The sequence below is a fragment of the Arvicola amphibius genome, chromosome 5, assembly GCF_903992535.2.
Source record: "Arvicola amphibius chromosome 5, mArvAmp1.2, whole genome shotgun sequence".
NCBI classification, from domain to species: Eukaryota; Metazoa; Chordata; class Mammalia; order Rodentia; family Cricetidae; genus Arvicola; species Arvicola amphibius.
In genome coordinates this window covers 5703750-5774637 of record NC_052051.1, presented here as the reverse complement: position 1 = coordinate 5774637, position 70888 = coordinate 5703750, and the positions used below count along the sequence as shown (strand labels likewise).

At 49.7% G+C, this 70888-nt stretch overlaps 1 protein-coding gene and 1 long non-coding RNA gene across 3 annotated transcripts; one reads left to right on the top strand and one right to left on the bottom strand.

Moving 5' to 3' along the window:
- Window positions 1–23398: 23398 nt before the first annotated feature.
- Ctcfl (CCCTC-binding factor like) lies at window positions 23399–46529 on the bottom strand. Its single transcript, XM_038331018.1, has 10 exons — window positions 45975–46529; window positions 44267–44489; window positions 40714–40884; window positions 39583–39716; window positions 35484–35604; window positions 34905–35054; window positions 32784–32944; window positions 31097–31279; window positions 24616–24736; window positions 23399–23971 (listed from the first exon to the last, which is right to left on the bottom strand). The coding sequence occupies exons 1-10, from the start codon at window positions 46527–46529 to the stop codon at window positions 23820–23822; spliced, it is 1971 nt and encodes a 656-aa protein (XP_038186946.1). The 3' UTR covers window positions 23399–23819.
- An 8636-nt stretch (window positions 46530–55165) lies between these two features.
- LOC119814765 lies at window positions 55166–60884 on the top strand. Of its 2 annotated transcripts, XR_005285457.1 has the most exons (4): window positions 55166–55675; window positions 56124–56587; window positions 57367–57558; window positions 59445–60884. It is a non-coding gene; the product is annotated as an uncharacterized LOC119814765 (long non-coding RNA). The 2 variants fall into 2 exon arrangements; XR_005285456.1 differs by lacking the exon at window positions 59445–60884 and having other exon boundaries at window positions 57367–57778.
- Window positions 60885–70888: the final 10004 nt, after the last annotated feature.

The window sequence follows — 70888 nt, the reverse complement described above, 5'->3', positions numbered from 1 at the left end:
GGGCTAGGTACCAGGGATACTAATCCCTCTGCCGGGGGCAAGGGGGGAACTGCACGAAACCTGACCTGACTGATGTCCATACCCACTGTCCACATTCCCCACAGCCGCTGTGTAAGCCTCCAGCACTGAGCGCTGTTCTCTTGGGTTCTGGTTTCATCGTGAGGAGCCAGTCCAGCTTTGGTGTGGCTAGTCTTGTTCATTGTCTCACTGTTAAGGTGGAAAGCTGGCTGCGGAGCAAGGCAGTGGTCTGGGAGTGAAGGGAAGGAGTGGAGATTCTGTTCCTGATGAAGCACCAGCATGTAGCTTAAAGCAACAGAAACTAAAATCTGCAACTGAGGTGTGAACAGGGCTGGCTCCTTCTGAGGCGGCAAAGGAAATCTGGCCCAGGGACAGTCTTTCTAGCTGTGCTGGCTGCTGGTGCCCTGGGCATCCTATGGCTTGTGGCAGCATGTCTTCCACTCAGTGGTTAGTAGGTTTCTCCTGTGTCTCTGTGTCTCAGACAACCCATTTCTCTCTCCACACCAGCATCAGATTTAGTTACCTTAATGGCACCCACAAAGATCCTTTCTTTCTTTCTTCCTTTCTTCCTTCCTTCCTTCCTTCCTTTCTTTCTTTTTGGTTTGTTTGCTTTTGTTTTTGTTTTTTGAGACAGGGTTTCTTGCATAGCTTTGGAGCCTGTCCTGGAACTTGCTCTGTAGACTACGCTGGCCTTGAACTCACAGAGATCCACCTGCCTCTGCTTCCCCAGTGCTGATATTTAAGGCGTGTGCCACCAACCGCCCTGCAAGATTCTGTTTCCACATAAAGGAGTCGGGGCTGAACCTGCCTTCCCATTTGAGAGACGGAATCTCCGTTGTTGTAGAAAAGCAAGTCAGTGTGTTCTACTGTGTCTTTGGGTCTGTGTCACCCAGGTGCCTCTGTGGGGTCTGTGCCCCATGTCCCCACCAGCCATCAGGGCTGCAGTCCAGGTCATGAGCCTTACTGGCGTTGGCAGGGAGAGAACCTGACTTACTCAAAGCTCTCAAGACTAAGTGACCCGAGGGACCCGAACCTGGATTCCATGGCGACTGTTGCCGTTTATCAGCTGCTTGAGCCCAGGGAGAAGGTTCCTGTCAGACCCCCAGGCTCCTCCGCCATAGATACATAGACACTTAGGTAGCACGTCACAGACCAAGCCTAGCTGTGAGCCTAGGTGGAGCAGTGTGGATATGGCCCCTGGCTGGTCACAGTGACTGTTTAGAGTTTTTGCATGATGTGAAATGCAGGTGACCAGCGGGCCCGCCTGTCTGTAGTCACCCCACAGTCTGGGCACTATGCAAATAAGCCACCTCAGGAAGTTCAGACATGAGGTGAGAAGTTGTTGGCTCTGGCTTGCTGCTCCCTGATCCTCCTGCCACCCCACATTCTGCCCTCTCGTTATATGACAGACTCCCTTTACTCTGGCCTGAGGGACTCATCCCAGGGTGACCTTAGGACCATCTCCCAAACCTCCAGTGCCCACCCTGTTCTTGGCTTCGCCCCGAAGCACAGCTGGGTGAGTGAATGATGCGGACAACTCACTGGCGGTCCAGGTGCCCCTGACTATAGGCCCACTCTCTTCCTGGGCCACCGGAAACAGACAAGTGCTATGGGGTCTCACAGTGAGCACCAGGCAGTTGGCCGGCTGCTGGCTATGATTTTATCTCCAGTAGCTGCCTGATGACAACTTGACAGTTCCCAGAGGTCCCTCCCCCTTCTGTCCCCCCCTCTTTCCACACTGCTGTGGGCCACTCTGACCTCTAGATAAAGTTGTCCTGAGAGCCAGGCTGCTGATGAAGGCGTCTGCAGGGGAGATCCCATTCTGAAGGGGTAGGCCTGTGATCGGGGCATTCTTGTCCTCTGAAGAGGCTCTGGGTGGCTGCTCTGACTACAATATTGTGAATTCTCGAGTGAAGTCCCCCAGTTTTGTTTCCCACCCTGAAAGCCACGCAGTGGTCCTGGCACCAAGTTTGACCCCCAAACCCTGTCAGGGAAGAGCCCAGAGTACCCTACAGGCATCCAGGAGCCCCTGCCTCTGCCAGCAGGTGTCCCTGTGAGGCAGTGTTCCTGGGATAGCTCATTCACTCTCTTCTTCCTGTGAGCCACTTTGGGACTCTCATCGAATCTGAAATGTCACCTGAGGGCATGATCACCAGGGAAACACTTGGTGACACTATCTTGGGAGGTTCTGGAAACTTAGGTGGGACCTGGCGAGAGGAAATAGGTTACTTGGAGGTATGGACTCCCCCCATATCCTGTCTTCCATGAGTCTCTGGACTGTCCCCTTCCTCCCTCTCTTGGCTTCCTGTCTGTCTCAAGATCAAGAGCCACCTCTGCCACAAGCTTCTGCCTCACAATGTCCAGGCTCCATGGACTAAACTTGCTGAAACCAGAAACCTAAACAAACCGCTCCTCTTCAACTTGTCTTGTAATGGCGACAAGAAAGACAGCCCAGACAGCCACACATTGTGTGGTTCACACTCGGGGCCTCATCACAGCGGCTTGGATGACAGCAGTGATTCTGTTGTATAGATGGAGAGCCCAGGTGGGAGGTTCATGCACCAATAGGCAAATGCCAGTACCCCGGCTACAGAGTTGGGTTCTCACCACAGCAGTCCCACCTTGGTGAAGATTCCTCCATGTTGTGTCTACACCTGATCCCTCAACCACAAGCCCTGCATGCTTGCTTTGTGTCTGAGAAAGCATAAGTCCCAAGATCATGGGGACATTGGACCCCCATGAGTCCGCTTGTGGTTAGCGCTGGGACTGGTCAGGCCTTGGCACATGTTCATCATCCAGGCTAGCACAGGATCTCCGGGGGCTGCTATGGCCAGGCTGGGTTCTCAGGCAGCTTTCTAAAGTCACTTCCAGGCTACAAGAAGAAGAGGCCTATGAGGTACATGGATAAAGCTGGAGGCACAGGAGCCTTGCTAAAGGGCCTGCTTGTGGGAGGTTCTTCCTGACCTATCCCTGTCCTCTGGAGACATCCCGGTGTTCCTGGACCATGTAGCCATCCACTCCCAGGAACTGCTTTCCTTGCCAGCTGCCAGGTAGCACGGGAGACACTATTTTGGCACTTTAAGAGACAAGGCTGTCCAGCCAGAGTTCACGTGTCCTATAGAGGAGGCTCAAAGAACAGCTGCCTGGGCCACCCAGGGCTTGTTCTGGCAGATTCCCAGGCTGCACCTGACCTCCGGAGAACAGGGTCTGCCAACCTCTCCCGCAATCTCCTGAGGCTGTGCTCACCCACAGGTGTTCTCCTCATTGATCTCTGCTCTGGTCTCCTTGTTGTGGTAGAGCCTGGGAGCACTGGGGTGGGGTTGTTGACTTGGTATGAGGAAGGAAGGCTTTTGAGCCCTGTTTCAGAAACTGGTGGATGCCACTGAGGGCATCGAAGCCTTCACTGGCCAACCTCTTCTCTCTCTCTCTCTCTCTCTCTCTCTCTCTCTCTCTCTCTCTCTGTGTGTGTGTGTGTGTGTGTGTGTGTGTGTGTGTTGCTCCGGTTGGTCCTTGAACTTTGAAAGTTTCAGCACCAGCCAAGGAAAGTGCCAAGAACCTCTCCCTGGGTCTGGTGAACACCCCCCCAGTGTTACCATCCTATGTGACTTGTCCCAGCCGAGAAGTCACTGTGAGCTCATGAATGGATGTGGAGTTCCAGGGCCAGAAAGATGGCTCAGTGGATGAGGGCACTTGTCTGTAGTCTGACAACCTGAGTTTGGTCCTCAGGACTCACATGGTGGAAAGAGAGAGCTGACACCCATAAGCTGTCCTGACCTCAACATGTGTTTCACGGTACTTGAGTGCCCACCTGCACATCACACACACAACAAAGAGTAACAGAAATTTAAAGACAAAAGAGATGGAGTACCAGGGTTGACACAGAGAACTGGTCCCCATGAAGTCCTGTAGGGTCTGTGATGGTTAATGTTGATGGTCACTCGAGGATCTTGAATCACGTAAGAGAGAAAGCTCTGGGCCTGCCTGGGAGGGAGCGACTAGATTGTTTTAACTGAGGTGGGATAGACCCACCCTAAATGCAGGCAGCACCATTCTGTGGGCTGGGGTTCCCAACCGAATAAAAAGGAGGCAGGGAGCGCACACCAGCAGCCATCTCTCCCTGCTTCCTGACTGTGGATGCTACGTGACCAGCTGCCTCACACTCCTGCTGCTCTGCCCTCCCCACCGTGATGGACTGGACCCTCGAACTGTGAGCCGCAACAAGCCCTTCCTTCCCCTAAGTCACCTGTGTCAGGCATTGTGTTGAAAAAACCAGGAGGTAACTATCACAGGGTCCCATCTGAGACTATACATCCCATGGCCACCATGACTCCTCAGGCTCCTGAGTCTGTGATGGCTTCTCCATCGTCCTTCGCTTGTAATGATCTTGTGCATTCTGGGGAGCACAGCTCAGTGATCTTTAGCATTCTGGGGAGCACGGCTCAGGAAGTTGTGATGTACTCTACAGCTTGGGTCTGTCTGATGCTTTTTGTGGGTCCTAGAAGGCTGTGGGATTTGGAAAGAAGCAGGGAAAAGAGAGGTTCCAGCTTCACATGATGTCATTTTAAACCTGAATTAAATGTGCACATCTGTGTACACGATTGTCACAGGGCACATGGAGAGGTCAGAGGACAACTTGTGAGAGTTGGATTTCAGGCCATCAGACTTGGTGGAAAGTGGCTTTACCAGCTCCACTGATTTTTTTTTCCCCTTTGGACAGGCTTCGTTGTGGCTCAGGCTGACCTCAAACTTGCTATGTACCCAAGGATGACTTTGAACTCCTGGTCCTCCTGCTTCCATCTTCCAAGTGATTTTCAGTTGTATTAGTTAGGGTTACTGTGAGGCAACACCATGACCAAAACGTAAGCTGGGAAAGAAAGGCTCTATTCGGCTTCTGCTTCCACATCACAGTTAAGGAAGTTGGGATAGGAACTCAAACAGGGCAGGAACCTGGAGGAAGGAGCTGATGCAGAGGCCATGGAAGGGTGCTGCTTACTGGCTTGCTTCCCCACAGCTTGTTCAGCCTGCTCTTCTATAAGAGATTCAACACCCCACGGATGACATTGACCACAACTGGCTGGGCCCTTCCTGTCAATCACTAATTAAGAAATACCTACAGCTGGATCTTAAGGAGGCATTTTCTCAATTGAGGCTCCCTTCTAGATGATGCTCGCTTGTGGAGATAAAACTGAGCACAGGTGTATGCTAACATGTCTGTTTTAATGTCCCCAATGCTTCTCAGGATCCTGTCTTGGGGGGGGGTACCACACCCCAGTTCGGCCTTCATTGCTACATGGCTTTTGAGGAAGCTTTTGTGACATCTGCACTCTGGCTTAACCGATTTCTTGTTGAAATCCACTCTGGTCACACCCATGAGCCACACACTGTGGTCTGACCTGCTAGATGCTTCTTCCACTCCAGGGCCGTGTAGAAAGACACAGAGTTGGCATGGGTGTGCTGTCCTGAGCTTTCAGTCTGGGTGCTTCCTTGGAGACAACATCCTCTCTCACAGGAGGGAGGAATCATGAGGTGTGTGGGGCTTCGGCTGAGAGGGAAGAGGGCAGGTTAGCAACCACCTGGTGGGTGACAGACTTGCATATGAATTCCCTCTGTATGCCGACCACTGATATTGAGCCAGCTGCCACCTGTCCCACCTCCCTGGGCCTCACTGTGCTCACTGCAAAGGGAGGGGACGATGTTGTGGCTGGCTGCATTGGGTGCTGGGAAGAGTCAATGAGGGGGTACTGATGGTGTGGAGACACCAGTGTTGGGGCCCTGGAGCTGTTTCTCCAAACAAACAAGCCTGTGCCAATGTAGGAGACTGACTATAAAAGGGGCCACCTCCTAAGGCTCCCTTTGGGGAGGTTTGGTGGCTCTACTCATCCTGGAAGAATCTGCAGCTGTCTGGTGCAGATTCATTTGCAGAGCCATCCCAGGAGAGGCCCGACTCCCAGCTTCTGAAGACTATATCAAAGCTGACTCCCCCTCAGTCATCCACCACTGAAGCTGTCTCCCCTGAGCCTGCAGCCAGACTTGTACTTGGAACTTCCTTCTGAGGCTCTTGTAGGAAGGTCACCCAGAGGTGCATGTCCCTTGGAAGCTCATGTTCTCCCCTTCAAATATTGTACAGCGTCAGTTGTGACTACATTGTGTTCGGAATGCTCCCTTCATTTACCTTGGGTGTGACACATGGGGACACTGCCTCTAGCCAGGGTCATTGACACTCATAGGTGCCCACCTGGGTCGCTATGAGAGGGGATTTTAGACTCTACTTTGCACACACTGAGCTCTAGTTGTGAATTCTCCCCCTGCCTCAGAACACTGGTCTGGAGCCTCGCTGCCTCTGCCAGTCTTCCCCTGAGCTTGGCAATCTAAGGTACCCCTTGATCTTGGGCAGGTGTCCACAGCTGCTGTGAGTTCAGTCAGCGGTCCTGTCACCTTCAGAAGACAGTGTCGTCCTCATCCTTCCTGATCTCTGTCTATGGATTATCTTTCCATCCCCGGTTCCTGGATGTTCCCTGAGCCTTGCAGGGGGTGGGGAGGTGATCCAAATGTCCCACTTATGAATGATTCTGAGGTCAAAGCCTTGGCTGTCCTCCTGCACACCCTACCAGAACCAACACAATCGGGTCATCCCTGCCCTCCCACCCAGACAAGGTCTTATAGTAACTGAAGATGATCTTGAACTTCAAATCCTCCTGCATTACTTCCGAGCGCTTGGATTACGTTGTGCTACCATGGCTGGTTTGTGTGGTGCTGGGGAGCAAACCTAGGGTTTTATGGGTGCGGGGCAAACACTCTACCAACCGAGAAACATCCCCAGGTGAGAGTGGAGTTTCCATGCAGGACAGTGTTTTTCTGAGGCAGGGTCTGTTACATCAGGCCATACAGCCATTCTTAAATCCATAGGGAGGAACTGGGGGAGGGGGAGGTCATTCCCTCATGTGAGGTTATTCCCTCAGTTGCTATAGCGCAAGGTAAACACTATTTGAATAAAAAGACAGAGCAAATAGCAGCTTGGCAAGATGACTTGCCAATTGGTAGGTAAAAATTGATTGTACCCGAGTTCGTTTGATCCCCCTGACAACCCAGAGTAGAAGGAGAAACCTGACTCAACACTTAAGAATAAAATAATAATAATAGAAATAGTGATAGTAATAGTAATGGTGGGGTGTGGTGGTACAGGCTGTAACCACACACTTGTGAGACTGAGGAGGGAGGATTATTTTGAGTTCAAGGTCACTTTGGACTGTCTAGTAAGATCTTGTCTTTACAAACCAGAACAAAGCAAATAAATAAATAAAACACTGAAGTGAAAATCTCAAACGTTCCTGAGCACAAACCAGCAGATGCTAAAGACAGCGTTGGTCAATGCAGCCCGGTCCTGCCATGCCCACAGCCCGCCTCCCGCAGACTGCTGTCTCCCAGAACAGATGGCTGCTCTGGGTTGGAAGTTCAGTGATTTGACTTGCAAACCTAAGGTATATGCTGCTCTCTCCAGCTCCCAGGTGTGCAGGAAAGGTGACAGATAGGACAGACATCACACACCTGCCCCTGGAGCTCAGCAAGCAAAGAGGGGACCACGGGGCATTGCTTCTCGGCCTACAGGACAAACCACACATACAGTGGCCGCTGCACCTCCGCAGGAGCAGCCAAGTCTGAGACTAGTTTCTATGCCCAGGTCTCAGCACCCGTCAGGGCTCACACTCTGAGCCTTGAGTGCTCTCAGGGAGCACTCAGCATTGACATCTTTGAGTTCACACAGGAATTTCTTTCAATCCTTTTGACAACCCAGTGGTGGCTACTAGTGGCTGGTTTTGTTCCCCAGGGGACACTTGGTAACCCCAGCAATATTTGGGATATGCTTCCACTAGGAAATAAATTTCAACATTTATCTAAAATAATTTTTTTCTTTTTTTTCTTTTCTTTTCTTTTCTTTTCTTTTCTTTTTTCTGCAACAAGGTCTCATGTTAGCCCAGAATGGCCGTACACTCACTGTGTAACTGAGGCTGGCTTTGAACTCCTGATCCAGCGAGCTGGGACTATAGGTGTGTGCCACCACTCCTGGTTTCATGTAGGGCTCAAGATCTAACCAAAAGCTTGATGTATGCTAGGCAAGCATGAACCAACTGAGCCACGTGCCTAGCCCAACAGTTTCGTTAAATTCAAGTTTAACTAGGTGGTCCCTGTGTTACTTACAGTCTATAACCTGCTTCTTGGACACACTCCTCCATCCCCTGCCTGATTGCTTTAAAATTATTTTTTTGCTACATTTATTCTCTCTTTTTATTCTCTCTTTTTTTCTGGTGTGTGTGTGTTTGTGTGTGTGTGTGTGTGTGTGTGTCTGTCTGTCTGTCTGCCTGTGTATTGTATATTCAAGTGAATGTATGGGAGTATATGCACACCTCAGTGTGCATGTGCACAGCCACACATGTGGAGGTCAGAGGCGATGTTAAAGACAGTGTTGGGGAAGCTGGGGAAATTTATTCTCTCCTACTTTGTGTATTCTGAAGTCAAACCTGGGTCATCAGGCTTGGCAGCAAGCGCCCTTACCGTATGGCTTCACACCCAGTCTATTGAAGTGCAAAACAGACGTTCAGAGAAGTGTGCAATACTTAGTGCCAGTGAGCATGCCCAGGTAGCCAAGGCCCAAACTGAAAGACAGAGACAAACCAGGATCCCAGAAGCCATTGCACCAAGCTCCTCACCACCCACTCAAGGGCAACCATGAACCTCTTTTGGTTCATGACTTCAGATGCTTGTGTGCGGAAGCTCATGGAACATTCTGTGGTCATGCAAACTGTGAAGTCCCGTTCCTTCCATTCCTCATGCCTACTGGTTCTCATGCAGACTCTGCTGGTGAATGTTTGATCGAGGCTATGCCAAACATACTGGTAAGAATGTTCTGGAACGGCCCTCCTTCAAGCTCTACCCCACACACAATGTTCTTGTCACCATGGACAGACATCTAGATGTTTAACACTGGCTTGGCACTGACAGCTGGTATAAGACCTGGGTTCTCAACTGGGCAGTGGTAGCGGACACCTTTAATCCCAGCACTCATGAGGCAGAGGCAGGTAGATCTCTGAGCTCGAGGCCAGCGTGGTCTACAAATCAAGTTCCAGGATAGTCAGGGTTACACAGAGAAGCCCCATCTCAAAACACAAAAAATTAACAAAAACAAGCAAACACCACACTTCTATCACTTAGGACCAGTCCCTAACATTGCCTGCAGATGGTAGGAGAGTCATATACTTCCAAGAGAGGGAAGGACAGGAGTCATATACTTCCAAGAGAGGGAAGGACAGCAGCCCTCTCTCCTGAGCTGCTCTATTTGGACAGGATTCTTTAGGGCCATGCCAAGGGTTAATCCAGGTATAGAACTTGGCTTTGCATGTACTTTGACTAAGACTCCAGCAACAGCCAGGCAAATATCAGGGAAATGGGCTCTGGGCTCTGGAGGAGGACAACCCATTGGTAGAGGAGGCTGGGAGGAGTTGCTTCCTCTTTTAAGGCTGCCTGCCCTGCCCATCACCTGCATGGGATGAGCTATTTATAGCTGCCCAGGCTGCCCTGACTGTTCCCATTCAGCTGCCAGCAAGGACATTCCTGGGGCTTTTCAAAATCCTTTGGTCCCATCTTCCCCAGGCCTCTGGCTAGCTGCTGAAGGATTCCAGGGCTCTTCTGGTTCCTCAGGTCTTGCTGTCAGAATTCTACAAGAATAGAAGGCTCCTGGCTGCCCTGCATCTTGGGCAGTCGCAGGGAGACTGTCCTAAGGGAGGCAAAGAGAAGCCCAGAGCAGTCAGTGCAGGGGAGACTGAGGCTGCCAGGAGCTACAGAAGGGGTTTTCAGCAAGCATGACATTCCTGCTAGCACAGGATCTAGCCATTCCTGTTAGAGTAGCAGGGACCAGAATGTGTCAAAGCAGTTCCCAGGCCCAGCCTTGGTCCATCATCAGGCTCCCTGACTCAGTGTAGCCATTGGCTTGGTCCCAAGGGTCGAGCAATTCAGTCGTGGCCCTGGATGACTTTACCTCTGCCAGGGGTCAGTGGTTTGGGGGGGAATGTCATGGCAGTGATATGTGGTTCCAGGTGGCCAGGTGTCTCACATATAGGATAAAGAGGTTTGAGACTGAGTGCCAAATAGGCCATCCTTGCATCTCCTCAGTCTCTGCCTCATTCTCCTCCCTCCCTCCCTCCCTCCCTCCCTCCCTCCCTCCCTCCCTCCCTCCCTCCCTCCCTTTTTCTCTCTCTTCTTTTCCTCCTTCCCTTCCTCCCTTTCTTTTCTCTTCCTCCCTTTCTTTTCTTCTCTCTCTCTCTCTCTCTCTCTCTCTCTCTCTCTCTCTCTCTCTCTCTCTCTTTCCAGACAAGGTTTCTCTGTGTAACTCCTGCTGTCCTGGAACTTTCTTTTGGTCAAACTGGCCTTGAATCCACAGATATCCGCCTGCCTCTGCCTCCTGAATGCTGGGATTAAAGGCGTGCACCTCCACCACCCGGCTCTCATTGTCCATTTTTAAGGGAGGGGTAGATTCCCACATAGTAGCATGCTCCCTGCTCTGGGCTACCCAGGATCCCGCAGTGTATAGACAGGCACAAGCCTGAGTTGTGCATGGCAGCCTCACCTGATTCTTGATGCCCCTTGACTTTGCCTACCAGAGAGGGCAGGGTCATAGTGCTGCATGCTGAGTCATGGTTCTCTTCTTACCAGAGAGTCTCATTTTCTCTATCTGTGGATCAGGCTGGTGGTCTCCCTCCCAGGCAGCAGAGCAGATTCCATTAGGAGACATTGTGAAGGGCTGGGCAGAGCCCTGTCCCCTTCTCCTCTTCCTTATCTTCCCACCAAAAAAACATCTCCCCTTAAAAACAAGACAGAAGAGAGAGAAGTGTCCTGTGTCCTAAGCTGTCCTACAACTTCTGACGTAGCCAGGGGTGACCTTGAACTCCTCCTCCTGGTGTACCCATTACACACGTTAACACTGTACTGTGGATAGAACCCAGGACCTTGTGCAGGCCAGGCAAGCACTGCAGAAGCAAGCCACACCCCAGCTCTGAGACACTCACTTTTCAGGTCCTTTGAAATATCGCTCTGTAATGGTGAGATCCATGCCAGTCTGCCCCAACCGCCCCATGCTCCCACTCTTCCTGTTTCTCCGCTCTCCTTTCTTGAATCTCTTTCTGTCTTCCTTTCTCCTTCTCTCTGACTCCTTCTCCCTGCTGTCAACTGGAGGGCAGTTGCTGCTGACGGTGCCCAGTGCGGGCAGTCCTGGCATCCTTGGACTCTGTCCTGCGGGGGAGTGGGGACACAGGGAGGTCCAGCAGGGAGCTGGTGCTGTGACAAGGACTTGCATTTGACCTTAGTTTCCTTTATTTTCACAGTCAGTGGCCAGGGCTGGCCATGAGGTCCAGTGGACAGGACTGGCCTGTGGAACCTGGCTGTGGCCGCCCATCTCCCAGGCCCTCTGTCTATCACCAGAGGGATTCCAGGAGGGGTGAGAGGGGACACCTCAGGTTCCCACTAAAGTCAACCATCAGATTTTGTGGCAGCAGGGAAGAACCCGCACACATCCCACTCCTGAAAATGACCTGTGCCTGTGGGAGGCTCTGGGCCAGGTGTGACTGGACAGTAGAGCCCAGTTGCCTGCTGGGAAAGCCTGGTGGTGTAACCAGGCCCCTAGTCCCTTCTTCCCAGCCAGTGGCTCTGACCCCCCACTTCCCATGGGAAGCCAGTGCTCTATGTGAGTACCATAACCCGTGAATGGACCTGGCTGCCCTAGAGGGGATGAGATGAAGTCAGCACAGCCTGGGCTTTGGTCCTGTTCCAGATTGCAATCTCCTGGACACCGGGAGTTACTTAGCCCCATGAGCCCCATTATTTGTGAGGCCGCCCATCACCCACCCTTGACTTCAGGGCACTGTGGTACGGTGAGCATCCCACCCATTCCAATGCACACTTCAGGGCCTCTGCATCTGCTGGGTTCTCCCCTCCCCCCCTCCATCTCCTGATTTTATCTTTTCTATAGTCACCTATTCTATTTTGTTTTTGTTGTTCAAGACAGGATTTCTTTGTGTGGTTCTGGCTATTCTGGAACTTGCTCTGTAGACCAGGCTGACCTCAAACTCACTGAGATCTGCCTGCCTCTGCCTCCCGAGTGCTGGGATTTAAGAAATGCACCACCGAGCCCGGCTCAGTCACCTCTTATTTTCCCCTGAAGCACATGCACCGTTTGTCCACCAGACTCTCTGTGTACACTTTAGGTCCTGTTTCTGCCAGGAGACTGGGCTGGACTGAGGGCTAGCTCTGTGTCCTACTCCCATGCTCCTGCGAATGGCACTTACACCGTCTCTGTCCTGCCTGCGTTTGTCGCGTTCATTGGCTGCAATGGACGATGCTCAACACGAGCGATGGAACCTAAGCATCAGTCCTACAGCTTTCAGACGAAGAACAGAAAGGAATGAGGCCACCCCAAGAGCCCCAGAGGGTCTCAGATGTGTCCCTTAGCTCAGTGAAGCTGAGAGTCTAGGGTCTGAAGAAGGGTGCTGTATGTCCCCCACAGCGGTTGAGGAAGCCCTGCTTGTTCCCGAACGGTCTGCCCTGAGTGCCGAAAGCCCCTGGGAAGGTCTAGCAGTCTACAGGAAGAGGATGTGTGCGGCCACCACTGAGTTTCATTGATGGTTTTGCAATCTCTGGGTTGGCCTGTCTTCCTCTGTGGAGCGGAGGTGGGCTCATAGCCTGGTGTCAGTCTGTCTGTATGACTACATCCCTCTCTCTCTTGCCTCCCTCTCTCACTTCCTCTCTCCCTCCCTCCCTCTTTCTCTCATTTTCTCTCCCTCTCCCCCCACCGCCTCCTCTTGGGAGTTCTGTTAGTCCTGAGCTAGGCACCACCCCACCTTCTAGAGTAGCTGGTCCAGGAACAGCTGGCTACTGGGATTCTCTAAAGGTCCCTGAGTAGTGTTCATGCTCACCTGTCATCCCAGTACTCAGGAGATGGAGGAAGGAAGATTGGGAGTTCAAGGGTAACCTTGGCTACGTAGAAAGTTTGAGGCCAGCCTGAACTACATGAGGCCCCTTTTAAGAAAACCAAAAACATGGGCTGGCGAGATGGTTCAGCAGGTCAAGGCCCTTGGTGCCAAGACTAATGACCTGAGTTCTATCCCTGGGTTCCACCTGGTGTAAGAAGAGGCACACACCTTTAATCCCAGTGCAGGGGAGGTAGAGGCAGGCGGACCTCTATGAGTTCGAGGTCTAGCTGTTTGGGACAGCTAGAGCTACATAGTGTGACTCTGACTCAAGGGAAGAAAAAAAAGAAGAGAACCCATTTTCTTCTGACCTGTGTGCATGCGCGCGTGCGCGTGCGTGCACTCACACACACACACACACACACACACTCACACACACACACACGGGGGGGGGAGAGAGGGAAGAGAGAGAGAAAGGGAAGAGAGAGAGGAAAGGAGGAAGGAGGGAGGAAGGGAGAAGGGAGGGAGGAAGGGAGAGAGTTTTTCTTTAACCTCTGGGGAATCCTAACGCCTATCCAAGCTTTCCAGTCAGGGCAGCCTGTAGATTCTGAGGACTGACACACAGAGCCTTTATCAGGCATCTTTTACTGGCTGGGAGCTCCCTCCAGGGGCCAGGAAGGGCAGGTCACTGAGAGAGCTGAGAAAGAGAGAAAAGGAAATAGAGGTGACTGTGCAGACCGGGGAACCCTTTCGAGACGTTTGCTGTCTCCACTCAGCAGCTCCCCTGACCCTGTGCCCTGACCGCTGTCCTGGAGAACTTGGTCCCCGGGTAGTAGAACTGTGGCCCTGGTGGAGGAAGTGTGTCACTGGGTATGAACTTTGAGGTTTCAAAAGCCAATGCCATTTTCAGTCTCTCATCAGGCTCTCTCTCTCTCTCTCTCCCTCTCCCTCTCCCTCTCCCTCCCCCTCCCCCTCCCTCCCTCCCTCCCTCCCTCCCTTCTCACACTCCCTCCCTCCCCCTCCTTCCCCCCTCCCACTCCAGCACTGGCCATGTCTACCCGCTGCTATTCTCCCCCTCTATGATGGCCGAGGATTCTAACCCCTGGAACATGAGCCCCCAAATTAAATGCTGTCTTTTATTTGTTACTTTGGCCATGGTGTTTAGTCACGGCAATAGAGAAGGAATCAACACAGCGGGTGGCTCCGAAGGGTGTTACCTGATACCGCTATAGATCCTGCAGAGACAGAAGCTCTCCTTCCATGTCTGGGGCCTCATGAACCATGTCATGCGCCCTCCTCACAGCCCTCAGGTCACCTGGCAGTGGCTGTGTCTCCTTCTCATTCTGTTCAGTGGGATTTCTTAATCGTTTTCTGCGCAAGACAGCTTTTTGCCTGAAAAATGTTTCCATAACTGGGTGTATACAAGTATATATATGATATGTATGCAAATGAGCATTTACTGTTAATAAATCAAAAAGACATTTGCTTTAATACCAAAGACATTTGGTATTCATATAATTTTACAGCCCTCCCCCCTTTTAAAAGACAGGGTCTCTCATTATGTAGCTCTGGCTGACCTGAAACTGGAGGCCAGGCCTGCCTCTGCCTCCCTAAGTGCTGCAATTAAAGGTGTGTGCCATCACACTCCTAGGGGCTTCCACTCATAATAAAGTCAACCCATGTGTCATCCTTCAGTGTCCACTTTATTTTTGAGACTGAGTCTCTAACTGGGACCTGGAATTTATTTCTTCAGCACCATGTTGGCCTGCATGCTGCCGTGCTTTCTGCCATGACTTTAATAGACTAAGCCTTTGAACTGTAAGCCAGTCCTAATTAAATGTTTTCTTTTATAAGAGTTGCCGTGGTCATGGTGTCTCTTCACGGCAATGGAAACTCTAATAACAAAGCCGGCAGTGTGACTGGCTTGCAAGCACAAAGACCTGAATTGACCCCTAGTATGAATGGAAAAACCCTGAGACTGAGGCAAACCAAGAGCACTTGCTGCTCTTGCAGGGGACTCAGGTTCAGTTCCCAGCACCAACATCGGTGGGCAGCTCACAGCAGTCCTAGAGTATCTGGGTATCTCTTCTGCCCTCCAAGGATCCTGCACACATGGTACACACGCACGCACACACGCACGTACACACGCACGCACACATGCACACACACGCACACGCACGCACACACACACATGCGCGCGCACACACGCGCGCACACACACGCACACACGCACGCGCGCACACACACGCACACGCACACACACGCACACACGCACGCACACACACACGTGCACACGCACGCACGCACACACATGCACACACACGCACACACACACTCACACACACGCGCACACACACGCACGCACACACACACGCTCATAAACAAGAAGACATAAAAATATAATAGTTTGTGAGCGATTTAAAAGGAACCTGAACAAACAATGATAGCACATGAGGAGACACATGAGGTTGACCTCTGACCTCCTCCACCTGAGCCCACCCACCCCCACCCATCCCCGGACAGAGCGAGAGGGTGACAAGGCTCACGGGAGGTGGGGACACTATTGTGTCTCTAGGTCAGGGAGGTGACACTGGAGAGCGTTGCAAAAGCACCTGGCCTGCCACAGTCACCACCAGCAAGAACAAAGTTTAACAGCCCTGTTGAGGGCATCATCCACTCAGCTGCTGTCCCTGCAAACAGGCGACGCCAGCTTTCCTAGCAGTCTTGGGTTGTGCCATTTTATTTTTTAAAATAAACATCCTTCCTTTCTTTTTTTGAAACAGGGTCTGGTGTCACCCAGGCTGGCTCCAAACTTACTACGCAGCCAAGGATGACCTCGAACCCCTGATTCCTCTGCTCTTCCTCCCAGGTGCCGAGATTACAGGCCTGGCCATGACATTGGGTTTATTCGATGATAGGGATGGAGCCTGGGACTTTGTGCATACTAGGCAAGCACTCTGCCAACTGCTAATACGTAGCTCAGGTTGCCCTCAAACTCATAATCCTCCTGCCTCATTTTCTTCCCATTTGTTTCCTGGGCTGAGATATAAGCTACTGATTTTTTTTTTAAATAAATGAACTGAAAGTAAGCCGGGCGGTGGTGGCACACGCCTTTAATCCCAGCACTCGGGAGGCAGAGGCAGGCGGATCTCTGTGAGTTCGAGGCCAGCCTGGTCTACAAGAGCTAGTTCCAGGACAGGCTCTAAAGCTGCAGAGAAACCCTGTCTCGAAAAACCAAAAAAAAAAAAAAAAAAAAGAAAAAAAAAAAAGAAAAAAAAATGAACTGAAGGTAAATCTCAGAGCTGGTGATGTCCAGATCCAGTCCAGATCTGGGAATCACTGAACCAATACCTGCTCATTAGGAAAGGGATTGTCTGTAGCTCACTTAGGACAGCCATGGCTGGCCATTCCACAGTGTAGATGCCATTTAGACAGAGAAGGCTGTGGGAGAGAACGGACACTTTGAATCCCAGAGATTTTACTCACCGTCCCCCACCCGCGCTGTGTGCAGCCTCCGCCCCAGACCTGCCTGGTATTTTTAGCTCGCAGGCACCCTGCACAGCCCTGTACACTGACCAAATTTAGAAATCTCAAGAGTCAGGCGCGATGAATGAACAGGCTCCCGTGAGTGAGCTGTGGCTGGCAGGACTCTGCTGACGGTGGGGAAGCCTGGGGATCTTGAACGGCCATGAGTGACTCAGGACACCACACCCCTGTGGTCCAGTCAGCCCTGGGGACAGCAAAACTAACCCCACATGCATGGACACCAGAGCCTCGCAGGGGTAGAGATGTCGGAGGTGACTTGACAGGGCATGGGGAGAGGTGAGGCTTCAGGACAGAGTGGGGAGGATGGCGGGACATGGTGATGTTCAAATCTCACACCATATTTTGTGTTTGCTTATCAAAGTTAGTGTGTGCTTCATCTGAAATTGGAAAACTTGAAACCAAAAAGGTTTAAATGTCCCGTAACCCCTGCCCCCTGTTTTAAGACAAATTATTCTGTCCAGGAGATGCCTTTAACCTCCACGTGGTCAAGAGTCACAGGCAGGCCAGTTACTTTTGTTCCCAGATGACACAGCTCTCAGTTAGGGAACTGGCTTTGCACCAGGCGTGAGGTTCAAGGTTCAAGGAGCCCCCAGTGAAGGCCTGGGCTCCTCTCATTGTTTATTGCCTCGGTTGTGATCATCATCATTTAGTGCTGGGGACGGAACCCGGCCATAGCATATGTTAGGTTAAGTAGGCATGCTCTCTGCCACTGAGCGAGCCACATCCCAACCCTGTTTTACTGCTTTTCATCGTTCAGAGCTTAGAATATAATTATAGTCATTATCTGAAAAGTCTTTTAATCACTCTTGGATTGCACGCTTACAGCCATTAACAAGAAATGACATCCGTGGCAGGCCAGCCTCTAAGAGTTCACCCAGCTGCCCCTAAGAGTACTATTTTTTTTTTAAAGCTTTGGGTTTTTTTTTTTTAGATTTATTTTTATTTATGTGTGTTTTTATTTATGTTTTGCCTGCTTGTATGTCTGTGCACCACGTGTGTGCCTGGTACCTGTGGAGGTCAGAAGAGGGACTCAGATGACCTGGGACTGGAGTTCCAGACAGTTGTGAGCTGTCATGTGGGTGCTGGCCTTTGAATCTGGGTCCTCTGGCAAAGCAGCCAGTGTTCATAACCATGGAGCCGCCTCTCCAGCTCCATGATAGTTATTCACTGTTTCTATGATGTCTCTCGGCCAGTGTCAGTCCACGGTAGATTTCTGTGGCATTTTCTTTTGTGTCCTCTGCCCTGGGCGGAAGCAGAGGCAAGAACGTTTTGTTTGTTGGGGGTTTTTGTTTGGTTGTTTTGAGACAAAGTCTCTCAGTGTAGCCTTGGCTGTCCTGGAACTCACTCTGTAGCCCAGGCTGGCCTTGAATTCACAGAAATCTGCCTGCCTCTCCCTCTCGAGTGCTGGGTTTAAAGGTTTGAACCACCTGAGCCAGGCTGGCAAGGACACCTTTTGAAACATTAGGTTGTGAGGGTTTCCAAGAAGATTGGAGGTGACCAGGTTTCTGATGACAACCACACCGCAGAGATGATGGGGCAACTTCTGCAAACTCCCCACACCAGGCACTCAGCTGCAAGTCAACTCCCAACAAAGGCTGGGGAGAGGGAGTGAGAGCCAAGACGTGTTTAAGTCGTGTGTTTACGTAGCAGTAACTGTGGCCTTCAGAGACAACACGGGACAACTCTGACAGTCCCCTGAGGACTGTCAAGGGCATCCGAAGAGCTGAATGTTTACCCTGGAGCCAAGATCTAGGAATGAAACCATTCTTGCCACTTTCTAAAAGTGGGCCTTCAGGGCATGGATGCTCACAGTTCTGCCTGCCACTGATGGGTCTCTGCATAGAGTTTGTTGCCATGCAAGCATGCTTCCTCTAGATCACAGGTTTTTTTTTTTTTTTTCCAGGGTTCTTTATTGGGGACAGCCACCATCGACCCACGTTGTAATTTAGGTACTGTCTCCTGGCAAAACAGGCATTAAGTGGGCCAGAGGTGTTCCAGTCATGCCTGCTGTGTCTCCAAATCTCAACTGTCTTCAGTGAAGCACTCCTTCCCAGGAAGCTCCTCACCCTAGCACCCTCACCAGCAGGTTCTCCACACATCCCAGCTAAGCAGCCACACCCTCGTTTCTCTTTTGCTCTCTCTTTGGGTGCCTCGCAAAGTAAGCTGCTAAGGCTTAGTACTGTGTGTGCTTATTGAAAAGCCTTGAATCCTATATTGATGCTTGAGAAGGAGACGTCTGCCCTCTGGTGGGCACCGTGAGCACTCACGGCTGCTACCTTAGAGCCCAAAGGACCGAAGTCCTCCTCCGCATTCCGGGAGGCACCTGTGTGGCTGTGTGATCTCCAGAGGTGTGGTGGGGTTCAACGCAGAGCAGAGTCAACGCCAGCCGCCCAAGTTGAACTTTGCTACCTGATTTAAAAGTCTGTTTATAATGAGGTTTTGACAACTCTTTGGAGACCTACTAGACTTTATTTTATTTTAATTTATTTGAGACAGGGTCTCATGTAGTCCAAGTTGGCCTCAAACTCACTACGTGGCTGCGGATGTCCTTGAACCCAGAGCCTCTTGTCTCCACAACGTTGGGATTACACGCCTGAACCACTGCACTCAATTTAGTCTGTGCTGGGGATCAAATTCGGGGCTTCGTGCTAGGTAACCACTCTACCAACTGAGTGGCAGCCCAGCCCCATAGGCTAGCGTCATAAGAACATGTTCTTTCTTGTATGTTCTTTCTTGTTTATTTTTGTTTTTTTTTTTTTTTTGAGACAAGGTTTTTCTGTCAGCTCTAGCTATCCTGAAACTAGCTCTGTAGACCAGGCTGGCCTCAAACTCACAGAGATCCACCTGCCTCTGCCTCCCAAGAGTGCTGGGATTAGTCCTGTATGTACATTCTTTAGAAGGGTTTATTTTTATTTTATGTGAGAGTTTTGCCTGTATGTATGTCTGTGCACCGTGTGTGCAGTGTCTCAGGAGGCAAGAAGAGGGTGTGAGATCCCCCGGAACTGAAGTTACTAACAGTTGTGAGTTGCCGTGTGGGTGCTGGGAACCGAGCCTGGGCTCTCTTGCATGAGCGGCTGGTGCTCTGACCACTGAGCAATCCCGCCAGCATTCTCTGTTCTTACATTAAAAGCACCAAATGTCTGTGCCGTACATAGAAGAGTTTCCATTGTGGGTTCCCCTTTAAAGCGACAATTACTTGGGTGTATGGACACACATTCACATGTGTCATGGTATGCACATGGTTCTTTGTGTGACTGACACTCATGCATGTCACGGGATACGCACCGTGCTCACAGCACACCTCGCGGGACAGCTTTGGTTCTCTTCTGGGGATAGAATTCGATTGGTCAGTCTTGGCAGCAAGCACCTTTATCTGCTGCACCATCCCGCCGGTCGCTGGTTAAAATAATCATGACGGCTGTTTTAAATGTACAGTTCTGGGGTGTTAGGAAAGCCACACTTTTGAGTCACCGCCCATTCTAAAACTCTTCCTAGTGAAAAGCTGCTCAGTGGTGTTGAGACATCCGCATTAAACACCATCTCGCTCTGCTCCCTGGCTCGGCCGACCACGGTTCTCCTGTCCTTCTCCAGGATGCTGACTCCCCTGGGGAACTCCCACCACACCAGTCGGCAGAGCTCAGTGTTTACCTAGGATGGAGCACACTTCCTTTTTAGGACTGCATAGTGATCCATTGCACGAACGGACCTTACTGTTTTTCTCTTCACCTCCTGATGGAGTTTGGCTTCCATCTTTGGCTGTTGGGATACTGTCTGAATGTGTGTGTACAAATCTGTCTTGGGAATCCCAGTTCTAGTTCATCTGGGGAGGAGCCCAGCTGCTGAACTGCCTGGGAATTTCACTTTAGGTGTTCTGGGTAACTGCTCATTGTCTTCCCAAGACAAAGCCTGGTCCATCTCCAGCCACAGAGCACAGGATGCCAGGTCCTCTAAATCCTCACTACAGATGACACCTTCTGCATATGCATGAGTGTGGAGGTCAGAGGTCAACACTGAGCGCCTTTCTCTATCTCTTCTCACTTCATGTTATCAAGAGAGGTCTTTGACTGAACCCACGAGCCACTAATTCAGCTATGTGGGAGCCAACTGCCTCTGACCCGCAGCACTGCAATTACAGATGTGTGCTGCCTTACCCGGCAGCACTGGAATTACAGACGTGTGCTCCCACACCCTGCAGCACTGCAATTACAGACGTGTGCTGCCACGCCCCGTAGCACTGGAATTACAGACGTGTGCTCCCACACCCTGCAGCACTGCAATTACAGACATGTGCTGCCATGCTCCGCAGCACTACAGTTACAGGTGTGTGCTGCCCCACCCCGCAGCACTGCAGTTACAGATGTGTGCTGCACCACCCCGCAGCACTGCAGTTACAGATGTGTGCTCCCACACCCCGCAGCACTGCAGTTACAGATGTGTGCTGCCCCACCCCGCAGCACTGCAGTTACAGATGTGTGCTCCCACACCCCGCAGCACTGCAGTTACAGATGTGTGCGGCCCTACCCCGCAGCACTGCAGTTACAGATGTGTGCTGCCCCACCCCGCAGCACTGCAGTTATAGATGTGTTCTCCCACACCCCACAGCACCGGAATTACAGACATGTGCTCCCATACCCCACAGCACTGGAATTACAGACATGTGCTCCCATACCCTGCAGCACTGCAGTTACAGATGTGTGCTGCCACGCCTCGCAACACTGGAATTACGGATGTGTGCTGCCACACCCTGCAGCATTACAATTACAGACGTGGACTGCCACACCCCACAGCACTGCAGTTACAGACGTGTGCTGCCACGCCCGGCAGCACTGCAGTTACAGATGTGCCACACCTTGTCTTTTACTAAGGTCCTGGGGAGCCAAAGTCTCCATGTTTGCACAGCAGACATTTTACCTACTGAACCATCCCTTCTGCCCTTGTCATTCAAGAAGACATTAAAGTTTTCCGAAAACATTATATGCGTGTCTGTGTGCGTGTGTGCTACACTTGCCATGTGGAAGTTAAGGGACAACATATCAGATGTTGGTGTTCTTCTACAGTGTGGGTCCTGGGGATTGAACTCAGGTCATCAGGCTTGGTGGCTAGTGCCTTTACCCACTGAGCCATCTCTCTGGCCCAACAAGACATTAAAGATAAAACCAAGATGGGCAGTGGTGGTGCACACCTTTAATCCCAGTGCTTGGGAGGCAGAGGCAGGTGGATCTCTGTGAGTTCAAGGCCAGCCTGGTCTGCAGAGTGAGTTCCAGGACAGACGGGTCTACACAGAGAAACTCTGCCTCAAAAAACAGAAACAAACAAAAAATTTAAACGTGTGTGTGTGTGTGTGTGTGCATGTGTGTGTGTGTGTGTGTGTGTGTGTGTGTGTGTGTGTGCATGGTGTTTGTATATGCAGTGCAGTACCTGAAGAGATCAGAAGAGGGCATCAAGCTCCCTGGAGCTGGAGTTACAGGTGGCTGGGAATCTAATTCAGGTCCTCTGCCAGACTGCTGAGCCAACTCTCCAGCCCCCAAGAACATTTTAAAGACCACTACTAGCCAGGCTTGCTGGAGGTGTAATCCCAGTCACTCCAGAGGCTTAGGACTGAGAATTCAAGATCAGCCTGGGCTGCACAGAGTGAGGTCAAGGACAGCCTGGACAACTTTCTCAAAACTGAAAGTATAAAGATGGTTGTGTTATCCCCGGTGGCACGGCCTCGCCTGGTATACCTGAGGCCCTGGAATTAATCTCTACTACAAAGAAAGCCTTTTAAAAAATCATTTCATTTTATTGAATTATGCAAAAATCTTTTACAACAGTCAAAAATAACAATAATAGCATACAGCTGACCGCAGAATTTAAATCCTGTTGCTTGTCACATATGAGTGGAATTCATCTGAGGCAGGGAGAGAACAAAGTGACCCAGCTTCTCCCATGACCACACCACAAGGACTTCCTTCACACGTGGGATGTTTTGAACAGATCAACATTTTAAGAATTTGAACTTGGGGCTTATGGGTGATCCGGAGACATGGCAGTGTAGGGCTCCACAGCAGACATACGCTGGGCAAAGCTCCTGCAGACAGATCCTGGCTAGTCTCAGCTGCATAGAAAGACCCCAGACACCGAGCGCCAGAACGAGGGCTGGAAAAAGACATTCTCCCTAACTAGTGAGAATTACAAGAAGTTCGAATTCTTCACAAATACACATTTCATTATCAAATTTTCAGATTTCTTCTCACAGCCAATTACTTAAAAATGTAAATAAAATGCTTCTAACAAAACAAAAGGATCAGAAACTAAAATGCTAAGAAATTATATAGATAATTTTTTTTGAGAGAGAATCTCATGTAGCTCAGGCTGGCCTAGAATTTGATATGTAGCTGAGGGTGAGCTTGAACTCCCCATCCTGTGGCTTCTACCTTCTTAGTGCTAGGAAGAGTGTGTCACACTAGAATAAAAATAATTCTAGTAACAATGCCAGGGCAATTTCATAGCTAGCAAAGACTGTAATTAATGGAAAATACAAACCAGCCTGGTGGCAAAGGCCAATCATTCGGCTACTTGGAATACTGCCGTAAGAGGATGGCCAGCTCAGAGCATGGCTGGGCTGCTGAATGAGTTCAAGCACAGCCAGGGCAACTTAATGTAAAAAAAAGTGGAATGGAGGCTTGGGGTGTAGCCTAACTTATACCAGGCCCTGGGTTCAATCCACAGGTCTACAAAAATAGGGGGGGCAAAAATCTAAAGGCGAGACTTGCTCTATGCAAAAGTAAAATCTAATATATATATATATATATATATATATATATAATTTTTTCTAGTCAAATGGGATATTTATTACTTTCCATTCCATCTTTTTATAGCATTAAGATGTTTGGGTTGAGTTTAGAATTCATTAAAAGCATTTTGGTAGCTTTAAACATCGTGGAAAATTCATGGGTATAAAAAGGGTGTACAATTCATCCTCGGGGTTTAAAACATTATAGTATCAGACTCAAATAACTCAAAAGTTTTTTGTGTTCTAACCACCAAGGCGCTAGCTGGGCTGAGCATCTATGGGAATAAATATTTCCTAAAACCTGTCCCTGGCTGACGGTGGGCCACCCTGCCAGTGCCTAGAGGGTGAACCCATGGGGCTGAGGTGTGCCCTCACTCCAAGCTCTGACCCCAGTCTTCAGGAAAAAGTTGTTGATTTTTTTCAAACATTTCTACACACTACATCAAACTCTGGGAACACGGCTATCACCATGGTGATCTTGTTTCTAACTGGTTTCTTCCCTAGAGGCTACAGCGTGGAGCAGCCTGTCACTTATCCATCATGTTTAAGATCATCTCACAGGTCAGGCCTTCATCCTGGCTCTCACTCCTGGCTGCACGATCGCCACTGTGGTGGCCGAGAGCCAGCTCCCCAGGGCACTGTGCCTCCTTCGAGGTGCTGCTCTCCTGGCCAGCAGTATCTAGGAGAAACCACACAGAGTGAGAAAATGTGAGAGAAAGCCGAGACATCCAGGTCGGGAAACCAGAAAGGATGTTTTGAAATAGTTGCTGAAACAGCCTGATTCTGGAATACTGGCTGTCAGTCTCCTGCCTCGAGCCAGGGCTGCTCAACTTGGGCAAATGGGACAGGGACTCCTTTATGAGGCGCTGTGGGCACCATAGGAGGCAAGCAGCTTTTTACCCATGAGATGCCTGTGGCAATGAAAAATGTCACTAGATGCTGGGCAGTGGTGGCACATACCTTTAATCCCAGCACTCAGGAGGCAGAGGCAGGTGGATCTCTGTGAGTCTGAGGCCAGCCTGGTCTACAAGAGCTAGTTCCAGGATAGGCTCCATAGCTACAGAGAAACCCTGTCTCAAAAAAAAAAAAAGTCACTAGACATGACCCTGGGGATAGCTCAGCAGGTAAGCGCTTGAGTTTGGGGTTGAGTGTGGGTGACCGTGCAGAGGTGTGGCTTACTGTAATGCAGTCGCCACTCCGATACAGTTGACAAGCCCCTCAGTGACCGGACTAAATGGCCCCCACCCTCACTGACCTTATAGCTGGGGCTAACCATGGGGAAACCACTTCCAGATTAAAACAAAGTGGTCAGAAAGGATGTACCGTTGTCCCATCCTGGTCCTTCCTCCACGGTCTGCTTCTTCTGCACTGCTCCTCTTTTTATGGAAGTAGACAACTCCTCGTGCTCGGGGTCACACTTCTTCCTGTGTCTCTGCAGGTTACTCTGTGGGAGACGATACAGGCCACAAGTGAACATCAGTGTCCCCATGTGTAGTTGGCAACCATGGTTGAGATGGGCTTCCACGGAGTCTGACTCGCTTCAACAGATAGAGGGACTTGTCACTGCTGGCCTGAGTTGAAACCTGTGGACCCACATGGTGGACAGAGAGAACTGGCTCCTGTGAGTTGTGCTCTGAGCTATGCATGTATGCTGTGGCACACGCTACACTCTCTGACATACTGCAAAGCATATCAATAATCACATACATCTTTTCAAAAGTTGGCTTCAGGAAGAGAGTAGATAATATGCACCTTTAAGATTTGGGGCCAAAACCGAAAAACAAACCCAAACCAAAATGACCTTAAAAATGTGTGTTTGTGTGTTTCTCTATGTGTGTATGTGTGTGTCTCTGTTGTGTGCATGTGTGTGTGTCTGTGTCTCTGTGTGTGTGTCTCTTGTTTGTGTATGTTATGTGTGTGTATGTAAATGGAGACTGTGGTGTTTCCCAGTCACGCAGACCTGAGTAATCACACAGAAACTATATTAATTATAGCACTGTTTAGCTGATGGCTCAGGCATATTCCTAGCTTGCTCTTACATCTTAAATTAACTCATTTCTTTTTTTGTTTGTTTGTTTGTTTTTCGAGACAGGGTTTCTCTGCAGCTTTTTTTTTAGAGCCTGTCCTGGAACTAGCTCTTGTAGACCAGGCTGGCTTCAAACTCACAGAGATCCTCCTGCCTCTGCCTCCCGAGTGCTGGGATTAAAGGCGTGCGCCACCACCGCCCGGCAACTCATTTCTTTAATCTGTGCATCATCACAAGGCTGTGGCTTACCAGTAAGGTTCTGCCATCTTTTTCCTTCAGCACCCACATGGCGTCTGCTTGACTCTGCCTTCTTTCTCCCTGCATTCAGTTTCGTTTTCCCGCCTACCTATTATATTCTACCCTGTCATAGGCCAAAGCAGCTTCTTTATTAACCAATGGTAATAAGACATATTCATAGCATACAGAGGGAATCCCACATCATGAGTATGTTACGTGTGTGTATGTGTGCATATGTGTATGTGTGCATGTGTGTGTGTGAGGGGGTAGGTGAAGGTATCTCTGGAGGTCAGAAGGGGGCCTCAGATCCCTTGGAGCTGGAGTTGCTGTTGGCTGTGAGTCACCTGATGTGGGTACTGGGAACCCAAGTCAGGTCCTCTGCAAGAGTAATACATGCACTTCACTGTTGAGGTTCTCTCTGGGTCCCCCAAATGACCTTTTAAAGGGACCCTTCCTCTCACAATTAGGTCTAGCTCTAGCACAAACCTAACTTGTTTTTATTTTTAAAATAAATTTATCTTTACATGATGCTTCTACCCTGTAAAATGAGACCTGACACTAAGCCAGAAATGCAATGTATTATCCATTTCTATGCCCGCTGTCATGGCTAGAGGCCTGCCACCATCTTGCAGAGGTCTGCCACCTGGTTGTTTTCCTGAGCTCAGGACACAGTTTGCAGCACCTTAGAGCTCAGAGACACAGGCTGGGCATGGTGGCTCATGTCTGTAATCTCAGCCGAGGAAAGACGCTGAGCAGAGCCATAACTAAGACAGTCAGGTATAAAGAACCCATCTTGGCTGGGTGTGCTTGCTAGCTCAGGTTGGGTTCTGGTGTACCCCCCCCCCCTTTTTTATATAAGAATTGCCTTGCAAGGTTACTTTCAGCTTGTGTGTTCCTTTGTATGATATGGAAAACAGTTTGGGGCTTATCTTGGAGTTTAAATCTTCCTGGCTAAGTACTCGTTGGTGGCTGGGTCATCCTGGAGGTTGAGTAAGAGAGTGGATAAGAAGCTGACTTAAAGAGAATATGAAGTCTGGATCCACACATCACACGTATCCTTGGTGACTTTGATTGCTAAGAAGACCTAGCATAGGGGACCACCCCATGGGGAAATCAGCTGAAGACGGACGAAGATGTCAAAATCAGAATACAGGAAGCCTTTGTTACCAGAGGCTGAGATTCAAGAAACCTCTCTACATGTGGGGCTGAAACTCTGACAGATGAACTCTCATGAGTCCAGGATAGGAAATGACTAGGCTAAATAAGGCTCAAAGGGAGCAGAGACCCCCAGACAGGGGTAACCAGTTCTTCTGGTAGGCCCAGAGGCCCCAGACAGTGGGTAACCAGTTCCTCTGGTAGGCACAGAGGCCCCAGACAGTGGGTAACCAGTTCTTCTGGTAGGCACAGAGCCCCCAGACAGTGGGTAGGTAGCCAGTTCTTCTGGTAGGCACAGAGGCCCCCAGACAGTGGGTAACCAGTTCCTCCGGTAGGCCCAGAGGCCCCCAGACAGTGGGTAACCAGTTCCTCTGGTAGGCCCAGAGGCCCCCAGACAGTGGGTAACCAGTTCCTCTGGTAGGCCCAGAGGCTCCCAGACAGTGGGTAACCAGTTCCTCTGGTAGGCCCAGAGGCTCCCAGACAGTGGGTAACCAGTTCCTCTGGTAGGCACAGAGGCATCTTCTCTTGTTTAATATCCATGATCCATCAGATCCAGACCATACCAAGGTCACTTTTCTTTCCCAGTTTCTTCATGTGCTTCCAAAATAACAGTGCCACATATGATCTCTGGGGCACCCTTCCTGTTCTCCCCAGTTCAGTATGGGCTCCTTCCCTGGCACCAGTTGTATCTAGGAGCTGATGGGAGAGCAAAGCAAGCCCTAGAGAACACCACTTGGCATCCAGTTATAGTTTGTGCTAAGACAAATGGACCCCATTTCTTGCTGTGCAAGCATGGAATGTTTTCCTTTGTTTAACTGTTTTAGTTTTTTGTTTGTTTGTTTGTTTGCTTGCTTTAAGGGCCTATATACCTGAGCCCCATGTACTGCCTCCTCCTCCTCCTAACTTGGTACCTGTCTTAGGGTTTCTATTGCTGTGATAAACAGCATGACCAAGAGCAACTTGGGGAGGAGAGGGTTGACTCCAGCCTACAGCTCTCAGGTCACACACTCCATCACTGAGAGAAATCAGGGCAGGAACTCAAGCAGGGATCTGGAGGCAAGGACACAGAGGCCATGAAGGGGTGCTGCTTACTGGCTTGCTCCCCACAGCTTGCTCAGTCTGTTCTCCTTACCAGTCCCGTATTCACACCCCCTGGGCATCAGGCTCAAATCCAGAGGTGATGCTGTGTAGACACAGCCAGGTGGTGGTGGCGCACATCTTTAATTGCAGTACTTGGGAGGCAGAAGTAGGCAGATCTCTGTGAGTTCAAAGCCAGCCTGGTCTACAAGAGCTAGTTCCAGAACAGGTTCCAAAGCTACAGAGAAACCCTGTCTCAAAACAAACAAACAAAAATAAAAAAGAGAGAAAACGCTGCCAAAATATGGTACTTGAGACCTAGATTCATGGCAGCATCTACCTTACAGGCAAGAGAAAAAGACCCACTATTGTTTTAGCCTAAATTAAAAGCTTTTTAGATTTCTTTTCTCTCCCCATCTTGGAGGGAACTCACTCTGACTCTGGCCATCGCAACAGCTATCCAAGAGTTCGAAAGATTCCTGTGGGCAAAAGAAAGCGAGGGGGAGCCAGGAGATGAGCAGCGATTGTAGGTGTTGAGTAACGCCCCTCTATCCCGACGTCTACTGTGTGTAATGTCCTCTATCCCAATGTCAACTGTGTGTAATGTCCTCTATCCCAATGTTTACTGTGTGTAATGTCCTCTATCCCGACGTCTACTGTGTGTAATGTCTTCTATCCTGATGTCTACCGTGTGTAATGTTCCTCTATCCCGACGTCTGCTGTGTGTAATGTCCTCTATCCCGATGTCTGCCGTGTGTAATGTCCTCTATCCCGACGTCTACCGTGTGTAATGTTCCTCTATCCCGACATCTACTGTGTGTAATGCCCCTCTATCCCGATGTCTGCTGTGTGTAATACTGATGACTTTTGCCCTGCCTTGGAGGCCACATAAATAAAACTACTGATGTACTTTTGTGGTCTTTTAGATAGGTCCATTGAAGAGATAACCCCAAATGCTATTATGGAATTGGGGCAACAACCAGTCTGGCTCCTTCCAGCTGGATGGTGTCATTGAGTCTGGCACTCAGGGTACACCTCCCACCCACGGGATGAGATGCTGGGGTCACTGAGTGTGGCTCTCAGGGTACATCTCCCACCAACACGATAAGATGCAGTTACCACCTATGTCAGGGCTAAAAGACAGAGGCTATCTTGGTTGAGTCTGCTCACTAGCCCAGTCAGGGTTCTGGCATACCCTTTATACATACATACATACATACATATATACATATACATACACACACACACACACACACACACACACACACACACACACACACACATATTGCTTGGCAAATGACTTTAACTTAGTTCCTATGTTCCTGTGGGGGATACTGAGATTATTTTTCCTCAACATTTGCTCATAAGTGGTCTATCCACGTCTGCTGCCAAGCTGTAGCAGAAGCTGCCTGAGAAGCTGGAAGCGTTTGTCCTGTTTACAAAGAAGATGTGTGGCCCCTGGTTATGTGTAAAATAAAGTTTGTTTTCAGTCGTGGTGGTGGAGGGGTCAGGAGTCTCTGAGCATCCTAGACAAGCCATGGGCTGTTTCCCCAGCTGTGTGGGAAACAGCAACTCACACACCTGCCATGCATAAAGATTAGAGCTGAGACCTTCTGGTCCGTAAGCTGAGCTAAGACACATGAATACAGCCATGTCAGCCTTTTAAAAGCAGGCCAAAGATGCTAAGCGTGGCACATTTAGGCTCCTCTGGACACGGAGAGGGTGGCATGTACCTGCAGCGTCCCAGACCCCATTAGCATCCTACCAGAGACCGAATCTGTGAGTCTGGAACAGACTCCTAGTGCCAGGACTCCAGAAAAGCGAGAACCCCACATTAGTCCTTCATCCCTGTAGCTGGTCCTGGGACTCCCTGCTGCCACAGCGACAGACACCCAACAGACAGTCTGCCACCGAAGGCCACCCGTGGGTGGGGACGGCTCAGTTAGACGTGCCCCTCCCCCACATTAGAAAAACCTGGCCCACAGGCTCCTGCTGTGGGACCTCTCCCTCCTCTGAGATCTGTAAGAAGGGGTCCCCCTCTGTCTTAGCAGAGCCCCATCACGCTGTCTGTCCGTCTATGCTGTTACTAACTCTTCTGTAATCCGAAGGTCAGTCTGATCCTGTGTCCCTAAGAGCCCTGCACCTGAGACCTTTCTCTTAATCTTCCAAAAGTTAAGCCGGGTTCAAGTACTCAGCTGAGCTCCCATTTTCAATAGCCAGAGCCACCCAGCCACACTGCTTCCCAGTCCCAGGCTCACATCTCCCATGCGGTGTGATGTACATCTGTTATGCGCTGGCATTCTGAGGTTTAGAAAACGAATACCCCAACTGGCAGAATATAAAACGAATGTGGGATGCACTGCCAGGTTTTACACCCTGGAAACGCCCGAGAAGGGAAACCATGCTGTGAAGACGCCTGCATTTAGTTCACAGGACAACTGTCAACGATCACATTTTAAAAGCTGGATTCCACCCAGCTTGTGGCACACAAACCTTTAATCCCTGCACTTGGGAGGCAGAGCAAGTGGATCTGAGTTCAAGGCCAGCCTGGGCTATGTACTGAGTCCCAGGCTAGCCAGGTCTTTTCAGTCAGAGAATTTCTCAAACTGTTTTTAACATAGTGTGTGGACAATCTGCCCGTGTTCCCCAGAATAGCAGTAATAAGTAACCACCATGGGGCAATTTCTCTCTCTCTCTCTCTCTCTCTCTCTCTCTCTCTCTCTCTCTCTCTCTCTCTCTCTCCCTCTCCCTCTCCCTCTCCCTCTCCCTCTCTCTCTCTTTCTTTTGGTTTTTCAAGACAAGGTTTCTCAGTGTAGCTTTGGAGCTTGTCCTGAAACTCACCCTGTAAACCAGGCTGGCCTCAAACTCACAGAGATCCACCTGCCTCTGCTTCCTGAGTGCTGGGACTAAAGATGTGCACCACCACTGCCCAGCATGGGGCAATTTCATACCCACTAAAGAACAAGACTAACAGACTATGGGTCTGCCTGGTGGTCTAGACTGACCCACCTACTCAGACTGAACCTTGAGCAGAAGTTCAAGGCCAGAATGGACAGTTTAGCTAGAGCTGGTCTCAAAAACAAACAAAAATAAAAAATAGGAGGCCCAGTGGTGTGCTTGCCTGGCACACACCTGGCCTTGGTTCCATTCCCAAAGTCTGTGTCTGGGCTTCCCGTCTTCCTGTTGAGGGACAGCATGTGTTTATAAAATGCTTGTCTTTCCTGAACCCCAAAACTAGTGGGAACCTTCCCCAGAGGTGGAGGCCATTGTTTGAAGTGCCGGTGACCCTTAAGACAGAGGGGTGCTTACCCGGCGGGAGAAGTCTTTGCCACACTTGAGGCAAAGGTGCACACTGGGGACGAAGCTCGGGTCATGGTACTTCCTCAGGTGCACCATGAGCAGCTGCTTCTGCCGGAAGTGCTTGTTGCAGTCGAGGCAGGAGAACGGCTTCTCTCCCGTGTGTGTGTACATGTGTGCCATCAAGCAGCGCTCCTGGGGGGAAGCAAGAACACGGCTGACCCTGGGTGGAAGGGTTCCCCAGAACTGTCCATATATTCCTGTGCTTTCCTCCCCCAAGAGCGGTGTGGGCCTCATCAGAGCCAGGACCTGCTGCATGCTAGGACATCAGGGTTATCCTTGGCTACATGTGGAGTTGTAGGCCAGCCTGGGTTACAAGAGACCTGCCCAAAAAACCAAAAGCAAAACAAGCAGCAATTCTCTACGGCATCATCTTTGTAGAAGATGATGATGAATTATGTACGTGTGTGTGCGTACACCTGGGTGGAGCTACCGGATACTAGAGGGTGTCCGCTTTCCTGCGGCTAGAGTTAGGCAGGTGTTGGGAAGCAATTCTGGTCCTCTATAAGAGCAACCAGTACTCTCAACTACTGAGCAGTCTCCCCAGCCCCAATCTAGCCTGCACTCGGAGAGGCAGTGAATGTGAACTCCTGCCTCCCGTGTCCACTAGTGCGACAGTCAGCTCCAAGGCACACTCGGATCAAAGTGCTTCTGGTTGTGGATGAGTCACAGCGTATTCATGGTGAGAAACAGGAAGCGAGGCACTGATGCACGTTTTTAAAAGTAAAAAGAAAGCCGGTACATCAGGAAATAATGCTACGAACTGGAGAGACGGCTCCGCTATTAAGAGTACCGACTTATTCTAAGAGACCTGGGTTCAATTCCCAGCACCTGTGTGACAGCTCACCCCTGCCTCTGACTCCAGTTCCAGGGGATCTAATGGCCTCTCCCGACCTTCGCAGGCACTACACACCAGGTGCACAGACACACATGCACACAAAATACGCATATACACAAAAAACTCGAAAAGATGATGGGCTGGAGAGACGGCTCAGCAGCTAAGAGTACTCGCTGCTCTTCCAGAGGACCCGGGTTCAGTTCTCAGCACCCACATGACAGCTCACAGCTGACTGCAGACTCAGAGGTTCACCTGCCTCTGTGCTGGGACTGATGTGTGCACCACCACACCCAGCCCCATGTCTGTATGTGTGTAAGTGTGCCGAGCTCTGGAGATGCATTGGATCCCCTGCAGGTAGAGTTATAGGTATCTGCCTGCCATCCAACACAGGTGCTGGGATTTGAACTCTCGTCCTCATGATAGAAGAGCAATTGCTCTTAACTGCTGAGCCAGCTCTCCAGCCTCTAGTTTCCTTCTTTCTTTTTAAAGTTTATGTTTATTTATTGCTTTATTTTGATAGATAGGAGTGTTTTTATTGCTTTTATGTACATGTACCATGTGTACACCTGGTACCCAGGGAAGTCAGAAGGGTGTCAGATCCCCTAGAACTGGAGTTACCTTGTATTATGGATGGTTGTGAATGACCATGTGGGATCTGGGAATCAAACTCAGATCCTCTGCAGGAGCGACAACTGCTCCTAAGAGCTGAGCCAGCTCTCCAGCCCCGAGCCTCCCGCTTCCCTGTCTCCGCCACCGCTCATGCCATACCTGCTTGCATGCGTACCGCGCACGCCACCATACCTGCTTGCATGCGTAATCGCACTGATTGCATTTGAATTTCTTCTCGTTCTTATGGGTCCTCTGGTGCTGGATGAGGGCGTAGCGCTCATGGAAGCCAGCAGGACAGTATCGGCACTTGATCTCCACGGGGCTGTGGCTGTGCAGGTTGCGCAGATGGACACCTGTTGGAGACACAGGAGATACTGCTGCCCTGTGGCCCTGTGAATGCCTAGGGACTCCCCGGGTAGGGTGGGCAGTTCTGGGCACGACAGACTGTCTTCTGCACCTTGTCCCCTCCTTCACATTAGCTTGCCTCCCTCGGAGATGACAGAGTGCCGCTTCCATACCAGGGGTGTGCCCTCAGGACACAAATACCCCACCTGAGCAAGACTGCCATGAAGGAACTAACCAGAGACCTCAGTCTAAGACCTGTTCAACCGGGAGAGCGTGGCTATAGGCTGGCCGTGAACGTTGAGAACCCTAGCGCAATGCAGGGGCTTCAGAGCCAGGCTAAAGGGTTTTCTGTAACAAAAGCATGACTGTTGTCCTGCTGGGAGTCCAGGCCCCTTTGTCCCTATGACCTGAGAGAGGTACATACAGGGCATTGTCTAGGACACTCCTCCCTCAGCTAAGCGTCACGCCCAGTAGCCATGTGGCACTGAGAGAGTCTGAACAAGATGTCAGTACGATGGAGGAGCATCCTGCACCCCCCCCCCCCCCCGACTCAGACAGACAGACCACTCCCTTCCTACAGGGAGATGAAGAGCCATACTGTCGTGTCATTTCTATTGTATTTTTAATAAATAAAGCTTGCCTGGGGATCGGGAGAGTAAAACAGCCACATTGTTCAGCCTCGACCTCAGTCTGAAATGGCGATCCTGCCTCCAGGAATCTCAGAATGAGGCTGTGTTTGAGAGCTGTCTCCCCTCCTGTTTTATAATCCTCTCTAAGGCTGAGATTAAAGGTATGCACCGCCCGGTTTCTATGGCAAACTTGTATGGCTACTGGGATTAAAGGTGTGTGTTACCACTGCCTGGCTGTAAGGCTGACCAGTGGGACTCTCTGATCTCAGGCAAGCTTTATTTATTATACAATCGAAATGCCACTACACCACACTGCTACAGCACCCCTACAGGGGCTGCAGATCAGTCCCCTCTGGCATGCGACAAACAGGCTCTACTTGACAACTGACTACTGGCCCTTTTGTCCTAACAGGTCCCACTGGGCAGTGCTTGGTGATACTGCAGGAACCCAGAGGCATTGACAGAATGTTCCAAACGAAAGGTAAAAGTTAAGATTGGTGAAATACCTTTACCCTTGCAGGGATATTTCCAAAATCTCTGGGATTTTTCTAAGGCAACTCGGAGGACTTTTATTTTTACTGATACTTTTACTGTCTCTTGTAGCATCATACTTTTGGGGCAGAGAGAGGGAAAAAGAAGAGGACGAATAGGAAGGCCATGGAGATCTAGGGGCTCCCCTGCCAGCTCCCTGTCCTTGATAGCTCCTTGCCCTAAATAAACTCTGCCCTCCACACTCCCTGCCCTCCACATGCGCCGCTCCTATGCCAAAGACTGCCTCTCTCTGCAGGGCTGGTTGCACTGCAGGCTCCCAAGTGCATACACAGGGTCGCCTCTGCAAGTTTCACCTGTCCTGGGGTGTCCTGTGTCACAAGGCTCACCACAGGAGAAGGCAGACTTTGTGTGACAGGCTTCCCTTACTGAAGCAAGTTCCTCAGTTTCCCCTCTATACCCCAAGCTCCCGGCCGAGTGTGCAAACGGCAGGCTGAAGAGGGGACATAGACAGGGCTAAGCTTTATCATTGGGGCCGCTGTCCCTGGCAGAAAAATCATCTGTGTCTTTCAGTCTCAGTGTCTTTATCTGTAAGAGCAAATCCAACATGAGATAAAACAATACCCATGGATTTGATCAGACAGGTATGCAGACTGGGCTGGCAGCTTCTGAACCGCACTTACTCATTTCGTCCACCAGAGGGCGGGACAGGACCTCTGTAAAAACATTTCTAGAAAAGTTTCCCAAGCTCGCCAGGCCTTCCAGAACTGGGCAGGCTCTGCAGACTTTGGGAGTCCAAAGGGCAGGTCTGTACTGTGGCCAAGGGGACACCGTTAAACCAGGCACTCACGCAGGTCGCTCTTCCTTGCGATGACGGTAGCACAGTGGGGACACACATGTTTCGGCACATTTTCTCCATGCTTCTGCACCACGTGGATCTTCAAGGTCCCACTCTGAGTGAAGCGGGCATGGCAAGTGGGGCATTCATAGGGCTTCTCACCTGGGACATGAACAACAAGTGACTCTCAGGGCATGGTGTCCCCATGAGTCCATTCCTTCCCAAAGGATGCCTGGGTTGGGGCTTCGCCTTTCCGTAGGTTTAGCCTCAATGAAACAGGACTGGGAAGGCAAGCCAGACAGCAGGGTCATGGGGCTCAGATGTGAAATTCCTTGACCCTGCTGGCCCCTCATTAGCTCAGAGTGGGTGCATGAGATTATGTATAGCGAGGAGACCTGGGCATGCGTAGTCTTTATGCAACAAACCAACTGAGCAGGCTCACAGCTCTCATTTGAAAGGGTGTATGACTCTCGCCTGAGTGTGTGCACACGGCTCTCGCCTGAGTGTGAGCATGGCTCTCACCTGAGTGGGTGTATGACTCTCACCTGAGTGTGTGCACGGCTCTCACTTGAGTGTGAGCATGGCTCTCACCTGAGTGGATCCGCATATGACGCTTTAGCTTGTAGGTGTCTTTGCTGGCGTAAGTACATTGGTAGCACTTGAAGGGACGCTCACCTGTGTGTGAGCGGATGTGGCGCTTCAGCTTGCTTGCCTAGGACAGGTGGGAGAGAGTCATTGCGATGGGAACCTGAGGGTGGTCAGGGTTCCAGTTAACCAACTTCCTGTGAAAAATATGAGCAACCCCAGAAACCAAGAAACTGAGGCAGGAGGATTGCTGTAGTTCACGGTTCACTTAGGCTACATCAGGAGACCTTGTGTCAAACACTCTTCTCTCCCAACCCCCAAAAAATGAACCCAGAAAGAGAATAGGGAAAAGAGGGAACCTAGTGCATGCTTGCAATTCCAACTTTGGGGAAGCTACGGCAGGAGGACTGCTGCAAGTTTGAGAACAGCCTAGGTCATACCGTGAACCCAAAGTTAACCTGGGCTACAGAGACCTTGTCTCAAAAAAAGCATAAGGAAAAATTTAAGTCAAGCAGACCTCAGCGACAGGGTGTCCTCTAAAACAGAACTGTCCAATCTGCTCATGGTTCTTAGTTCTGCCGCTGGCTGTACGCACGAGGTCCTTTGGGGTTTGTGAATGAGCAGCAGTTTGAAGACTTCCACACTCAATTTCACTTTACAAACAGAAACAGAGCTTCTGCTCAGTGCTGTGTATGTTTCTGTCTTTATTTCTAAGTCCTTGTCCGCTCACGGTGGCAGTAAGGTTTAAATCACTGAGGAGACAAACGCTAGGAACACTCTCCAAGGTGGGGAAAGCTGAACCATTAGATAAAAGCCGTGTCCTCACGGGTCACTGCTAACCGAGTTCAAGACTGTTGCCCCGAAGGGTGGTTCTGTGTGCTACTGACTTCTTTTAAAGACGTTTTTGAGACAGGGACTGGCCTCAGATTCTCAGCAATCCTACTGCCTCAGCCTCCTGTATGATGGTCTTGCTATACTCACATGGGAGGCAGAGGCAAGGGGATCTCTGTGAGTTTGAGGTCAGCCTGGTCTATACAGCGAGTTCCAGGCCAGCCAAGGCCACAGAGTGAGTGCTGGACCAACCGGGGCCACGTTAGGAGCTCCCGTCTCAGACACAAACACACGTAACAAAGAGGGGAGCTGTAAGGGGAAGAACGAACTCTACTAGGGATCGAAGGCCACCAAGTAGGAACTGGCGTGAAATTTCTCTTTTACCATGGCGGCCTGCTTTCCTGCCACCCTTTCTCTCGGTGTTCCCCGGGGAGCAGAGCCGTCAGCCACACTGGACTGGAGGCTTGGGAACCCACATCAGCCCTACTTATGCTCAGCAAGGCTACATGGACCTGCTTCCCTGGAACGCAGGAGCCTGGAAGGACATTCAAAAACAGAGGAAGACTTGGAGTGTAAAACAAGACCGGAGACAGACGACTCGGCTTGATTTTTTTTTTTTAAAGAACTGTGAGGATCAACTTTCATGTATCACAGAAAGGAAAGAAAAAGATTTTTTTTAACACTGCAGTGTGGGAGGTTCCAGGGTTCAGGAGGCGAACGGTAGGAGATCAAAGGTGGGAACACAGGACGTCCCTGCCTGGCTTCTCGTGGCGGGCAAGTGCTCTCCCACTGAACTACGTCTCCAGCCTTTTTACTATTTACTCTGAGACCGTGCTTCAGTTGTACAGGCTGGCCCGGAGCTCACACTACAGCCCAGGCAGGCCTCGAACTTGCCTACAAGGGGCTCAGCAGAATGCAAAAGTATCAGAAACTGGTGTGTCTAATTCACTTTGCTAGGTCACGTGTAAAGAGGTGGGGTAGGGAGGGCACAGCCCATCACCCCATCTCACTGGTAGCCAGAAGGTACCATCAAGACAGCGGCATCATGGGTAGTGCCCCTGGGGCCATCCTGGGCTGCATGGACACTCTGCCACTGGGCAGGGTCTCAGAGTTCCCGGGGAAAATGGTGGGACACCCATAGTAATTCCTTCTCACGAGGAGCCTCGGCGTGCCCTTGTTGGATACCTTCTGAACCCTCACGTTGCTGTCACAACCTTTGCCTCAGCTGGGAATGCTCTTTTTTAAAAATAGCCACAGCGGAAAGAGGTTCTTGGAATCGAATTCCGACCCGCCTGAGAAATCCCCCGATTTATGAAACACACTTGCGTCATTGCCGCCTTTAAGCTTTCTCTGTCCCCTTTAGCTTAGTTCCTGTTAAGAGTCCCTGCCTAACCCTCTCCTCTGCCAGGCTCAGACCAGGATGCAGCCAGCGTCCTCACGTGAGGTGGAACCTTGTATACAGACTGTTAGAAAACGGGCCACTAAAGGAGAAGCCACAAATGGCCTTTGTTTCACCGAGGGTCCTGAGAGCAGTTGCCCATGCTGGTCATCCCAGCTACTCAGGAAGTTGAGGTAGGAGGACTTCAAGTTCAAGGCCAGCCTGAGCTGCGGAGTGAGTTCAAGGCCAGCAGGGGCAACTTAGTGAGACCTTGTCTCAAAAAAGAAGACACAGCTGAGAACGTGGGTCAGTGGTAGAGCAGTTGCCTAGCATGTTGGAGGCCCTGGGTTCAAGCCCTGGTGCCACAGAACACACACACACACACACACACACACACACGTAGCACACATACCACACACACACCACACCATACATATATACACACACAACACACACATATCGCACACACAAAACACATAACACAACACACACACGTACCACACAACACACACACACATGTAGCACACATACCACACACACCACACCATACATATATACACACAACACACACAGAAAACACACATACAAAACACATAACACACACATAACACACACACAAAACACATAACACACACAAAACACACAACACAACACACACACGTACCACACAACACACACATGTAGCATACATACCACACACACCACACCACACATATATACACACAACACACACATACCACACACACAAAACACATAACACACATACCATACACACAAAACACACAACACAACACAACACAACACACACACTTAGTAGTCATGAGCAGCTAATTCCATCGGCGTCTCTGGTGCTGTGGTGTGTGTGGACAGGGTTACATCTTGAAGCCATCAGTTACGGGTCTGTCCAGGTGGTGTTGGGGGCACAGCTTCAGTCCAAACTCTCAAGTTCTATGCTAGAGGAGACACTCTGATTTGTGACCCTGACGATGGCATAAAATACTGGGAAGGCCTTTTCAACAAGTCAGAGGGGTCTCTCTTTCTCTGGTCTTAAATTTTTACTTTGTGCATATGAGTGTTTTGCCTGCATGGATGTCTGGCTGTCACAGGTGTGCCCAGTGCCCAGAGGCCAGAGGAGAGGGCATCAAATCTCTTGGAACTGGAGCTATAGACATCTGGTTGTGAGCCACCATGTGAGTGCTGGGAGTCAAACCAGATCCTCTGCCACAGCAGCTGGTGTTTGTGACTGTGGGCCATATCTCCAGCCCTGGGGTTATTTCTCAGTTGTGGCGAATATCTACAATCTGTATACTTTTAAATATTGTTGGGGGATGGCAAAGAGCTGCTCAGCAGCTAAGAGCATGGATTGCCCTTGCAGAAGTCTCAAGCCGTGTCCCCAGCACAGCTGTCAGACGGCTCCTGACCACTTTAACTCCAGTGACAGGCGATCTGGTATCTCTATCGGTCTCCACAGGGACCTGTACTCATGGGCGCATGCTACCTCCCCCAGTTTAAAAAATAATAAAAGTAAATACAGCTAACTATTGTTTGGGGATGGTGAGATGACACAGCTGGTAAAGGTGCCTGCTGCCAAGCCTAGAGGTCTAAGTTCAACCCTCCAGAAGGGGAGAACTAGCTCCCTCAAGTTGTCCTCTGATGGTCAGTATGAAGACCAAGCTGGCCTTGAACTCACAGCTATCATCCTGCCACAGTGCCGTGATTACAGGTGTGAGTCACCATACCCAGCTCCAATTTCCTATATCCGGTTTGGACACTAATGCCCGTGGCTTGCTTCTGGCATAGATTTTAAAATATGGTAAATAGTTGAGTAACAGGTTCGCCTCTCCCTCGGGGTGGAGATTTCTAACTCTTGTACAAGACTGGCGGGAGGGGCCTCACCTCGACGCTGGCATACTTGCACATGGAGCACTTGAAGGGTTTCTCATACGTGTGTTTGTAACGCCTGTGCCGGACCAGTTCTCCGCTGGTGACAAATGCCATGTCACAGTCCCCGCACTTGTAGGGCTTGGTCCCTAGAAAAATCACGTGGTTTACACTTTTCAAACAAAACTTAGCTGCAGAACTTCCACTGACTTCTTCGTTCTGAAAAGGCTTCAGCAATTAAGAAGTTCTTTGAACTATAAATATCACAGATGTACGAGACAAGGCTCTGGGTAACAGTCAGTACTTTTAGCTGAAATTCAAGAAGGCGTGTGGAGGGGGCAAAACCAAGCTGGGAATGTTGCGGGCAGCCTGGTAACCCCTGCCCTCAGAAGGCTAAGGCAGGGGGATTGGTGGCTGGAGATCAGTGGGCTACAAGTGAGACCTATTTCCAAAACAAAACAGATGAAGAAAGACAAAACTAAGCATAAATGTTTGCACAAGGGCAACCCACCTTCTTGTTGGAGAGCAAGGTACAAGTGGTCCCTGAACGCTTATGATGAGGCTTAATTAATAAATTAGACACTAAAACTCAGGACGAACAACAATAAGGAATTGATGGAACAAATGAGCTGGGCTGGTGGCCCAAGGGCATCATCCTGGCTGCTTAGGGGCTGAAACAGGATCACAAGTTCCAGACAAACCTGGGCAACTTAGACCTGTCTGAACATAAAAAGTAAAGATCTGCAAATGTAGCCCAGCGGTGGAGAACTTTCCTAGCATTCTGGCGTCCTCATTTTTACAAAGCACGGGCAACAAATTGAGTTTAGCAGATGCTAAGAGGATACTGACAAAACTCTTTAAACTACGCACTGAAAGGAAAATTATTTAAACGTCTGAGCTGCTGCTTGTGCAGTTTCTCTTCACTGTTGCGGTGCTGGGGATGAAGCCCAGGACCCTGCACGCGTTAGGCAAGAGCTCTGGATGGAGCTCCACCCCCAGCTCCTGGGATTTTCTATTTGCTAGGTCGACCAACAGCAACAGAAACCGCAGTGAAGCCCAAGGTGAAGGGAGAACTCACCGGGTTCCCCGCACCCTCCCTGAGACGTACAGCACATCTGGGAAGGAAGGTCACCCAGGGCGCCTCACCTGTGTGGGTGTTGACGTGGTTCCGAAGGAGGGTGACAGTGCGGAAAGCCTTCAGGCACAGGTGGCACAGGTGAGGTCTCTCGTCGTTGTGAATTTTCTTGTGGCGGGTGAAAGTCGAGAATTTGGAAGACGTGAACAGGCAGACGTCGCATTGGAAGGTGCGTGGCTTTCCTATAGGGAGAAGACACAGTGCCACATTTGGAAAGTCTGCCTTGAACAGTTCCAGCAAATGCCAGGATTAGGAGATGTCTCAACACCTCAGGATACCCCATGCTTGATCAAGAGTGTCTTGTCAGGAAATAGGTTTCTGTTTAGGTCCCTAACCCATCTTCCTGCTGTGCAGGACAGGCACCAGTGGGGTTTACTAATGTCTGCAACACCCATTCCAGAAAATCTTGTGCCCTCTTCTGGCTTCCATGGGCACTGCACACAGATGGTGCACAGAGACACATGAATACACACACACCCACACACACACATTAAAAATAAATCAAACCTAGCTGGGCAGTGGTGGTACACTCCTTTCATCCAAGCCCTCAGGAGACAGAGACAGGTGGATTTCTATAAGTTTGAGGCCAGTCTGGTTTATAGAGTGAGTTCTAGGATAGTCAGGGCTACACAGAGAAGCCCTGTCTCAATACACAAACAAACAAACAAACAAACAAAACACAAAATAGAAAAATCAGTCTTAAAGAAATGTCACAACATTTAGAGTGTGGCAGGGACCAGAAGGGACAGAAGATGAAGTGTCTCCTCAAAGCAGGGAGTCCTAGACGTGAATCTCCCTTAAACACGGACCCGAGTGCATGTGTTCTCTGTTGAGTGAAACAGAGACACCCGCCTGGCTTCTCAGCATCCTCCACCCAAGCCAGGGAGCTCTGGCAAACTGGCATAAGCTGAAGGAAACCACAGCCAACAGCTACACGCGACTATTTAAGTTTGTATCTAAAATAACTAAAATGAAAACAGACAGTGGCTGCTCTCTGATGTAAGCCTCATTTTCCCGCCCACCAGCCACATGGCTGGTGGCTCCTGGACTGGATACAATCTTTTCCTGTACCTCAGCTGTTCCACTTGGCAGAGCCAGGCCAGACAGACAAGTGAGGACGCCCTCCGGCAGGACACAGCTGTGAAGGAGGATGCAGCCCCCGTTAACATTTCTTTTTTTTTTTTTTTTTTTTGGTTTTTCGAGACAGGGTTTCCCTGTAGTTTCTAGAGCCTGTCCTGGAACTAGCTCTTGTAGACCAGGCTGGCCTTGAACTCCGAGATACGCCTGCCTCTGCCTCCCGAGTGCTGGGATTAAAGGCGTGCGCCACCACCTCCCGGCTCCGTTAACATTTCTTGACGAAGCTCCCAGGAGCTGGCTGAGGGCAGTGTTTCCAGCTTCCAGCACTGTGGACGATCTCACCTGCTGTTTAAGGCACTGAGCAACTGCTACTTGGTGACAATAGCCACTGGAAACTCACACAGTAGCCGAGGCTATGCAGGCGTTCCTCTACAGGCCACACACAGAGGGGCAATGCATGCTTGGAGACAACGGCCACTAGGAAGACATGAATGAAATCAGCAGGATTCGGAACAACCATCAGAACAACGGGACACAGCGCCGAAACTGGCTTGGTAAGGGTGTGGAGGAATGAGTCCCTGACACTACAGGCGGCTACGGAGAAAGTCTGGCAGTCTCTCAGAAAGCTAAACACGGGCCGGGAGAGATAGCTTAGTGTGGAAGAGTGCTTTCTATGCAAGCACAAGGACCTGAGTTCAAATCCCCAGCGTCCTTATTAAAGTCAGGCGTGACCTTGAATGCCTTTAACTCTAGTGTTGTGGGAGTTGGAGACAGGGGGATTGCTGGAGCTTGCTGGTCTCCAGCCTAGCTTCAGGTTCAGTGAGAGAGACAGTCTCCAGAGAGTAAGGTAGAGAGTAGTCAGCACACAGTCTGTGACCTCTTCCTATAGGGTTTCCACATGCATGTACACACACACACACACACACACACACACAAGTTAAACATGAAACAAAGATATGACCCAGAAATTCCACTCCTTATGTACATTCCCCCAAATTATTAATAGTCATAGCAACACCATTCACAATAGCAAAGAGCGGGAACAACCTCGACATCAGCAAGGGACGAGCAGATAAATAACTGTGGTATGTCCATACAAGAGAACACTAGGTAGTTGTTAAAAAGAAATGCTACTATATGCTACAATAAGGCTAAACCCTGAAACTACTAAGTGAAAGAACGAAGATCCAGGGGCCACATGGTTTATAAGTATTATTATAGACATATGGGTGGTTCCCAGGGCTAGGAGGCCGGGGAGGGAAAGTAACTAAATGGTAGAGATTTTTTTGGGGGGTGATTAAAAATGTTTTAGAATTAGAGTGATGATAATTACACAGGATTACAACTACATTAAAAGCTGGAAAGGGAGGTAGGCGAGAAATTCAGGGCTACATCATGACTGACTGTATGAGAAGCTGCCCTAAGGCAAAGAGGCAAAACCTCCGCCTTCAGAGGCAGAAACCCACGGGCATGACCCCTGCCCCGCAGAAGGGAACTGAAGTGTTGGCAGGGTGGCTGGTCCCTTTGTAAACTGAGTCACCTCCTTCCCAGCCTGGCCGTGGGTCACTAGAAGACAAAGATGCAGTGTGCTGTCATAGGCTGACTCTTTAGTGGTGTTTTCCTTGCCGGACCAGGGATAGAGCCCAAGCTCTCACGCATGCTAAGAAAGTGCTGAGCCACCGAGCCACAATTTCAGTCAGAGAGGACTTTTTAAAAAGTCATCTCAAAATTGGGATAATGGGATAAAATGTCTTGATTTAAATAAGTGAGAAATTACTTTAAAACAGCAGCCCGTTAAACCACTGTGAGAGTCAAATTCTTCCTGTGGGCTGCTAGGATGTCATCTATTATGCTGCGATTATGAGACCTCCACAGAGCTCCACAGGGCCCTGCCTCTGAGTGCCCTGACAGGGCCATTGATGGCCACAGGAAGGCCACTCTTTCTGCTGGCTTGACCCTTGGTCCCAGCTCCTAGGCTGGCTTCATTCTCCACAATGGCCTCCAGCCTGGCTCAGTCCTTCTTCCTGCCCCCCAATCTCCCTCTGTTTTTCTTTCTGACCCCCAGTTTTGCTTGTCCCCTTGCCTAGCCTCTAGCCTTCTGCAGGAAGGGCTCCTTGGTCCCATTCCCTTCACTCTTTGCCTTTCTACTGGGCCAGGGCTTGCTGCTGCCTTGCTCTGTAATTACCTGCCCCCAAGAAACTTCAAGTCAGAAAGCAGAGCCCAGGGCCTGGCCTGTGATTTATGTGCATAATACTTTCTGGAACATTTAAAAACTACTTTTTAAAATGTCTGTATGCAAAACAAAAACAAAACAACAAAAAAGCTTTTGGCTTCAATTTTCAATATAGAACATCAGTTTAAATTTTCCATTTTCTGATGTTCTGAAGGGAGTTTTTAAAAGTCGACACCTCAAACTTCAACAACTGCCACCTCCCCACAAGAAAAACAGGGGGTCTCTCAGCGTCTCGTGCAAGCGGGCCAGCCTACCCTTGGCCTTCCTTGGAGGTTTTGTGGCCGCAGCCTTAGGTGCACTTGTCTGGTTTGGCGCGGGCTGATCTTGCTGTTCTTCTAGGTTCAGATGGGAAATGGTCAGAACGATTTCATCTTTTCCTTCATCTTCCGGTGCCACTTCCACAAGAAGGTATCTCTCTTCTCCTTCCTTATCTGGTCCCCCCTCTGACAACAGTTGGTCCTTCTCATCGTCTTCAAACTGATAAGTGAAAATGAGCAATCAGAGGCAACACTGTTACTTACAGTCTGATGGAGTTCTTCATTCTGGCAAACCACAGAACACAGAAGGAAAAGCAAACACATAAGACTGCTCACAGCTACCAAATGTGTGCAATTAAGCTGTCGTTAATTTAGCATCAGGGTTTCTGTGCTGGCTTGATCTTATTTGTTGTTGTTGGTTTTCTTATTTATTTTATATTTTATATGCATTGGTATTTTGCCTGCATGTACGTCTGAGTGAGGGTGTTGGGTCCCCTAGAACCTAAGTTATACATAGTTGTGAGCTGCCATGTGGGTGCTGGGAATCAAACCCAGATCCTCAGGAAGAACAGCCCACACTCTTAAACACGGCACCATGCAGTCCCGGTGGTGTTTTTCTTTTGGGTTCTTACAGGGTCTGTCGTCCAGCCAGCCTCAAACTCACTATGTACCTGAGGATGACCCTGAACCTCTCTTTCTCCTGCCTCCACCTCGTGAATGCCCCACTGTGGACCTCCAAGCTAGATTTATAAGGACTGGGGGTGAAAACTCGGCTCCATGTGTGCAGGCAAGCATTGTACCAGCTGAACTGTAGCTCCAGGCCATAATATTTCCTTTTTCAAACGCAACACACCTCACACGAATAGCATTTTTCCCTGTAACATTTTTTGTTTTGTCTTGTTTTTTGAGGCAGTGTTTCTCTGTGTAGCCCTGGCTGTCCTGAAACTTGCTTTGTAGATGAGGTAGACCTCAAACTCACTGAGAACTGGTGCGGGAGCATTATCTGTATTCTGTCAATCATGTATTTTAATAAAACGCTGATTGGCCAGGCAGGAAGTATAGGCGGGAAAACCAGACAGGAAGTAGAGGTGGAAAAAAGAGAACAGGAGTATTCTGGGAAGCAGGAAGCTCCCGCTCCCAGTCCAGCCCAGACCACTGAAGAGGCAACATGTGACCTGCCTGGCTGAGAAAGGTACCAAGCCGTGTGGCTAGCATAGATAAGAAAATGGGTTAATATAAGCTACAAGAGCTAATAAGAAGACTGAGCTAATGGGCCAATCAGTTTTATAACTTATGGAGATCTCTGTGTGATTTTCTTTGGGGCTCGCCGGCTGTGGGGAACTGGACAGGATATAAACCCCAACAAGCCAGTCCTTCACGTTACAGAGAACTGCCTGCCTCTTTCTCCCAAGTGCTGGGATTAAATTCTGTAGATTTTTTAAAACACACACATATATTATATTATATTTTATATGTTATATTATATGTGTTTATATATGGTAAGGTTCATATATATATATATATATATATATATATATATATATATATATATGGTAAGGTCTCTTGTTATTTTTATACTGGGCTTTACTTTCCAACTTCAAATTATCTTGTCCATACATAATATCACCCAAAGCCTTGATCTAAGAAAAATCAGATTTACTTTCCTCTCTCCCACAAGGCATCGGCGTGTAAGAAAGGAACATACCTTCATCAGGGCTGCGCCTTCACCCAAGTCTGGCATTAATTCTCGGTCCTCCTCAGCCACTGGCACAGCCTCCCACAGCAGGTGGAAATGCATGCCCTCCAGCTCCTCAGGTGGGCACAGCTCTTCCGGGATGCTGATGGCCACACAATGCTGAAGGCTGGGCTGGGGCTCTTGTTCCAGCCACAGCACGGAGGGCAGTGGCACGAAGCTTTCTGCCTGTGGCATCATCACTGGAAACCCCTCGGAGTGTGGCACACTCAGGCACCCCAGCCCCTGCAGGTGCACATCCTGGGAGGTCAGGTGCAGGGTCTGCAGGGTCAGGATCCTCCTATCGCTCTCCACCGGGACCCATGAAGGCAGCTCAGGCTGGTCTTTCTGGGGCCCCGCATCCAGAAGCTGGCAGAACTCGGCCTCCACCTCGACAGTACACTCCTGGGCTTCCATTCTTTGTACCCCACCCTCCTCCTTTTCCTTTTCCTGGTCTCCAGGCTTCAACTTCTGCTCTTTGATTTGGGTGAAGGACTCAGAAGGGACAGGGACCTCGGCGGCAGCCATGGTGACGTCCCCTGATGGAAAAAGAGCATGCAATCTTTACCCGGTACAGAGGGGCTGAGGCCTAATGGACAGAGACTTTCAAAGTGCAAAAGACAGAGCCCACATTCCAGGCCAGTCTGGGCTCTGTAGCGGGACTATGTCTCAACATTCCCCCATCCCCAGAAAAGTCTCTAGCGGGATTTAAGCTACAGCAAGCGATAGTTCAACATTTAAGTCGCAAGGTGGGTTCGTGGTGGTGCAGGACTGTGGTCTGAGCTGGTATAGCCAAGGGTCAACAAAAACCCGGGTCCATGTACAGGCTCACCCACCCCCAACCTGGTGTGACACTCGAGGTCTGCAGGGCAGCAGAGCAACCTCTCTTTGGACCTCTTTGCGCTTGGCCGCCATGTGCACACGGCCCGTCAGGCTCCATGGCCGCCACCCACGCTCTCGCCCCGCCCGTTCTGCTCCACCCCTCCTTATTCCACCCACGCCCATGCTCCCTGATGCTCCCTACGAGGGAGGCCGAAGCGCCCCGGGACCTCACCACGGAGGCAGAGCCTGGGAAGTCTACCGCGTGGCTGCCACCTTGTCGCCTCGTGCTAAGCGGATCTTCGTGCTGCAGCCACTGCCACCACCTCCCCAAAGAGAGCAGAGTCGTGTGCAGGTGCTGGCGGGAAAGGGGTGGAGCCAAGGAGAGGGAGAGCATGGAGATGGGGAAGTGGAGTAAGAGGACACAGGGGGCGCTGGAGTCCTGGGGGAGGTGGAGTCCAGAGGGAGCGCTGGAGTCCTATGGGAGGTGGAGGAGTCCAGAGGGGGGCGCTGGAGTCCTGGGGGAGGTGGAGGAGTCCAGAAGGGGGCGCTGGAGTCCTGGGGGAGGTGGAGGAGTCCAGAGGGGGGCGCTGGAGTCCTGGGGGAGGTGGAGTCCAGAGGGGGCGCTGTAGTTCTGGGGGAGGTGGAGTCCAGAGGGGGCGCTGGAGTCCTGGGGGAGGTGGAGTCCAGAGGGGAGCACTGGAGTGGGTGTGTGTATGTGTGCATGAGTGCGGGCGTGTGTGCGTATGCACATGCTCGCTCAAGTGCTGGGATTGGGCTGGGAAGATAAATATTCGGAGGTCCCTGTGAAAACTGTACTATAATAACTTTTATTTTTTAAAAAAGATTTTTTTCATTTATTATGTATACAGTTCTGTCTGCATGTATCCCTACAAGCCAGATCTCATTGCAGATGGTTGTGAGTCACCATGTGGTTGCTGGGAATGGAACTCAGGACCTCTGGAAGAGCTGCCAGTGCTCTTAACCTCAAGCCGCTATGATAACTTTAAGCAAATCATTTAAATGACTTTTTTCTGGTTGAACAATAACCACTTGTCCAGTATCTTTGTGGGTAATTTTGCAGCTAAGGGATTTTCTCAGGATATGTGTTAAAGATTGATGTTGGAAAATTCTAAAAACCAATTAAACTTCCCCCTCCCCCTACACCTCTTTCTCTCTTTTGTTTTATTGAGATGGTAGCCCAGGCTAGCAAGCCTGGAACTCACTATGTAGTTCAGACTAACTATTTTTTTTCTTTTCATTCTTTCTATTTTTTTAAAAAATATCCTCAGCCAGCCGGTAGTGGCGCAAGCCTTTAATCCCAGAACTCCGGAGGCAGAGGCAGGCAGATTTCTCTGAGTTCGAGGCCAGCCTGGTCTACAAGAGCTAGTTCCAGGACAGGTTCCAAAGCTACAGAGAAACCCTGTCTCGAAAACAAAACAAAACAAAAATTCAGTAAAAATATCCTCAAGTTTTTTTTTGCATTTTTATTTATTTATTTAGAGACAGGCTCTCCCAGTGGAGGAAGGGCCTCTGCAGCAGCCTCTCTCTTTCTCTCTATGGTTCACTAAGGGTTTTCTTTTTGGCTGCTTGTTGTTTTGAGACACTCTCATGTAGCTCAGGCTGGCCTGAGGTGTCAACCCTGCTTCAATCTCCTTGATTCCAGAAAAGTCACATTTTTGAAGTTCTGGGGGAACAGAACCCAGGTACCAGTCCAGGCTAAGCAAACGACCACTGAGTTATGCCAGAAGCTGTTTTGTTTGTTTTGCAACAGGTTCTTTCTATGTTGCCAAGGTTAGCTTGAATTCTCTATTTCCTTTTCAATTTCCTGGTGCTAGGATTAAGGCCAGAGTTTACCACCTGGCCTCCCTTGCCTCCCAATCTTCTAAATGGCAAGGGGGCAGCAAAATGGCCCAGCAGGTAAAGGTGCTTGGCAGAAGTGTGATCCCTGGAACCCACACAGTTAAGAGACAACATCTTTTTTTTTCTCTTCTTGCTTTTTTCCTACTTTTAAAAAATTAATTAATTAAGTTTACATCCTGACTACAACCTTCTCTTCCTCCTCTCCTCCTCCTCCTCTCTCCCTCCTCCTTTCCTCCCACATGCCTTTGTATTTGCTGAGAAGGGGGCAGGCGTCCCATGGGCATCGGCAAAGCATGACATATCAAGTCGCCCATGAGACCAACCACCTTCCCCTGTACTCAGGCTGGGCAAGGCGATCCAGCGTGAGGAATGGGTGCCAGCCAAAGCACCAGGGACAACCCTGCCCCAACTGCCAGGGGTGCCACAGTTCTTTCTGTTTTTTTAAGGATTTATTTTATTTTATTTTGTGTGTGTGTGTGTGTGTGTGTGTGTGTGTGTGTTTTGTCTGCATGTATGTACATGCACCTGTGTGTGCCTGGTGCCTGAGGAGGTCAGAGGAGGGCTTCAGAACCCCTGGGACTGAAGTTATGGTTATGAGCTGCTATGTGGGTGCTGAAAACTGCCCCTGGGTCCTCTTCAATAAGTGTTATTAGCCACAGAGCCACTTCTCCACCCTCCCCCCTTTCCGAGATAGAGGGAGTTTCACCAAGGAAGGAAGCCTGCCTGGGGAGAAGCTGGATAGAGGCCCCAAGGGAGGAGGTGGTAGCGAGCCCTCCCTCTTGAAGCTGTGCTGGTTTCCTGCTGAAGGGCTTGAGAACCCAGGATGCAGCTTAGCACAGTGAGATGGTAACCCCCTCCCCCCGTTTGTAATCATACTTCCCTTCCCACCCACCCCATTCCGCCTTCCTGCCGCCCTTAGACACTGCAGTGTCTTAAACACTGAGTAATGTTTCCTTGTTTCTTACTGCCAAGACTATTATATAAAAATATTTTTAATGTCTAAACATTATTTAATTTAACACTCTCATTTAGTATACAATGTAATTAGGATGTGAAAAACATACAGGTAATATGCAAATGCAGATGCACATGGTATGCAAATGTATACCTGCATGAGATAATTCAAGGGTGTATTTGCATGATATGCAAATATGCATTTGCATGTAATAACCATGTGTATGCATGTGTGTATGGTTCCATTTATGGCGTGGGATGGGTGGAAAGCTATAGGTAGGCAGAGATCTCTGTTGCTATTTTTTTTTTTTGTTTCTCAAGACAAGGCCTGTCCTGGAACTAGCTCTTGTAGATCAGGCTGGCCTCAAACTCGCAGAGATCCACCTGCCTCTATCTCCTGAGTGCTGGGATTAAAGACGTGCACCACCACCACTAGCTGATCTCTGTTGTTGCTCGTGGACCGGCTCTGATGTTGCTTGTGGAGAAGCTTGGTGCTAGAGTCAGCTCTCTAGCTTTGCCGCCTTGCTAATGTGCACGAAGAGAACACATGATTTGCGTGTGATCTGCATATTCTGCAAGCTTACAGGATGTCATGCTGGGTATGTTCTTTTTTTTTTTTTGGTTTTTGGAGACAGTTTCTCTGTGGCTTTGGAGCCTGTCCTGGAACTAGCTCTTGTAGACCAGGCTGGCCTCGAACTCACAGAGATCCGCCTGCCTCTGCCTCCCGAGTGCTGGGATTAAAGGCATGCGCCACCACCGCCCGGCTGGGTATGTTCTTATTACCATACACTGGTGAAAGTTTTCAGTGCTTTTGACTTTGTCCAACACTAGGTGTTTGTAACAACCCTGGGGTGTACTTTTAGGACTTTTATCATTGGAAAGTGGGTATACAGAAATCTCTTATGAGTTGAGCTCTGGTATCCACCATTTCCAACCTGGACCTGTGTGTGCCATTTCCCAGATGTACTTGGGAAATATACCAGGTAGAAAGAATGCAGCGTACAAGGAGCTATCTGGGCTGGAGTTTGCTTGTGCTGCCTAGACTGTGCATGCAGCCGTCCTCACCATGCAGCCGTTGTCCTTGCCTGCTGGTGTCTGTAGAAGGAGCTGGAACACTGACTGCAGACTGTACATACAGCCGTCCTCACCTGCTGGTGTCTATAGAAGGAGCTGGAACACTGACTGCCACTTTACCACCCATGTGAACAGAGGATCAAACGCCCTGGTTTTTTCTGCATGGTTAGTCACTTCTATATCCTCTTCTTGTTGCTCTGAAGCTGGATTAGCCATGGGTGTGTAGATTATTCTTTAATTTACATTTCCATGGAAAATTTGATCCTTCTAAGTGTTGAAGATAGATAGTTTATACCATAAAGTAAATAGCTTTTGTTCAAAATGTTACCATGGTCACTCCGATTTCAGCCAATAGGTGGCCTGAGAGTGTCTGTGTGGGCACGTGTCAGTGGCCTGTTGGGCAAGCTTTGTTTATATACCCATCGTTAGACTTTGAACTTTGACATGAACATGGAATGTACTGACTTCACGAGCGGCTCAGCCCTGCCTTGGACTTGGCTGCTCATGGGGAGTTTGGGGACAAGCAAGGCAAAGGATCCTCAGAACCCAAAAGATCATGAGTCACGGAGGCGGGGCATGAAAGGGGCTGTTATATAAAAGTGTCCTTGGATTCCAGAACACTCCAGAACTTTATTGGTAAAAACTCTGTTATCCTGCTGACAGTTGGAGAAACAGCTAGTAAACGAGAGAAAGTTTTGTTAACCTTCAGTCTGATGAACTCCGATGACAAGCAGCTTAAAAAGGGGTCTCCAGACCATACTTGGTAGACAGTTCCAGTAGTGGGGTACTCAAGGGCCTCATGTTGAGTGCTGAGGGAGTCCCCATTCTCCTTCGCATAGACTGGGGTATGCTGTCAGGACATTGAGATGAAACTATCCTGAATTGATCTGATGTCCTTGGGAAGACCTTATGAGGGAGGTGGGGTGAGGGTGTGGGGGTGTGGGGGTATGTGGTCATGGTCAGAAGGAGATATAGCCAAGAAAAATGGAGAAAGAGATTCAAGGGTAATGTGCTCTGGGCTTTGGGGATAGAGGGATAGGCTGGGAGCAAGGAAGAGGAGGACTCCAGAAGCTACTTTTTACAGAGGCAAAGGAAGGGAGTGACTCCAAAATCTGGAGAAAGGCTGCAGCCCTGCTCACCACTCTATAATGCTGATGTCCAGATCTGGGAGAGGGCATGTGTGTGTCCCCCAGAGCACCCAATCCGAGCAGGAAGACACATGTCCAACTTGCATCTGAAAGCCAGATATCCCTGGTTCTTTCCATGGGGTTATCTTAGTCTCCCACCTGCTCCTGATGCCCTGGTCCTCTCCGTGGGGGCTATCTCAGTCTTCCACCTACTTTCTGCTTTCCTTCCCGGCCTCCCAGCACCAGGCCTGTGGTTTGTTCCTTGGATTAGCCTCCACAGCATTTCCCTTGGGTATCTCGGCACCTCAGTACTTTCAGTGAACCATGTTGGTAGCTTCCGTTGGAATGCCTAACCCCCTTGGCTTGTTCAAATCCTAATGTACAAACCTGTCCAGAGCAGAGCTTTTCACTCCCACCCCACCCCAAATCCTGCCTTTTTCAGGCTTATACTGTGGTGGGTGAAGATCCTTGTAGATGCTTCTAGAAGCTGCTGGAAAACACCTTAGAGACTCTTCCTTTTCTTTTTCTGGTTTTTTTTTTGTTTTTGTTTTTCGAGACAGGGTTTCTCTGTAGCTTTGGAGCCTGTCCTGGAACTAGCTCTTGTAGACCAGGCTGGTCTCGAACTCACAGAGATCCACCTGCCTCTGCCTCCCGAGTGCTGGGATTAAAGGCGTGCGCCACCACCGCCCGGCAACTCTTCCTTTTCTTACAGCAGCAAATGGACTGACCTCACAAAAATCTCTGAGTCTGAGGACCTAATCCTAACTCCTCAGCTCCTGTCTGGATCTGGCCAGCACCATGCCATACCTTCTGGTCATGCCCTAGGCAGAGCCCCCTAGCGGTCTTCAGGACTCATGGGAGCTGAAGGAGCTCCCTTCTCCCTTTAGAGTCCATGATTGTCCACATGGTCAGCCCTGCTCTTCCATGTGGCCCCTTGTTTCTCCTGCAGCCCTCAGGCCTGCTGTCCTGAACCGGATTTTCCTTCTACCATGGCAAGGTCTGGTCTCCAAAGTATCAAGACTGGCTCTTCTCTGACCACCTGTCTCCTCCCAAGGCCGTCTCAAAACACCCTTGAAGTCAAGTTGAAAACCCTGTTCTGTTGTGGGTAGCTTCAGTGCTTCAGGGACAGCAAGCAGCATTTTCAAAAAAGTGGGATGACCCTGCTCTGCTGGCAGCAACATCTGGGTGACATGGTTTGCCACTGCTGTACTGAGCCCTCAGATGCTTGCTGGGAGAGCTAGCCCAGGCATGGGTGATGCAATTGCCTTTTTCGTTTAGTTTTGCTTTGTTTTGAGACAGGACCTTGCTTTGGAGTCCAGTCTGCTCTCTACCTCTACCCCTTCTGCCCTTCTGCCCTAGCCTCCCTCAGGCTAGGATCACAGGTGGACACCCAGCTTGGCGACACAGCCCTCTGCAATCATTTAGCCTGGTCCTGAGTGGCTTTTCCCGCCCCAGCCCCTCAGTGCTGCGGATCAAGTCTGGGACTCTGCATGTAGTGCATTACTGCTCTACCGGTGAACTCCTCCACCAGCTTAGCCCGGCTCTCAGGCCTGGTATCTACCGGGACTCACTGGTGGTCTGGCTTATCTGTGCTCTTAGTCGGGCATATTATATTAGTTGAATGTAATATGCATCTTAACTGCCAGACTTGTAAAAGTTACAAGACTGTATACCTTAATCAAACAGTGTGAAATCCGGTTCCCAGGGAGAAGCTGCCAGCATGTTCCTGGCACACCTCTCCTGCTGAAAGTTCCCTCTGGAAAAAAAATCGACTTTTTAAAAATATGTTTGAGTGTTTTGCCTGCACATGTGTCTGTGTACCATGTGTGTGCCTGCCCATGGAGGCCAGAAGAGGGCAGGGGATCTCATGATGCCTGCACATGTGTCTGTGTACATGTGTGTGCCTGCCCAGGGAGGCCAGAAGAGGGCAGGGGAGCCCATGGAGATAGTTATAAGCAGCTGTGTGGGCCCTGGAAATTGAACCCAGATCCTTTGGAAGAGCAGCCAGTATCTTAACCACTGAGCCATCCTCTAACTCTTGAAAGCACCCTTGGCTTTTTATAGGCATGAGTTCCAAAGTCAGTTGTAGAGGAGAATCCCAAGTTCCTGTCTTGGAAGGAGGAAAAGAACTGACCTCTTGCACGGGACACATTCAGGTGGAAAAGGGGTTGTGGGACAATATTCTCTCTGACAGCAAATAACCTTTTGTCTGCTTCCTCTTATGAGTGAGACCTAAAGGAACTAGTATCGGCTCAAGACCCCCAAGACTAAATTTTCAGCACAAAAGAGATTTAGTTTCCACAGAGGGACAGAGAGCAGAGGATAAGAGACAAAGACAGGAGACAGAGGAAGAGGAAGAAGGGGAAAGGAACAAGGGAGATGGGGGAGAGGTATTTGTCGGTTGGGGGACAATGACAGAAGACTGTCCCTGGATAGTGAGAAGACAGAGGTGACCCATAGGCAAACGGCAGTTTATAAAGGCAAAGGGGCAAACTCCTTGTTAGGATGAAGTGTTTAATTTTAACTGGACTTGTTAGGGAGCTTTTGATTGCTGGACTTCAATGCTTTGATAGCTGGGCCTTGGTTGTCAGTCTCAGGAGGAAGAAGTGGCCAAATAAGGAAATAGGCCTTGGTGGCCAGCTTTAGGAATGAATCTAACTGTTTTTTAGCAAGGCAGAGGAAATGGGGGGAAGGGCAAGGCCTGCCAGAGCAGTGTTTGCCATGCTTGGGCTGACTAGAGCTCCTTCAAGACCCTTGCCAGGAAGTTGGGAAGAAAAGAAAGAACATGCAGATGGTAGCCAGGAAGCTGGAAGCCCTCGGGGTTGGGAGAGGTGGAGAAGCCATGGGAACTAGCTATGTGTTGGTTGAGCCTGACCATGCCTCTCAAGAAGAAAAGTGGCTCACTACAGCTTGCCTCTACACTTTTCCTGACAGTGTGATTGTCCCAATTCAGGAATTGCTCCAGAAGCTCCTGGCAGGTGGGAGGAGATACCAATCAAGACTCTGTACAGCTGTCCTGCTATGTGTTAGAGAGGAGGTGGACTTGGGGGTATGGCTCAGTTACTAAAGTGTTTGCTTAGCTTGCACAAATCCCTGGCTATCATTGCTAGCACTGTGCAAGCCAGATGTGGTAGCACACACCTGCAATCCCAGCACTCAGCGCTCAGGAGGTGGAGACAAGGGGATCTGAAGTTCAAGGTTTTGCTCTGGTACATAGTGAGTCCCAGGCCAGTCTGGGCTACAGGAGACCCTATTTCAAAAGACAAAGAGGAGTAGAGGAACTCATCATTCTCTCTCTCTCTCTCTCTCTCTCTCTCTCTCTCTCTCTCTCTCTCTCTCTCTCTCTGCTCTGGTTGACTTCCAACACAATGGCCCTCTGCTGCACACACAGGCTTGGGGGAGTGCTGGAGGTGTATGCTTGTACACACACGCTTCTGTGCAGTCAGAATTCAGAACTGTCCCCCAAAGCACACCTTATGCTGCCCTGCACCACTCACCTCCACTGCCCTCCTCAGCCCAGTGAAGGACACAAGAACCTGATCCTCCCAGGACCCGACCGGGATCTGAGGAAGAACACTGGGTGTCTCCACAGACTCCCAGGGAGGCCTGCACCCATCTTATCAGGACTTGAGGGCCTGGGGCACCTGTACTCTAACCCCGCCATATGCCGGTGCTGCTGGAGACAGCGCCGAGCTTAATCCGGAGAAGACTTGCTCCAAAGCCCTTCCATTCCACACAGTCACCGGGGCCACATTTCTGCAGGGGGCACAGACATCATCTGAGATGTCATTTCAAGGCTGGAGCCCAACGTGTCTGTAGAGAAGCCCACTCATACAGGTAGAGGAGTTCTGGGTTCCCGCTGGTTTGGTCCCCTTTTCATTGCAGACAGGGGCCCTTAGTGCTCAGGTGCATTGCTTGGTTAAATGTGGCACCACAAGGAGCCTGCCCTGTGGATAAGTGATGTATTTCTAAATCTAAGATAAAGGTTTCCATAGCTTCCCTAGAGGGACCAGGTAAGTCATTGCCTTTGGTTGGAGAGGGACAGGGTCTTCCTCAGGGCAACCCTTGTTCTCGGGTCCAGTAGATGGCAGCAGGAGAGATGTTCTTTAGGTGCTTTCTGGGTACACAAGTCACTCCAGTTGAAAGCTGGCAAAAATTTCAAACAATGTCTTTTTTATTTTTGCCTACCAAGCAAAAGAGATGTGTGGAGCAGATCTGGTGTGAGCTGGTGGGTGACCTCCATTCTGGATGCTTGCCCAGTGACCCCTGGTTTTTTTCTCTTTAGGTCTCAGAGCAAGAAGAGCTGAAGGAGGTCGAGTGGTGGAACTTGGAAGAACTTCAGTCATTCATTAAATTGTCACTTTTCCCAAGGGAGCATTCTAGAAACCGTGATGATTAACACTGTGCAGGGCTCTGCAGCCTATCAAGTGGATGCTGGGCTCTGCTTCCTTGGTTTACCCCCTGGGGGTATGGGACGGGCATAGTGTGGTCAAGGTCTGGAGTCTGGGTAGCACATGGCTTGACCTGGACTCAACCCAGCATGACCTCAGAGTTGTGTCCTAGTGCAGGATTGTGTGTGGTGTTCTCAGCACCCAGCCCTCTCCTGTCCTCTTGTCTGAAATGGTCTGTTCTTTGTGATTTCAGCCCACCTTGGTCGGCCCTGACTTGAAGGACCCAGGGCGTGTGTCACTAACTGCCCACTTCCAGCAGAGCACAAAGTTGGGGACAGGAACAGCAACACAGCCTCTGGTAATTTTGGTTCCATGGACTAGACGGTGGGCTGTGTTCCTCTGAGGGGCGTGTGTGTGTGTGTGTGAGAGAGAGAGAGAGAGAGAGAGAGAGAGACAGATCACAGTCGGGATGTCCTCTCGAACATCAGGAACAGTCTCCACATAACACACCTGCTGGCTTGGAAGTAGTCTAGGCTGGGGAAACCACAGAACCCTAGGGATCCTCTTGTCTACCTACTCCGTGCTGGGATTGCAAGGATACCACCATGCCTTGCTTTTTAAATGTGGTTGTGGGGCTGGGCAGTGGTGGTGCACACCTATATTCTCAGCACTCAGGAGGCAAAGACAGGTGGATCTCTGTGAGTTTGAAGCCAGCTTGGTCTACAAGAGCTAGTTCCAGGACAGGCACCAAAGCTACAGAGAAACCCTGTCTTGAAAAACAAAAAACAAACAACTGGTTGTGGGTTTGAACTCAGGGTCTCCCACTTGTATCGAAGCAGTTTTTCGACTGATTCATCTCCTCAGCCTCTCATGAGAAATATTCTATTTTATTATAAATATAACATTATATTATAATTCTTTTATAATAATTGTAATATTATAATCACAACTGATTGTAGCCAATCTCCAGTATGCAAGGACAGACCTTCGTGTGTATGTGTGTGTGTGTGAGTGAGTGTGTGTGTGTGTGTGTGTGTGAGTGAGTGTGTGTGTGTGTGTGTGTGTGTGTGTGTGTGGTGGGAGTTAGGGAGAGAGAGGTATCTTTACTCCTTGGACAACCACTTCTCTTTTCATTAGCTGATCTCTAAAGCTACTTTAAAGAACCCTGAAAACCTCCCTCCCATGTCTGCCTGGGCCGCTTGAGGGTCCCCTGCCTCCTTCCAATAGTCAGAGCCTGAGGGAGTTGAAGAAGACACCAGACCTAGCTCCTGCAGCTGGACATGGACCTTAGGAAAGACCTTGGGTGTGTCAGGAAGACACTGGAGGAATGTAAGCCACGGGGGCATTTTAGAAACTTCTTTGGGTAGAAGAGATGGTTCAGTGTCTAAGAGCACACACTGCTCTTGCAGAAAATCTGAGCATTCATACTGGAGGGCTTATAACAATCTATAAGTCCTGTACCAGGGGATCTGATGCCCTCTTCTGGACTCTGCAAGCATCTGCACTTGTGTACACACACAGAGAGAGAGACACACACAGAGAGACACATACACACAGACACATACACAGAAACACACAGACACACAGAGATACACGCAGAGACTCACACACACAGACACAGACACACAGAGAGACACATACACACAGACATATACACAGAAACACACAGAGAGACACACAGACTCACAGACACACAGACACACTGTGTGGTGAGTTCAGGGTCAGCTGGTCTTCATTGTTTGACACAGCCAAGGCTGATGTGAAGGAATTCTTTGCATGTTGGATTTGCAAATCTGACCTGTGAGGTCAGATGTCAAGTCTCCCTTTCCCATTGCCTGCCCTGCAGCTGATGGGTCTTGGGGTTATCCCTCTTCTACTGCAGCCTTTCAGTCCTTTTCCTTGCTCAGTTCTGGAACTAACCTTCCCTCAGAGGGTGGCCAGGGACACCTGATCACGCATGTCAGGTGCTATGAATCTCTTTGGCCTTACTTCTTAGCTTCCCTGGGGATGTAGACTCAGGGGGACATGGCCCAGTCATCTTCTTGCCCCCACTCTGACTAGCCTTAAATGGTGTCTGACTGACATCCATCAATGGAGCAGACTAAGAATTCAACTGTCAAGGACCCCAGGAGTCTCCTGCAACCACACAGCAACACACTTGATGTCTAGCACAGCCTCCCAGGCATTGGCTGGTGGTCTGTATGATACTGTGTGTTCCAAAGCCTCTGTGGACAGACACAAAGGTAGAGGTCACTGGCATCTGTTGCTAATGTCCTCCCATACACCTTTGATCCACTCTAGAACCTTCTAGCAGGGCTGCTTCCTTCCTAGGAATTGTCTCTGGCTTCTTGCCAGCAATTAGTTAGGACACTGTCGACAAAACAGCCCTCCAGCAGTTAGTCTGGACTTTAGTTGTTTTCAAAAGATGAATTTAGAAGTAATTTTCCAATTAGCAGCGGTTGTCAAATAAAGAGGGGAGCAAAGTCTCTGTCTGGGCCCAGACAAGTCCACGGCGTGGCAGGCTGGAGCCTCTTGAGGAGCCTGGGTGATGAATGCAAAGAACTGGTGGCCCAGAAACCAATTAGCTGTGGCTTCTGTTACTAATGGGGGAGCAGCACAGAGCGGAGTGGGCCAGCCTAGAGCGGAGTTCAGATGGGGCAAGCTGTGGCAGCTGAGCTAGCAGAACAGATGTGCTCAAGAACTCCCGGGTTCCTAGCTCGTCACAGTGTGCATCTTCGTTTGATGGAACACCTCTGAGTTTGCATTCCTGATGCCTGGGTTAAAGATGTAATAGCTACCAATGTCTGTTCTGGATGATAAAGCCTAAAGGCTCAGGGGTCCGGGGAGGGCGTTTGTCATGGGGCTGACATCCACCGGGGAACTTTTTTTCGGAGTAATTACTCTTTGCAGAACTGTCACAAGGCGCTTTGTGTCATTTTCTTCTGCAATTATTTGTGTGATTCCTGGTTCCTTCTCCCTATCCCAGCACAGAGGCCTGAACCTAGCTGCTCTCATGAGCTAGGCAAGCCTTCTCCCCCTGAGCAACTCTCCAGCTCTTTTTAAACTTTGGGAAATCACCTAGACAGGCCAGGAACTCATGATCCCTCTGTCTCAGCCTCCCATGTAGCTTGGGTGGCAGACCAGTGAGTGCCCCTGGGCCTAGCTGTGATACTGCTTCCTTAACGGTCTCCTTTGGTCATGTGTTGATGTCACAGGACAACCGATGCCACAGAGAGCCTGGAGGAGGGGATCATCTTGGTGCTGATTCTTGGCTCTGGGCCTGGCTGGCAGTTCAGGCCTCTGGATGCCTGGTCCTTTCAGATCTCTATGGGGAGCTAACCAGACATAAAGGGCACTGGGACATCCAGAAAGGACTAGTTGTTTTTTTTATTTGAGAACAAAAGTACCGTCTCTCTAAGGAGACAGATGCCGGTCTGCCACTCCAGATACTCTGTCCCTTGCAGCTATTGCTAAAGATCTTTTCCAAACGGCTGTAGTCTGGAAGGCTTGTCCTAACCCCACTACAACACTGGACTTGAACCATCTTGAGCCTCGAGTCTCTTCATCAGCAGACTAAAAAGACACTTTGGTTGTGGGAGTATCTCTTAGTTCTTGTCCTCAAAGAAGGAAAGAATCCAGAGATGGATGTGAATTAAGCAGCAGTTTACGTAATAAAGCTAAACATAACAAACAGAGAGACTGGTGTATGCTTTCCCAAGGCAGGGAGCAGCCCAGTGAGTTGCTAAGTCGTTATTAAGTAACACCTTATTAAGCGGTGGACTGCAAAGAAGTTTCTGGGGACATCTCTGAATGGACTGCAAAGAAGTTTCTGGGGACATCTCTGAGGTGCGTAGTGTCTTCGAGGGGAGGTGTTGATAATAGGTAGATGCCTCCTTGCCTCGTCCTTTGGTTTTCCCTTCTCCAGACTCCACCCACACTCTTGTCCGGTTCTTGTGTGACTCTTCTCTGGGGAGACGAGAACAAATGTCTCCTCCCTCCAGAGAGAGGATCTGACAAGTCCAACTCAGTGAGCTGTTGAATTTATCAGGGTGCCATCCCGAGAGGGGACGAGGGGTGATTTGCTGGGTCATAAGTAACTCAAAGACACAATGTGTGGGCTGCAACCCTGGAGCTCCCTGACAACTGTGGCCTGCAGTTCTCACTCTTACATAACTATGGGAAGGTAGGGGTGTTGTGGGTCTTGTAAGTTTCAGGGTCTTCCTGAGATTTATGACTTGTTTTCTTCAAGTTCTTAAGGAGCCTCCCTCCAGGATGGAAATCTTTCAACTTGCTGCATGTCACCATATAGCCCTCTCTTCATCCCCATCTTTAGTGTTCTCTCTTTAACATATGTGTGTATGCACACACGTGCACACACATGTGAATGCACCCACACCCCTACAGTATAAGAGCCACATACATGTGTGAAGGTCAGAGGAAAACTTGAAGACTTGCTTCTCTTCTTACTCCATGTGAGCTCTGGAGACTGAACTCCGATTAGCAGGTGTGGCAGCAAGCACCTTTACCTACTGGGCTAGCTCACTGACTCCTAATGTCCCCCTTAATCACATGGGCACAGTGCCATAGAACACAGGGCAGTCTTCTGTCATGCGGGGTCTGCAGCAAGGCGCTGCTTGGTCATACCATGATAAGGCATTTAATGGGGTCAGAACCTGGGTGGGGGTGAGCGATTCCCTCCGAACCCCAGCTTCCTGTGCAAATGAGGGTGGTGACATTCCGTGAAGTGGCACGAGGTACAAGCTCCTGTTCCTTCTTCCTCCCCTCAGTGACGATGCTAAGCTCAGAGGCACCTCTCAGAATTTACCCTAAGAGCATTTGAAGGACAGCTTTCCATGCACGTATGTGTCTAGACTCAGAGTTTGCTCCAGCCGCTCAGTGGCGGGATCTGTCTGTGTTACTGTCCAACTTAAAAGGCTGAGTTCTTTACCAGCAGAGCTCAGTGGCCTGGAAAGCTCTCCGTCAGGACAGGACCGTCCATTTCATTTCATTCCCATTTGGATGGACATCTGGGAAGGCTTGGCTGACTATGTAAAATTTAAGTGACTTTCCAATCAAATGGGGGGGCGGGCGGGTATTTGATTACTACAGGCCTGGAAAAACTCAAGAGATGGGAAGGAGACAAGTAGTACCATTCCGAACTCTTCAAGGTGAGTATTGATCACGCCCTGGACAAGCCCCGAGGAGAACTTGTAGCCCCAATCCCACCCCCCTTTGATGCAGTTGAAAACATCCTGTGCTTTGAAAAGTGCTTTCGGCAGGCACCAGCAATCTTGTTGACAAGATTAATTTGCTTAGCAGAGCCTTTCTTGAAGAGCTGAGAGGATAAACTTTAACCCAGGCTCTATCAGGACGACTGTAAATCAGAGGCCTTGAGATTTGATGAGGTCTGCTTGGCTCATCCACTGCAGGCTCTTAATAGAGATATAAGCACAGGGGCTGGAGAAGCAGCTCTGGGAGTAAACTGTGCAAGCATGAGGAACCCCGGAACCCACATAAAGAGCAGGGTATGGCGGTGTGTGCCTAGAATCCCAGCACTGGGGAGGCAGAGACAGGAGGATCCCTGGGGCTCACACTGGCTAAACTGGTGAGCTCTGGGTTCAGTGAGAGCGTCAAAAATTAATAAAGATTAAAATGGAAAAAGGTGAAGAGTGGCTGAGGAGGATTCCTGAGGCTCACATCTGGCCTCTGCATGTGTGCATGTTTGTGCTCACGCGCACACAAGAAAATAGTGTAAGAGCAATACGTGTTGCTGACATGAGGGTAACATTGTGACATGATCTTTTCTTTTTTCTTTTGTTTTTTTTTAAGACAGGGTTTCTCTGTCCTGGGCCTGGATGCCCTGGAACTCACTCTGTAGATCAGGCTGGCCTTGAACTCAGAGATCTGCCTGCCTCTGCCCCCGAATGCTGGGATTAAAGGTATGCACCACCACTGCACCCCTCGTGACATGGTTCTACATTAATTTAGGAACATCTAGTTTTAAATTTCATCTGTTTATTTGTTGTGTATTGTGGTGTGTGTGTGTGTGTGTGTGTGTGTGTGTGTGTATGTGTGCACCATGGCTTGAGGTGGGAGGTCAACTTTGTGAAGGTGATTCTCTCCTTCCTCTCGTGGATCTTAGGCTGGGAGCAAGCACCCTTCCCTACTGGACTGTCTCTCTGGTCAGACTTCTGATTTTAATTGCCTTGTCTTGTTTACCTGTGAATTTGTTACTGGTCAACAATTGATTTTTTTTATTTTTTATTTTTTGCAGCTTTTCGAGACAGGGTTTCTCTGTAGCTTTGGAGCCTGTCCTGGAACTAGCTCTTATAGACCAGGCTGGCCTCGAACTCACAGAGATCCACGGGCCTCTGCCTCCCGAGTGCTGGGATTAAAGGTGTGCACCACCACTACCCGGCTAACAAATGATTTTTTAAAGCAGCTTTGGTCATTGTCCATGAGTTCTCCCAGAAGGTGCCAGATGCAGCGGCAGATCTGGATTTTCCTTCTGCTTCTTTGTCCATTTTTCTGGTGTTCAGTTTTGTTTTTCTTGAGTACTGCACCATTTTTCCATATAACGGTATTGTGAAGACTGAGTTTGTGGAGCTTAGGGGACCAGAGAAAGACTGTAGACATGCTTCATGTGGAAACCAAACTGCAGGGTCTCTGCGATCTGAACATGAAAAGTGATGGATGGGTTAATCAGAAATCCAAAGGACCTTCAAGAGGAGGTACAGAAACGCAGAGACAGAGAAAATTGGAAATGTCATAGGGACATTTGCCACGATCCATTGCCATTTAGACAGTGTCAGGGTTCAGTCAGAACAGCAGGCTCCTAAGGAAGATGGATTGCTCAGCGGTGTTTGATCTTGACTAGTCCGTGGTGGAGCTTCTACTCAGGCAAGGGATGTTAGGGCAAACATGAGCTGGCAGCAACAACCAGGTGAGTGGCAGAACATTGTTAAAAGGGAAGGGCCAGTGGCATTATTCTTATCAGCACCCAAATGGAGACAACTCGAGTGCTTATTAACTAACAAGCAGATAAAGGATAGCATAGCCACACAGCAGAATGCCACCCAGATACTGAGATGTGAATGACCTAAATAAAAGACGCCGGTCACAAAATACCACAAAGCCATCGTACTGTGCCCCTGGTGGGGAGCCCCATAAAGGGCTGGTGGGTGAGGCTGAGGAGAACTGGCACCTGCCAGGGGGCCGCAGGGGTGCTGAGAGACAGTGTGTGTGGATGGGACTCTGTGGTCAGGGGAGAGGTGATGAGGGCTTCTGAAGGATCCAGGAGTGTCTGCACACCCCTGTGTGATTACACTAGAAGTCTCTGAATTGTGTGTTTTAACAAGTAAATCCAACGAACCTTTAATAGGATATGGGGAGAAAAGCTATGACCAGTGGGGAGACAAAGTTGACGATTATGCTAGCAAGATGTTCCCATCACAAGCTGGGAAATCCAGTGCCTTCAGATTTATGTGTTGTTGTTGTTTGAAATCATCTTTGTGTCTGTGTGTGGAGAGGCTCATGTGCATTCAGTGCCCTCAGAGGCCACATGACAACATGGGATCCCCTAGAGCTTCACTTGTAGACAATAGCTGACCTTTCCCACCTGGGTGCTGGGGACCCAGCTTGGTCCTCTGCAAGTGCAGTACACATTCTCAGTCCCCCGAGTCATCTCTCCAGCCCCACACAGAGCGCCTTAAATCCTGAGTTCTCATCTCTAAGATTCTGCTGCATGCTCTGTGACTGCCAGGTGGGTGTCCAGGCCTTTGCTGGGCATTTTGTGTTTGCTTTGATGACTTGCTGATTCGGGCGGAGCTGACTGTGAGGGTGGATAGCTGTACAGTTCACTGTCTCGCTCCCCATGCGTGTGTGCTTCAATGCCCTCTCTGATCTGCATTCTCCTCTGACCTGTATGTAGGTGCATCAGGTAACATGGATGCTGGGAAGGACTTGGGCTCTGGACCCTGAAGGTTATGTCCCAGTCTTAGCCCAAGTCTGTTTTCTTCTGTGAATATTAGTAGGTTAAAATTTGTAAGGAACCCCTGGTCTCTCCAGCTCTTAGGCCCCCTCTTCAAGATTCCCTGTCCCGTCTTCCTTCTTGGCATCTTCAGGGACAACTCCATGCCGGCTCCCACACAGAGAACTTATGTAACTTTTGGGGTTTTATATCTTTTCAAAAAGACAAACCCTGGTCAATGAGATGGCTAAGGTGGGAAATTTTGGCGCCTGCTGCCCATTCTGAAGACCCAAGTTCAATCCCTGGGACCCATGAAGTGAAAAAAGGGGGTGACTCCTACAAATCGTTGTTTGACCTCCACTTACGCTCGTTCCGTCCTCTCCACTAAATAAATTGAATGCAACAAACACTGAAAAGCATCTCTGGCTTTTCTTAGGATTGTTACTTGAAAACACCCAGGAGCCCCACGCCCAGTTGTCTGGAGCTGGACATTAGCCTCATTTCTGCAATCTGACGACGCAGTCATGTAGTGAAGTCCAGGTTACAGAAAGGAGTGCCCTGCCTTGTCTTGGTCCAAGATCTGCCCGTGGGACCAATGTATCACTTTCCTGCCCTTCTTGAGTCCTGTTTATTATTCCTGTTTTGATCCCAAGGGACCAGAAAACCCAGAGTACAGCACTTCATTTGTTCAAACCAATTGCTTGGGTGGAAAACAAGGTTAAGCCTGTCCTGTCTCGCTCGTTGATAAGGGTTTGAGCAGACATTGACTTCTGAAAGTTAAGGGGTGAGGAGGCTGTCGGGGAGGAAGGAAAGTAGAAGAGGAGTTTGTTACAGCGCGAAAGGTTAGGGATGACTCACCGGCTCAGGGTGGGAAACTAAGTAATAAAATAAGTGTGTAATTGTGGGCTGCCAGGCAGACAGTGGGCTAATACCAGAGTGACAGATGAATGCGGTGGGGAGACTGAGCAACAGGGAAGAGTGGGCGAGATGGAAAAATAAAGAAAGAAAGAATAAAAGCCAACACAGAGGGGGAGCACTCAGGAGGCTGTCACTTTGTCTTAGGAGAAATTAAGCAGCCAGACAAATTGCCAGTGTACTTTGTTTGGGAAACATGATCAGACAGTCTGGGAGCAGAGCTCTCGAGAGGGGGATCATGGCTGGAGGGGCCCGTGAGTGGCTTGCACTGATGTGGCCTGGGAATAGTGGGGACTTGGTAAAGTTTGCAGGTGTTGTTGGGGTGCGGGGCTGAGGCGATGCTTGGAGTGTGTGCCTGGGTCTCCTTGATTCCCCTGTTCAGAAAGAGAACACACAGTCCCTGGGATCTTAGATCTCTGTTTCAGGCAGGGAAACCGAGGCAAACCGATTGCTCCATTTCATACACACGATGTGATTCTAGCTTTCGCCCCCCCCCCCCCCCCGCTGGCTTCCTCCTCGGCATGCTTCCAAGCCACTGAGGTGGTTCACGAACCCGACCCCAGGCTTCATTTCCAGGGAGGGTTTCATGGCACTCTTCTTGAAAGGGGCATTGTGCCTCCACATTTCTTTAGGAGGGGCTCCTTTGGGCTTTCACTCACTGCCAAGCAAAGCCCGTGCTTCCACGTGTTCCAAGAATGAAGCCAGCTCAGACACTGGCAAAGGTACAGCTCAGACGAATGCCAAGTTCACACGGCAGCTCACCTCTGGGGTCATGGACGGAGAGACACCTAGAGGAAGGTCTTCCTGCCCCAGGCCTGCTATGAATCCTGTGCTCTCATGGGTCCTCCTTGGCCACAGTGATGTACTCAGGGCGATGAGGACATTTTTGTTCTGGAAGGGTCTGTCTATGCCTAACAGGTTCTGACCAAATGAAAAAAGGGATGTTCCCTTGGAAATTAACAAGCGTGGGGGTGGGGGCACAGTGAAAGGTGACCTCTGCCTGTGATTGTCTGTTTCACCTGCCAGAAACAAGGGCTTGGAGGGCCAGCAGACCCAGCAGCTTTCTGGCAAGTCCCTGAGGGAAGAAACACCAGATAAAACAAAGGAAGTTTCTAGAGTACTGTCCAGGCCTAGCTAATGTTTCATGAAGACAAAAGGAGGTACAATTTGTTTTCAGAGAGTAATTTTATTATCTCTTAATGCAAAAAAAGGTAAGATAAATTCCCTATTATTTTATAATAACCATATCAATTTTATAATGCCACACTATTGTAATAACCACTTCATAGCAAGTGATGAATGTATAATTGCCTTTCTTACCTATTATCATATTGTAATTTACCATCACAATTGTGGTGGGTTTTTTTTTTTCTTTCTTCATTTTGGTACTTTTAATATTGAAAACCTTTTTCTAAAGTGGCTCCTTCAGGCTCCCATTGTACAGTTCTGCCTCAAGCCCATGGTGCTGCTACCACCGCTCTTTTCAGATGGTAAATTACCCTGAAACGTTTAATGAATAAATGAATAAATTAATTAATAATGACCAGAGAAGGCACTCAGCTGGCACCTGGTGAATGGCGACCGACGAAGGCTTATGAAAGATGAAGTTAAGCAGCCCCCACCCCAGCACACTCCTTCCTGACTGGAGTCTTCTGGCATGATTGGCCAGTGAGTGGGGCCAAGCAAGAAATTATCACTTAATCTCAAGTATATAAATAAATTGTAAGATGAACTGCAGGCCGGCCTCAGGTGCAGGTGCTAAGGGTGACCAGTGGGGGTGCTGTTCTCAAGCAGGCTAGAGTTGGGGTGACTCTATAGCCAGTGCCAAACGGACAGAGGCTGCCCATCTTGGAGGCAGCACCCCCCCAAAAGGTTCAAACGTGCAGCAATTTCAGGGGGGCTCTCGAAGGCTGGGGACGGCCTTTCCACAGCCAGTCCACTCTCTACAGGGGTCTGTGGGTCGAACTACCCACAGGGCCTTCGTTGTTTCCATAATAACCCCAGAATCACCAGCAGGTGGTAGGGACCGGGCCTGGGAGCAGGGGTGTGGCTAGCAGTCGCGAGCTAGAGCTGTTGTTAAACCAGGCCAATGGAGAAGACGCTGAAGTCTAGGAAGCCAGATGGCTTAGCCGGTAAGATGCCAAACCAGACAACCTGAGATAACTAACTGACTCCCTCCAGCTGTCCTCTGACCTCCACATGTGCATCACACACACACAAAGTGTAAGTTTTTAAAGCAGTGGCTGGAGAGATAGCACAGGAGTTCATGCGATATTGCTGTTGCAGAGGACCCGATTCGGTTCTCAGCGTGCTCACAAAGGCTCCCAGTGCCTGCAACTCCGGTTCCCCTGAAGGCACTCTTATTCATGTGCACAAACCCACATTCACACACTCATATACATGTGATTAAAAATAAAGATAAATTAAAAAAATAAACTAAGGTATACAAAGAAGCTAACAAGCAGAAACGAACGGGCAGGAAAACAGAGAGTGCTGTATGCTGGAGGACTGGGAAATGCCGGAAGGGTAGAAACCAGGAAGGGAGAGTCAGGCACAGGGCACAGGGGAGGGCAGCGCAAAGGGCCTGAGTGGGCACAAGGCTGGCTCAAAGACATGGCCAACCTGTAAAGGGGAAGTTGATTTTCAAGCTCTGTGCTCTCTGTAGCTCCCAAGGGAAAGCCACTATCCGATAAAGGGAACCATATCTGCAGACTGTACTGACAGCCAGCATCCGTTTGGCCAGTCTCTGAGCTTGCTTTCCAATGGTTATCTCAAGCTGAGGCCACTGTATCCCAGTGCCTGGCTACACGACCTCAGAATGAGTCAGTAAGTGGCCAGGATACTACGGAATGTGGGGTGGAGTGAAGTCAACGTCTGTGGCCAGCCTGTCTACACCGTGACACTGTGGTCTCCCCGTTCATGCCCTGGCAGCCTCAACTCCTTGAACAAAGTCAGATTTCAACTCCAACTTACTTTTTTTCCCCTTAAGGAACAACACGTGTCACATAAAACTTTCTTTGACAAGCCCGTAACTAGAATAATTAGATACATAACGAACAATGAGGAACGGAGCGATTCTAAGTATATTCTGAGCACAGCGTCCCCACCACCCGCTCCCTGCAAATGTCACTTGTGGAACACTCGTCTGTTTGTCATGAAGCACAAAACTTTTCCCTCTGTTCTTTTCACAGTTGCTGGGAGCGCCCTCCATCTCTGTTCTCAACCGTGGGTAAGTCACTCCCAAATCAAAGCCCAAACGGCGCCCATCAAAGCTGCGCTCAGAACACAGCTTTTTAGTTTCTACCGAGCTCATTCATCTGCAAATGTCAGCTAGGCTCTCATTTAAATAATGTGACAGCTCGGAAAAGCTGCCAGAGGAAGACGGCTCCCGGTTGCTAAAAGTACATCAAAGATAGTCCAAGAAGTTTCCCCCTCCCCATAAAGAATTTGTCATTAATAATTCACAGGTGGTGCTTGAGACGGGGTCTCCCGTGAAGGAACTGCGGCACCTGCTCTCCCTTTCTCTGTTTCTAAGTGGGGACTGTGAGGACCTCACACAAGGGTGCCTACCTGAGACTTTCACCCCAAGTGTGTGTGTGAGTGTGTGTGTGGGTCCAGCTCTAAGTATGTGGGGTTATTATGTGTCAATCAAACCTAAAATAAAAAACTTAAAAAAACCCAATCTCAGGAATATGAGATCCTAAATGGACCCAAGAAACACATTAAGTGGAACATTAAAATAAAGACTTTTTTTTTTAAGGCTGGGTGCATGCCTTGAATTCTGGCACTCGGGAGGCAGAGACGTGGAACTCTTGTGCGTTTGAGGTCAGGCTGGTCTACATAGTAAACTCCACGCTAGTCAGAGTTACACAGTGAGCCTGTGCCTAGAACCAAACCACACCAGACTAGACCAAACTAAAATAGACAAAACCAAACAAACAAGCGAACAATTCCCCACCTCCACAAGATCAAAGGAAACCATGAAAAAGGGAAGATTTGAAGCTTGCTTCTCCCATTCTGCTGGGAAAGGGGGCACTAAAATGGCCACCCAGCTCAATGGATCAATCTTAAAAACCATATGCTTATAAAAATGTTTTGAACCAAACACCTCATCTTTTCATTTGCCACGGTGAAGAAAATCCAGTCTCCCTTGCTTTGCAGCTGGGTGTGTATGTGTTTGTGCATACTGTAATTGTGCATGCGTGTATGTATATGTGTGTGTATATGTATGTATACATGTGTGTATATGTATGTATACGTGTGTGTATATGGGTATGTGGAGGCCAGAAGTCAGCGTTGGTGTCTTCTTCCACCGCTTTCCACCTTAGTTGCTGAGACAGTCTCTCTCAGATAATCCTGGAGTTTATGAACTGGGCTAGACTGGCTGACCATTGATCCCCAAGGATCCCCTTCTCCCCTTCTCCTGTGTTAAGAATACAGGTGTTTGCTGCCGTGTCCGGCTTTTATGTGGAGGCTGGGGACTGAAGTCAGGTTCTCGTGCTTCTGTGGCAAGCACTTCATCGACTGAGCCATTTTCCTGATCCCTTCATCCCATATCTAAAGGAAGTTTCAGATTCCCTGTGAGTTGGCGGAAGGGCCACAGGTCTGTGAGCTGGGGGTGGGGTCGGGCTCCGGTCTTGCACCCTGGCTTTGTGAACTTGGACAGGACAAAGGGTTCAGAATGTGGCCTCTTGCCCCAAGACTTCTTTGGACCAGGTGTGTTTTCTGTAGAAAATAAGACAGCCTATGATAAGAAGGAGAAGCAAAGCACTAACCAAATCAGGCGTGGGTGGCACCACGCAGGTACCCTGAGCCCTGAGTCCTTCTTGCTGTTTGGAACACGTGATGACTGAGAAGACAGACACCCTGTCTTTGCTGCAGCTGCAGCTGCAGCTGCTTCTCTGCTTTTCACGTACAGTGATAGTTTTTCTCTTCCTTCGTTGTTGATCTTGTGTGGCTGCCTCCTCAAAGCTTCGGGGAACAGGCACGTGTTTGGCATGTTTTCCCATCAGACTCTGGTTGTTTCCCAGACAAATAGGGAGTGTGTTTATCCGTGTGAACAGTCTATTTCAGTCTCCAGCTGCGAGCACAGCAGTCCTGGGGGCCGGATTTTCTCTGTATCCAACTGGAAAACATTTCTGACTTCTAAGGCTCAAGCCCCAGCATTGACCCAGTTTTGGTGGCCAGATCTCCATCCTGGGTTGTGTGTCCCTCAGCTTGGGCCACGCAAATTCTGCCCCTGTCAGGAGAGGAGCTGACTGGGTGCATTTGATTTATTGAGTTTTAGATGTTCTTTCCAGCGTGGATCAGAAAAGATATTTTTGTTCTTAGCAGCAGGTCCCAGGCAAGCGGGGAACAGTGCCTGGTTACGAGGGAGTTCGGGGAAGGGGTGCATTTGGTTCCCAAGCAATTATCATCCTCCAACAGAGCTAACTGCACCCCAAAGTAGATCCATTTTCTCGCTGAAGAATAAAAGCGTTGGATTGGTTTTTTTTTTTTTGTGTGTGGTAGCTATGCAATTAGTTCTTCTTGCCCATGTTCTACCTGGCACTGAGGTGGCTTCCTGGGGAGTGTGTTTGCTGCAGTTCCCAGTGGCAGCTGATTCTCATCTTTGATGTCTACTTTCAGGAACTAGATTCACTTACTCCATACCTGTAAAGTCAAGGGAGACCTCCATCATATGCTGGAGGATCAGGAGAGCTTAGGAGTCCAGAGGGGCCACTGTCTGTCTCCTCAGACCATCTGTAGTCTCAGCTAGGCAGCCAGCCTCTTAAA

Coding starts and splice junctions, on each gene's coding strand:
- Ctcfl (XM_038331018.1), bottom strand. CDS start 46,529: ATGGCTGCCGCCGAGGTCCCTGTCCCTTCTGAGTCCTTCACCCAAATC. Junction 40,885..44,266: donor ACCTCCAAGGAAGGCCAAGG/GTAGGCTGGCCC, acceptor TTCTCCCTATAG/GAAAGCCACGCACCTTCCAA. Junction 35,605..39,582: donor GCAAGTATGCCAGCGTCGAG/GTGAGGCCCCTC, acceptor CACCTGTCCTAG/GCAAGCAAGCTGAAGCGCCA.